The sequence below is a fragment of the Acinonyx jubatus genome, chromosome B2 (genome assembly GCF_027475565.1).
Source record: "Acinonyx jubatus isolate Ajub_Pintada_27869175 chromosome B2, VMU_Ajub_asm_v1.0, whole genome shotgun sequence".
Classification (NCBI taxonomy): Eukaryota; Metazoa; Chordata; class Mammalia; order Carnivora; family Felidae; genus Acinonyx; species Acinonyx jubatus.
Genome location: NC_069385.1, coordinates 147,203,388 through 147,275,476, shown reverse-complemented (window position 1 = coordinate 147,275,476; position 72,089 = coordinate 147,203,388). Strand labels below are relative to the sequence as shown.

The following is a 72,089-nucleotide window of genomic DNA, read 5'->3' as shown; positions in this document are numbered from 1 at the left end:
ATCTAACAAGAAGACCTAACAATTGTAAATATTTATTCCCTAGACATGGGAACACCCAAATAGATGAAACAATTAGGGAACTCATGGACAATAATATAATAAAAGTAGGTTACTTTAACATTCTACTTACATAAATGGACAAATCATCTAAGCAGAAATCAATGAAGAAACAATGGCTTTGAATGACACACTGGACTGATGGACTTAACAGATATATGCACCACATTCCATCCTAAAGCAGCAGAATACACATTCTTCTCAAGTGCACATGGAACATTCTCCAGGATAGATCAAATACTGGGTCACAAATCAGGCATGGGGGCAACTGAGTAGCTCCTTTGATTAAGCATCTGACTCCTAATCTCAGCTCGGGTCTTATATCAGGGTGTGAGTTCAAGCCTGGTGTTGGGCATGTTGGGCTCCATGGTGGGCTTGGAGACTAATTAAGACAAAAGAGAAAACAAATCAGGCCTCAACAGGTACAAAAAGATTGAGATTATACATGCGTATTTGTGACCACAATGCTATGAAACTTGGGTCAGCATCACTAGATAATGCCCCACACGTATCAAAGTGATTTGAGCAGTTTGAGCCTGGCAGCAGTGAGCGAGGTCTGGGATGAAATTAATAGCAGGTGTGACACCAGAGTGTATTGTCTTTGCCAGTTCTTGTAAGTATCAGGCTGTTGTCAACCTGGTATGGGAATAACTGAGAAAATGCAAATGTAAGAATGTTGTCAACAGGAGGTAGTTTATTTCTTAGACTTAGTTCATTTATTTAAATGAACTGGAAATTATGGATCTACGAGAACCAGCCACAAACCACCCATCAACTTTCTTCCATTTTTCTGTAATGATTATTTTAACTCTCCTGGTAAACTCAAAATCATTTGGAACTTAAATGCAAAGACTAGCTGAATTTAAATAAACTATATGTGTTTTATTAAAAAGACAAAAATTTTCAATTGTTTGAGTACATCATTAAAATATATGGTTATAAACTGTACAGTGTTTTAGAGGATTTGAGGTTTATTTTCCCTAGAATGTTAGAAGTTTGGTAGAATTTGGTGGCCCTCCTTTATATTCACACTGAAGATTAGAATGTGCCTAATTATTAGCTCTGTGATGCCATATACCTTGGTTATGAATGAAATTAAATGAAGAATTCATTCACATATTTACACTGAAAATTAAGTAACTGAATGGAATCTTCCTTATATATTTATATGTAAATATTTTGGGCAATTGTGAGGGAAAATTCGTAAGTGTTTTGTAAAACATCTAGGTCATTCACAGATGGGAGCTAAGGTAGCTGGGAGGTCTAGGGAGTTACTTGTCCTCTGTGAGATATGTGAACTAATAAGAGTCAGATTGGTCTCCTCTGGCATTGTCCCCCACAGTCATTGTCCCTGAGGATTGCCATGTCTGGGCAGCTCAGTGACAGGGCTCATTAAGAGTGTGGGGCATCCTTTCCCCAGAGAGGTCAGCGGAGGAAGGAACTTGGTTCTGTGTGCCAGCCCAGCCACATCTCAGAGTCACGGCACCCTCTCGCCTGCTCATAAGGGTCTCATAGTCACACAGGCAGGTCATTGTATTCGGGAAACCATACTGAGAGTTTGGGACTGCCTTCATCTTCTACCCCTGAGAGGCAACGTGCAGATCTCTGGTACCACATGAAGTCATCGTGAGAAAGCCTCTTTTTTAAAGAAAAAATTATGGATGAGCCAGTGCTGGTATAGTCCACCTTCGTATTTACTGCAGACACTGAATGATTCTGCATGTCTTTGTTCCAATCCTCAGAACTGTATTTAGGAATGAGATTGGGAAATAGCGTAGATCCAACAGAGAAGGTAAAAAAAGGTGAGTAAAACGGAACTAAGTGTCTGTGATGTTCTCGGAATTCGCAAGTTACTTTATTTTCAGTTGCAATTGTTCTTGAGAGAAAAAAGCTAAATGGTTTGCATATATGGTCAATTGTCTAAAGGAAGGAACTGACTATGGAAATTCACCAAATAGAAGAACTAATTTAATTGTTCATTGTAGACACCAACAAGTCATTCCTAGACATTTCATTCTATTTTAGTACATTCATTCTATCTCCGTATGCATGTGTGGAAAACAATTTAACTATTCATATTTAGTGATCATGAAATATGTCCTTTCTGCATAAGTGTAAAAGTATTAGATTACATGCTCCTATGCTCTTTCCCTTTGGTTCCTTATTGTCTGTGAAATGGACAATATTTGTTCTCTGTGCATAAACTCGTTGTCAACATTTATATTTTCTAAATGCTCATTTTATCCTTTATGGGTTACCAAAATATCTAAAATATGTATGGAGTTTTTAACTGCTATGTTGAAAACTACATAAGGGAAGTTCCATTTTGTGAATACTGTGTCAATGCATCTGTATTCTGACATTATTCTTAACAAGAAAAGCTGAACTTTCACATGAGCACAAATAGCACTGTGATGAAGAAAAAAGTAGTAAGAAGCCCAAATGTTTACATAATTGATGAATTGGAGGAATGCCATGTTGTTTGTGTGTGTGTAGGTATGTGTGTGTCTGGTTTGTGTGTGTGTGTGTGTGTGTGATTGCACTGAGGTGATGTGTAAAGTACACTAGGTCCTGTCCTTCTATCCTTGCACATGATCATGGACTCTTGTGTGAATGCTGTTGGTGACCTGCCAGACGCTCTTTACCTACTAGGGCTCCAATCTAAACCTCTGTTATGAGTGTGGGCTCCAAGGTTCATAGCCATTCCCTTTTTGAGAGAATTGCCATCAGCTGAAAGGGAGCCACATTGCCAGGTGGTCTGGGGAACCTGGTGGGGGCAGCTCACAGCCAGTGACAGACTATGGGATGTACAAAAGGTGCCAATGCCAAGGCAGGCCTGAATCTGATGCAATTCATGCTCTAAAGCCGTGCTGTCCAATACAGTAGGAAGTACCCACATAAACGGTTTAAATTTAAATTACAATTAAAATGTAATTTCAGTTTCTTAGCTAGCATATTTTATTGTTTTTCTTATTGTTTTGTAGCTAAGGCATTTTATTTTTATTACATTTATTTGTTTGTTTGTTTGTTTGTTTGTTTGTTTTGAGAGAGAGAGAACCAGTGGTGGAGAGAAAAAGGGAGGAGGGGGGATGCAGGATATGAAGTGGGCTCTGTGCTATCAGCAGAGAGACTGATGCGGAGCTCAAACTCACCAACCGTGAGATCATGACCTGAGCCAAAGTTGGATGGTTAACTGACTGAGCCACCCAGGCGCCCCTGTACCTAACACATTTAAAATTCTCAGGTATGACAGGTGGGTTGTGGGCATAGTATTGGACAGTGAGGACACAGTATTTCTACCATCACAGACGGAGGGTTCTACTGGAGAGTTCTCTTCATCATCTCATGGGATCAGGCTCCTGCTCTGTTCCACTGGAGACCACATCCTTGCTTAGCAACATTCTCTGCTCTGTTTTCCTTCCCTCACCCTGTTTATCCCGAGAGCATTCCCTGAAAAAACAACCTGCAGTGGAAATCCTACTTCATCGTCTTCTTCCATAGAACCTGCCCTACAGCCCTGTCAGTGTTCATCACATCTGTCATTTCCTATGTAGTGATGGCTGTATCCCCTTATTTGCTCGTCCTGCCTCGTCATCAGGGGCCTGTTCTCATATGTCTGAGGTCAGCTTAGACCCATGAGACAAAAGCATCAAGAAAGCAATAGCAGAGTACTGATGCATAGGGGCACTTGTACCCCAATGTTTATAGCAGCACTTTCAACAATAGCCAAATTATGGAAAGAGCCTAAATGTCCATCAACTGATGAATGGATAAAGAAATTGTGGTTTATATACACAATGGAGTACTACGTGGCAATGAGAAAGAATGAAATACGGCCCTTTGTAGCAACATGGATGGAACTGGAGAGTGTGATGCTAAGTGAAATAAGCCATACAGAGAAAGACAGATACCATATGTTTTCACTCTTATGTGGATCCTGAGAAACTTAACAGAAAGCCATGGGCAAGGGGAAGAAAAAAAAAGAGGTTAGAGTGGGAGAGAGCCAAAGCATAAGAAACTCTTAAAAACTGAGGGTTGATGGGGGGTGGGAGGGAGGGGAGGGTGGGTGATGGGTATTGAGGAGGGCACCTTTTGGGATGAGCACTGGGTGTTGTATGGAAACCAATTTGACAATAAATTTCATAAAAAAATAATAAAATAGGTGTCCTGTAAACAGCGTATAGATGGATCTTTTTCTCTTATCCATTCTGTTACTCTATGTCCTTTGATTGGTTTCTGTAATCCAGTGACGTTTATAGTGAGTCCTGAAAGATAGGAATGTATTGCCATTATGTTGCCTGTGGAATTGGAGTTTCTGGTGGTGTTCTCTTTCCTTTTTAGTCTTTGTTGCCTTTGGTCTTTTTGGTTTTTGTTTTGTTTTGTTTGTTTGTTTGGTCTTTTTTTCCCTTTGAGTGTCACCCTTAAAATTTCTTGTAGGTCTGGTTTAGTGGTCACAAACTCCCTTAATGTTTGTTTGGCTGGGAAACTTCTTATCTCTCCTTCTATTTTGCATGACAGTCTTGGTGGATAAAGAATTCTTGGCTGCATATTTTTCTCATTCAGCACATTGAATATATCCTGGCACCCCTTGCTGGCCACCAAGTTTCTGTGGATAAGTCTGCTATGACATGATTTGTCTTCCCGTATAGGTTAAGGATTTTTTTTCCCTTTCTGCTTTCATGAATCTTTCCTTGCCTGAGTATTGTGTGAATTTGAGGATGATATGCCTTGTTCTTGGTCAGTTTTTGTTGAATCTAATGGGAGTTCTTTGTGCTTTCTTTTTTTTTTATGTCTGTGTCTTTCTTTTTTTTTTATGTCTGTGTCTTCCCCCAGTTTAGGAAAGTTTTCTGCTATGATATGCTCACATAACTTTCTATCCCTTTTTCTCTCTCTTCGTCATCTGGGACTGCTATGACTCTGATGTTATTCCTTTTTCATGAGTTACTGAGTTCTCTGATTCTTGTATAGTGCTCTTTTGCCTTAGACTCCCCTTTTTTCCTTCATTTTTTCTTCATAAGCTTGTCCTCTATATCAGTGATTCGCTGCTCTGATTCATCTATCTTTGTTGCCATGGTACCCATTCAAGATTGCAGCTCATTTATAGCATGTTTTGTTTCATCCTGACTAGATTTTACTTCTCTTATGTCCACAGAAAGGGATTCTAATCCATTTTCAACCCCAGCTAGTATTCTTGTTATCGTGTCTCTAAGTTCTGGTTGAGACATGCTGGTATCTGTGTTGATTAAGTCCCTGGCTGTCATTTCTTCCTGTTCTTTCTTTTGGGTTGAATTCCTTCATTTCATCTTTTTGAAGGAAGAAAATGAATTGATAATGTAAAAGTATAAAAATTTAAAAAAAACACAAAAAATTCAAACAAAAGATGCTATATCCTAAGTGAGTTTTGTTCTTGTTGTTGAAAGAAGCTTGACATATTAGTGAAAACAGGGAAAGAGAGGAAAGGAAAAAAATGTTTGAAAATTTGAAAAAATGGATACAATGATGTAGAATAAAATGAAATAAAGTAAAATTGAATTGAAAAATTTTTCAGAAAGTAAAAACTATAGTAGGAAAAGATTAAAGAAAAATCTTTTTAATAAAAATGTAATTTAAATAATTTTTTTCTCCTTCTTTATTCAAGAATTTGCAAAGAAAAGAAAAAGGGAAATAAATGAAACAGATGGACCAGTGAAGAGATTTAAATATGATTCTAATCACATGCACTTTCCCTTATAAATTAAATTATGAAGCAGTTTATAGGTCATAAACTAAGCAGGTGGAGACACTGGTTGTGTTCCTGAGGAGTGAGGTTGGCCCAGTTGGTCATGGTTTAGTGTAACAGCATTGTTATCTACTAGATGGCGCTGCTTAGCTTCCTGGGGTGGATTGCTTTGGTGCGTGTAGGTGTGTATGTACATGCGCAAGAGAGGTGAAAATGGCGTCACCCAGCTGCCCAGTCTTTAGCATCAGAATCTGTACTCTTCCTGACCAGCAATCAAGTCCCTTCCTTGTCTCCAGCTTCTGCCCACTCCCCCCTTCTACACTGCCCATGACCAAGCTGTGAGGCTACCAGGTGGCACCTCCCTCCTGAGTTTTATGTCAGATGTGGCTGTGTTTCCCAACCCCTTACTTCTGTGGGACTGCGGCTTTCACCTATTGCAACCATCTGGGGGAGGTTCTCACCAAGCAATTGCCGGCTGGCTCTCTGGAATGTTTGTGAGACCGTGTTGTTGCTGATGGACCATGCTGAAGACTGGCTGTGTCCCTACCCACTCCAGAAAAAGTTCACATGATTGTGTAGCAGCAGCGTTTCAGGGATTATGGAAAATCACAACACACAACTGGTGCCAGGCTTCACCCTTCATGACCTTGTCCCAGCACCAGCTAATGTGGTGTTCTCCAGGGTCCTATGGGAACTTTGCCTATGGGGTGGCCACACAGCCTCTACCCAAGTCCTCCCAGCAGGGGAACTTCCTCTCCCCATGTGACCTGATGACCCCTTGGGCTTGCTCTCTGCTCCTGGGGTCACCCTTACCACCAGAGCACAGCCAGGTATCGAGCTGCAGAATTTCAGACTCTGCATTCCCTTGTTTATAAAGTCTTAATGGAATTTCACCCCTCTAATTTCTCCTTTCTCCCTTTTTTGTTCAGTCCTTTATGCCTGTTTCCACTCTTACACCTTCTCTCCAGCCTAGCTGCTTTAAGTGTGTGTGTGTGGGTGCTTTTCCTGTACTTTCCCTGCCCCCTGTCCTTTCCCTGAAAGCAAAAACAGCTCCCTGCCCTCTGTAGCTTCTCTTTCCTCCAGTTCACCTCTCTGCTCTGTGTGCCTGTTGAGTTTGTGGTTCAAGATTTGCATATTGTTGTGTTAATCCTCAAATAAGTTTTCTAGGTGTACAAGAGGATTTAGTGTTTATTGGGCTGCATATCAGGGATGAGAGATGCAAAAAAAAAAAAAAAAAGCCTTGCATCCTGTTGCAATCTTGGTCCCTCCCTATTTTATTTAAATTTTGATTTATTTTTGATTTATTTCGGTAATATAATTTTTTTGTTAAAATTTTTAAGAATGATTATTTATTTTTGAAGAGAGAGAGAGATGAAGCAGGAATGGTGGAGGGGCAGAGAGAGGGGGAGACACAGAATGGGAAGTAGGCTCCAACTCTGAGCTGTCAGTACAGAGTCTGATGTGGGGCTCAAACCCACAGACTGGGAGATCATGGTCTGAGCCGAAGTTGGATGCTCAACCGACTGAGCCACTCAGGCACCCCAGTAGTAGAATTTTTTTTAAATATTCATTTTTCTTTAAAATTTACTTATTTATTTTGAGAGAGAGAGAGGGACAACATGCATAGAGGAGGCAGATGGAGAGGGAGAGGGAGAGGGAGAGAGAGAGAGAGACAGAGAGAGAGAGAATGAATCTCAAACAGGCTCTGCACTGAGAGCTGTGGAGTCCAATGTGGGACTAGAACTCATGATCCGTGAGTTCCTGACCTGATCTGAAACCAAGAGTTGGTTGCTTAACTGACTGTGCCACTCAGGTGCCCTTAAGTGTATATTTTTTTGAAGAGAGACAGTGTGAGTGAGAGAGAGGCAGAAAGAGAGAGGGATGGAAGATCTGAAAGAGGCTCTTTGCCAAGAGCAGAGAGCCTGATTTGGACCTGGAACCATGAGCTAAGTGGATGTTGGACACTTAACTGACTGTGTCATGCAGGCACCCCTGTTTCAGAAGTAGAATCCAGTGATTGATTACTTACATATAACACCCAGTGCTCATCACAAGTACCCTCCTTAATGCCCATCCCCCATCTAGCCCATCCCACATCTGCCTCCACCCCATCAACCTTTAGTTTGTTCTCCTTTAGCCTCTTGTGGTTTGTTTCTTTTTTCTTAATTGCTTTCACCCTCCCATATGTTCCTTTTTTTGTTTCTTAAATTCCACCTATGAGTGTACTCATATGATGTGTCTTTTTCTGACTGACTTATTTCGCTTAGCATAATACACTCTAGTTCCATCCATGTGGTTGCAAATGGCAAGACACCATTCTTTTTGATTGTTGAGTAACATTATATATATGTATATATATATACATATATATATCATCTATATCTATATATATCTATATATAGAAGAGATATAGATAAATAGATATCATCTAAGAAGAGATATAGATATATGGATGTCTATATCTATATATGTCTATATATCTTCTTTTTTTCTATTCATGTTTTAATTTAAATTCTAATTAGTTAACATACAATGCTATATTGATTTTAGGGGTAGAATTCAGTGATTCATCACTTACATACACACCCAGTTCTCACCACAACAAGTACCCACCCTAGTGCCCATCAGCCATCTAGCCCATCTCATACCCACATCCCCTCTCAGTTTGTTCTCATGTTTAAGTCTCTTATGATTTGTTGCCCTCTCTCTTTTAACCCCCTCCCATATGTGCAGCTGTTCTGATTCTTAAATTCCGGATATGAGTAAAATCATATATTTGTCTTTTTATGACTGACCAATTTTGCTTAGCACACTCTAGCTCCTTTCATGTGGTTGAAAATGGCAAGATTCCTCTATTTTTGATGGGCAAGTAATATTCCATTATATATATACACACATACACACACACACATACACACACCACTTCTTATCCATTCATCAGTTAACGGACACTTAGGCTCTCTCCATAATTTGGCTATTGTTGATAATGCTACTATAAACCTGTGCGTGTATGTACCTCTTCAAATCTGTATTTTTGTATCCCATGGGTAAATAACTAGTAGTGTAATTGCTGGGTCATAGGGTAGGTGTATTTTACATTTTTGAGGAACCACCATACTATTCTCTAGAGTGGCTATACCAGTTTGCATTCTTACCAACAGTTTAAGAGGGTTCCCTTTTATACATATTCTCACTAACATCTATTGTTTTCTGAGTTGTTATTTTTAGCCATTCTGACACGTGTGAGGTGGTATCTCATTGTGGTTTTGGTTTGTATTTCACTGATGATGAGTGATGTTGAGCATATTTTCATGTGTCTGTTAGCCATCTGGATGTCTTGTTTGGAGAAATGCCTGTTCATGCCTTCTGCCCATTTCTTAAGTGGATTATTTACCTTTAAGGTGTTGAGTGTGATAGATTCTTTTTAGATTTTGGAACTAGCCTTTTATCCAATATATCATTTGCAAACATCTCTTATTCTGCAGGCTGCCTTTTAGTTTTGTATGCAAAGGATGTTTATGTTGAAGAAGTCCCATTTTGGCTTTTGTTTCCCTTGCCTCTGGAGACATGTCTAGTAGGAAGTTGTGATGGCCAAGGTCAAAGAGGTTGTTGCCTGTGTTCTCCTCTAGGATTTTGATAGTGTCTTGTCTCACATTTAGGTGTTTCACCCATTTTGAATATATTTTTGTGTATGGTGTAAGAAAGTGGTCCAGCTTCATTCTTCTGTATGCCACTTCTGTATGCCAGTTTTCCCAACTCCATTTGTGAAAGAGATTGTGTTTTTTCCTTTGGATACTTTTTCCTGCTTTGTTGAGGATTACTCGGCCATATGTTGGGGATCCATTTCTGGGTTCTCTATTCTGTTCCATTGATCTATGTGTCAGTTTTGTGCCAGTATTATACTGTCTTGATGATTATGGATTTGTCATAGTACTTCAAGTCCGGAATTGTGATGACTCCAGCTTTGATTTCTTTTTCAACATTGCTTTGACTATTCGGGGTCTTTTGTGGTTCCATACAAATTTTGGAATGAATTGTTCTAGCTCCGTGAAAAATTCTGGTGTTATTTTGATAGGGACTGCAATGAATGTGTAGGTTGCTATCAAAATTTTAACCACATATGTTCTTCCAACCCATGAGCATGTAATGTTTTCATTTAAAAAAATTTTTAAGTGTTTATTTGTGAGAGAAGGAGAGAGAGTGTGTGAGTGGGGCAGGGGAAGAGAGAGAGAGAGGGAGATGCAGAATTTGAAATAAGATCCAGCCTCCAAGCTGTCAGTGTAGAGACCAATGTGGGGCTAAAACTCAGGAACCATGAGTCATGACCTGGGCCGATGTCAGATGCTTAATCGACTGAACCACCCAGTGCTCCATGAGCATGGAATGTTTTTCTAATTCTTTGTGTCTTCTTCAATTTATTCTTAAGTGCTCTATAATTTTCAGCATGTGGATCTTTTACCTCTTTGGTTACGTTTGTTCCTGTTTCTTACGGTTTTTGGTGTAATTATAAATTAATTGAATTCGTTGATTTCCCCTTCTGCTGCTTTATTATTAGTGTATAGAAACAAAACTGATTCCTGTATGTTGATTTTATATCTTGCGACTTTGCCAAATTCATGAATCAGTCCTAACAGTTTTTTGGTAGAGTCTTTTGAGTTTTCCATGTAAAGTATCATGTCATCTGTGAAGAGTGGGAGTTTGACTTATTCTTTGCCAATGTGTATACTTTTTATTTCTTTCTGTTGTCTCTTTGCTGAGGCTAGGAGTTCCAGTACTATGGAAAAGAATAGTGATGAGAGTGGACATCCCTGTGGTGTTCCTGATCAGGGGGAAATCTATGTTTGTCCCCGTTGAGGATGATATTAGCTGTGGGTCTTTCATATATGGCTTTTATGATGTGGAGGTATGTTCCTTCTATCCTGATTTTCTTGAGTGTTTTAATCAAGAAAGGATGCTGTGTTTTGTCAAATGCTTTTTCTGCATCGATTGACAGGATCATATGGTTCTTATCTTTTCTTTCATTAATGTGATGTATCTCATTGATTGATTTGCAAATATTGAACCAGCTCTGCAGCCCAGGAATGAATCCCACTTGATCATGGTGAATAATTCTTTTTATATGTTGTTGAATTCGATTTGCTAGTATCTTGTTGAGAATTTTTGCATCCATATTCATCAGGGATTTGGCCTGTGGTTCTCCTTTCCTGCTGGGTCTCTGTCTGGTTTGGGAATCAAAGTAATGCTGGCTTCATAGAACGAGTCTGGAAATTTTCCTTCCCTTTCTATTTTTTGGAACAGCTTGAGAAGGATAGGTATTATCTCTGCTTTAAATGTCTGGTAGAATTCCCCAGGGAAGCCATCTGGTCCTGGACTCTTATTTGTTGGGAGATTTTTGATAATTGATTCAATTTCTTCACTGGTTATGGGTCTGTTCAAATTTTCTATTTCTTCCCGTTTGAGTTTTGGAAGTGTGTGGGTGTTTAGGAATTTGTCCATTTCTTCCAGGTTGTCCAGTGTGTTGGCATATAATCTTTCATAGTATTCCCTTATAATTGCTTGTATTTCTGAGTGATTGGATGCAATAATTCCATTTTCATTCATAATTTTATCTATTTGTGTCCTCTGCATTTTCTTTTTGAGAATCCTGGCTAGAGTTTTATCAATTTTGTTTATATTTTCAAAAAAATCAACTCTTGGTTTCATTGATCTGCTCTACTGTTTTTTTTTTTTTTAGATTCTATATTGTTTATTTCTGCTCTGATCTTTATTATTTCTCTTCTTCTGCTGGGTTTGGGATGTCTTTCTTCTTCTGCCTCTAGTTCCTTTAGGTGTGCTGTTAGATTTTGCATTTGGGATTTTTCTTGTTTCTTGAGATAGGCCTGGATTGCAATGTATCTTCCTCTCAGGACTGCCTTTGTTGCATCCCAAAGCATTTGGATTGTTGTATTTTCATTTTTATTGGTTTCCATATATTTTTCAATTTCTTCTCTAATTGCCTGGTTGACCCATTCATTCTGTGGTAGGGTGTTCTTTAACGTCTATACTTTTGGAGGTTTTCCAGAATTTTTCCTGTGGTTGATTTCAAGTTTCATAGCATTGTGGTCTGAAAGTGTGCATGGTATAGTCTCAATTCTTTTATACTTATTAAGAGATATTTTGCGACCCAGTATGTGAACTATCTTAGAGAATGTACCATGTGCACTTTAGAAGAAAGTATCTTCTGATGCTTTGGGATGCAGAGTTCTAAATATATGTGTCAAGTCCATCTGATCCAATGTATCAGGGCCCTTGTTTAGGGCCCTTGTTTCTTTATTGATTCTCTGTCTAGATGATCTATCCATTGTTGTAAGTGGAGTATTAAAGTCCCCTTCAGGGAGGACCACCTTCTTGTACTGGTGACTGAGCCGCCCCCATCGCCGCTGAGCCCCGGGGGGGGGGGGTGGCAGACACAGGCAGACACAGGCAGGCTTTGTCTTTTCCCACAGCACTCCAGGGAGACGGCTGCCTTTTCCTTTTCTTTCTCTTGTCCAGATGCAGTCCTACACTTCCCTGGCCACTCTTTCTTTTCCTTTTGTCTCTCTGCAGAAGGGGGTCCCTCCCCTCCATACCCACTCAGCCTTTTTTTTTTTTTATCTCCTCTTGTTCGCAGCCACCCACCCATCTTTTCTCCAGCTTTCCCATTTTCTTCCTGGTAGATTCAGCCTCTTTTCCTCCCAGGTTCTGGTGTTCAAAGTCCTTTGCCCTCTACACTTCTTTGTTTGAGAGATTCAGGAAGTATGGATCCCCCTACTTCTCTGCCATGTTGCAGATCTTGTAGTTTGTGAGTTTCTAGGAGTGTTCCAATATCTTCCAGATGGCCAGTTTGTTGGCAAATCATTTTTCATAGTATTCTCTTCTAATAGTTTGTATTTCTACAAAGCTGGTTATGATCTCTCTTCCTTTATTCATGATTTATTAATTTGGTTCCTCTCTCTTCTTTTTGAAAAGTCTGGCTAGAGGTTTATCACTTTTGTTTATTCTTCCAAAGAACCAGCTCTTAGTTTCAAGGAACTGGTCTACTGTGTTTTTTGTTTCTATATCATTTATTTCTGATCTAATGTTTACTATATCCCTTCTTCTGCTTGCCTTAGACTTCATGTGGTTCCTTTGGTAGCTTCTTTAGGTGCAAGGTTAGATTGTATATTTGGGACCTTTCTTCTCTCGAGTGAGGCCTGGGAAGAAAAGCATGATAGCAGGTCTGTCATTCTCTCCCTCCTCAGGATGCCCAGAGTGTCAGTTCTTCCCATAACCATCAGGATGGGATCTACCTGGTATGTGAATACCTGAGAACGTCCAAGTCCAAGAATGTTTTTAGCAGGAGCTAGTTTATCTGCTTAGGCAGAACATGATGAATGAAACTGGAAGTTATGGATCTTTGAGAAATGGCCACAAAGTACCCATCAATTTTCTTCCATTTTTCTTATTGAGTATTTGTAAGTCTCCTGATAAACTCAAAATCAATTTGAGCTTAAATGCAAATACTAGCTGAATTTAAATACACCATGTACACATATTAACAACACAGGTAAGTTTTTACAGTATTTGAGGATGCCATTAAAACCAGTGTTTATAAAATGTACAGTGTTTTAGAGGATTTGAGTTTTTTCCCCCTAACCACATTAGAGGTTTGATAGAATTTGGTGGCCCTTTTTTATATTGATGGTAAAGATTATAATGTGCCTAATTATTAGCTCTGTGATCCTGTATAATTGGTTGTGAATGAAATTAAATGAAAAATGTGTTTACATATTTACATTTAAAATTAAGCAAGTGAATGGATTCTTCCTTACATATTTATATGTGCACATTTTGGGCAGTTGTGAGGAAAAAACCTTAAGTGTTTTGTAACACTGCTAGGTCATTCACAGATGGGAGCTAAGGTAGCTAGGGAGGTCTAGGGAGTTATTGTCCTCTGTGAGATATGTGAACTAATAGAAGAGACAGATTAGGTCTCCTCCGGCATTGTTCTCCAGAGTCATGTCCCTGAGGATTGCCATGTCTGGGCAGCTCAGGGACATGGGCTCATTAAGAGTGTGGGGCATCCGTTCCCCAGAGACGTCAGCAGGGGAAGGGACTTGATTCTCTGTGCAAGCCCAGCCAGAGTTCAGAAACACGGAACCCTCTCTCATGCTTGTAAGCGTCTCACTGTTGCATAGGCAGGTCATTGTACTCAGGACACCATACTTCGAGTCTGTGACTGCCTTCATCCTCTACCTCTGAGAGGCAAAGCGCAGATCTCTGGTGTCACATGAAGACCTGTGAAGTCATCCTGAGAAGGTGTCCTTTTCCTTAAGAAAAAGTTATGCATAAGCCAGGCTGGTACAGTCCACCTTTGTATTTACTGCAGACACTGATTCTCCATGTCCAAGTTCCTATCCCCAGAACTATATTTAGGCAGTAACTTGGAGTAGAGTTAGGGAAATAGCTTTGAATCTACAGGGAAGGTGAATAAAGGTGAGTGAAATATTACTTGGTCGCTGTGTTGCTGTAGGAATCGACAAGTTAATTTCCAGTTGCAATTGTTCTTGAAACAAAAAAAGAACTAAATGGTTTGCATATGGTCAATTGTCTAATGCAACAGACTGTGGAAGTTCACAAAATTTAAGAACTAAATGTAATTGTTCATTATCGAGGCCACCAAGTCATTCCTAGACATTTGATTCTATTGTAGTACATGCATCGCCCCACTCTGTGCACATGTGGAAAATAATTACATATACATGTTTAGTGGGAATAACATTTGCCTTTAGAAAAAAATTAGTAGAGAATCTATATGTGTAAAACTATCAGATTGTATGCCTCCATGCTTTCCCTTTGTTCCATATTGTCTGTGAAATTAGATAATATTTCCTCTCTATGCTAAAATCATATCAGTATTTATTAATTTAAATATTTATTTTCTCCCTTACCAGTTAGCAATATATGTAAAATATGTATGAAGTTTTTAACTGCTATGTTGAAAATTACATCAGCGAAGTTCCATTTGGTGTATATTCTGTCCATGCATCTTTATTTTGATTTTATTTTTAAGAAGAAAGCTGATCCTTCAAGTGCGTATAAGTAACCAAATGATGAGGAAAAAGTGATAAAAAACCTGAATGCTTTACTTGACACAGTGTGATGTGTGTGTATGTGGGGGGGCATGTGTGTTTCTGTGTGTGTGGTTGCATTTAGGTGATGTGTAAAGCACACGAGTTTCTATCCTTCTATCCTTGCACACGATCACAAGTAGACTCTTGTATGAATGCTGTTGGTGACCTGCCCAGACGCTCTTTACCTGCTGGGGCTCCAATCTAAACACTACTTGTTTTGAGTATGGACTCCAAGGTTCACAGCCATTCCCTTCTTGAGAGAATTGTCCTCAACTGAAAGGGAGCCACATTGCCAGGTGGTCTGGGGAACATGGTGGGAGCAGCTCACAGCCAGTGACAGACTATGGGATGTACAAAAGGTGCCAATGCCAAGGCAGGCCTGAATCTGATGCAATTCATGCTCCAGAGTCATGCTGTCCAATTCAGTAGGAGGTACCCACAGGAAGCTATTTAAATTTAAATTTATTAAAATTACATAAAGTGTACCATTCAGTTTCTTAGCTAGGATATTTTATTTTTATTTATTTATTTAAAAATTTTTAAAAATGTTTATTCTTGAGAGAGAGAGACAGACAGACAAGAGTGTATGCAGGGGAGGGACAGAGAGAGATACAGAATCTGAAGCAGGCTATATTCTCTAAGCTGTCAACACTGAGCCCGACGTGGTGCTCTAACCCACAAATCATGAGATCATGCCATGAGCCAAAGTTGGATGCTTCACCGACTGAGCTACCCAGGCACCACGATTTCTTAGATAGGACATTTTAAATGCTGAGGTATGACAGGTAGAGAGTGGGCATAGTATTGGACAGTGAGGACAGAGAATTTCTACCATCACAGATGGATGCTTTTACTGGAGAGTTCTGTCCAGCTTCTCATGGGATCAGACTCCTGCTCTGTTCCACTGGAGACCACATCCTTGCTTAGCAACATCCTCTGCTGTTTTCCACCCTTACCCCGTTTATCCCGAGAGCATTCTCTGAATCAACAACACGCAGTGGAATTCCTACTTCATTGTCTTCCCCATAAAACTTGCCCTACAGCCCTGTCAGTGTTCATCACATCTGTCATTTCCTATCTAGTGATGGCTGCATTCCCCTCATTTGCTCATCCTCCCTCATCATCGGGGGCCTGTTCTCATATGTCTGAGGTCACATGAGACCCATGAGACAGAAGCATCAAGCAAGGAACAGCGATTCAGTGGTGGCACTGAGGCTGCGCAAATCTTGCCCGCACTTTTTCAGGATTCATTCAGGAACTGGATAGGGCAGTATGTTTATATCAAACATATCAGTGAATGTTACATGTTTGAAACAACACCTTAAATGGAGACATTATATTGAGGTCTTTTGTCTTTAAACTGTGTAGTATGCATACTGAGCATCTGGTTTTGTGGACATATGTATTCTTCCACCGAAACGTTTAGAGTTACACGTAGCATTGAACACTTAGGGTAATTGCTCTATTACCTTATGTCTGTCAGTCCCAAGTATTTAACGTCTTTCATTTGATGCCTGTTTTCTCGTTATTGTAAATTGAGTTCTTGTGAGGTGTCATTTCAATTATATACTTTTTTGATGGTAATTATTACATAGAATGCCACTTTTTAATTTTGCAAGATCTGTTTTTATTTTAACTAATAATTTTTTCTCTCTATATATAACATATGTCCTTTTCAAGTATTTTTTTGTGTGCAAAGTAACAATTTATGTGTAATATTCATAACTGGATTTCCTGTATCAGATTATTTCATGACAGCTGCATTCTACATTTACATATATATATATTAGTATATATATTAGTGTATATATTAAGTTAATATAAATGTATTAAAACCCACCCATACACATATAATATTGTAAAACAGCAAGAAATTTGTACAAGTTCATTTCACCACCTCTTTATGTTTTCTCAACTGTCTTCATAGTCCTTATCCATATGGACTTTTAAAATATATCGTTATTTTATTCTAATGTTTCAGTATGATATTGGTATTTTGTTTGGATGAGTTAGCATTTTCTGTTTGCTCTCCTTCATTTTCATGAGTGTTTCCTTTGTCAGGCAATTTAAATAGTTTGCCAGCCGGGCTCTTGGTGGCGAAGTTGGTTAAGCCTCTGACACTTGATTTTGGCTCAGGTAATGGTCTCAGAGGTGTGAGGTCGGGCTCTGTGCTGACAGTGAGGAGCTTGCTTGGGAATTTCTCTCTGGGTCTCTCCTCTCTCCCTCTCCATCTCACTCTGTCCCTCCACTGCTTGTGCTCACTCTCTCTCACACAAAATAATAAATAAACTGAAAAATTAAAGCAATAAAAATTTGTCAGCAATGTGTTTCAGATGGATGTGTGTATATTTGTGCACATGTGCATGAGAACGAACCACGGTTTGTTTTTATTTGCTCTTCTGAGAAGGTGTTAAGGAGGGGATGTTCCCTGTTGTTGCATATTTAGACTGTGCCTGATACCTTTATAATTAATTCTATTAAGAAATTGTTGGTGCATAGATTCTGTTTTGTGGATACCACTGGTCACATCTTCACAGGAAATCAAAGGAGTTCTAAAACAGTGTGAATTACCGCATCCTTTATTCCATTGCTATCAACATTTATTTTATGCCAGATTTGTACCCGTTTCTTTCACACATTGGTTTGAAAGAAACTTGCTTCATATATTAAATCTCTTGGAAGAGTTAAAAATGTGCTGGATGCCTACCCTTCTGAATATGATAGAACTGAAATACTCGTGTCCTGATGCCTCTTTCGTTGGTATGTTACTATGCTCATTCAGTACTGTGCAGCTGGATGGAAATGGTCATCAGACGAGCCTTAGAGCTGGCATTGTGTTTGATCTAGAGTGACTGTCTCTGCAGGCTAGCTTCCAGAATGGTGATCATTCATATAATATACATGGGTGTTGGAGAGTTTGTATACTACCGATATATCCTTTCCTTTAGGCCTTTCCTTGTACTAAGTTAAGGTTAGCATTATAGCTCTTCGACTTGTCATGGCTTTGAGAATGTATCTGTGTTTATCTCTATATATTTACCCAAGTAATTATTTTATCCTAGGCACTGATGCAAAGCATTACACTTTGTACATAGGTCACCCATTTGGATAATGCTTTAAAATGTTGTGACTAGAATGGTGATATGGAGTAATCCTACCTCTTTGAGGAATTTTATGAAGGTTGGTGTAATTACTCTAATGGAGTAATGTGTGAAACACAAATCTGCAGAAGGAAGAATTGAGTGTTGGCCCCTGGATTTTAGAGTTCTGGTTCCAAAGGACTCTGCACAGCCGATGAATTTTCAGAGTTCTTGTTAAATTGGCATGGTAATTTTAAGCATCTTTGGGGTTAACATTAAGGACTGTTTGAATGGTGTTGTTGTCAGGTTTTCTCTCATGGAGTATTTGTTTTACTTCCACACACACACAAAGAAACCTGATATTTGTTTGTATGCAGAACTAGCAGCGATGTGTTGAATGTAACTGAATTCTTTGTAGAAATATATTCCAGGGCATAGATTCGTATAACTGAATTTATTTTCGAGATCATGTTGTATCATGACCTGTGCCATGTGTGGTGTGTGTATTCCAGTTGTGTGAAATTATGAGATACATATGAAAAATAATGAATCTGGGGTGCCTGGGTGGCTCAGTCGGTGAAGGGTCTGACTTCGGCTCTGGTCAAGATCTCACTGTTTGTGAGTTCAAGCTCCATGTTGGGCTCTGTGCTGACAGCTAGGAGCCTGGAGCCTGGTTCAGTTCTGTGTCGTCTTCTCTCCCCCATTTCCCCACTTGCACTCTGCCTTTGTCTCTCTCTCAAAGATAAATAAACATTAGAAAAAAATTTAAAAATGCTGACTATCACTCTATGTGCATCACTTTCCTATTCTTTCTGATTTCCCTCCCTCTTTTCCCTTATCCGATTTTCTCTGAAATGCACACATATTTTTATTTTATTTCATTTATTTTATTGATTTTAAATTCTCTTTTTTATTTTTTTGAATTTACATCCAAATTAGTTAGCATATAGTACAACAATGATTTCAGGAGTACATTCCTTAATACCCCTTACCCATGTAGCCCATCTTCCCTCCCACAACCCCTCCAGCAACCCTCAGTTTGTTCTCCATATTTATGAGTGCCTTCTGTTTTGTCCCCCTCCCTGTTTTTATATTATTTTTGCTTCCCTTCCCTTATGTTCATCTGTTTTGTCTCTTGAAGTCCTCATAGGAGTGAAGTCATATGATTTTTGTCTTTCTCTGACTGACTAATTTCACTTAGCATAATACCCCCCAGTTCCATCCACGTAGTTGCAAATGGCACGATTTCATTCTTTTTTGATTGCTGAGTAAGACTCCATTGTATGTTTATACCACATCTTCTTTATCCATTCATCCATTGGTGGACATTTGGGCTCTTTCCATACTATGTCCATTGTTGATAGTGTTGCTATAAACACGGGCATGCACACACATATTTTATAGTACTTTCAGCCTATTAGGCTGACACTGAAAGACATTTTGTACCTATGACGGATGCAGACACAGGTCCATTATTTGATTTTTCTTACATTAAATATTATGATTTTCTTTTCTGATAATATAGAATTAATTAATATGAACGATGGCAATTTCATGAGTCCATAATTTATTCAAAGAGTTACTTATACAATCCCATGCCCTGTCTTATAACATGCTAAATTCACATCCTGCCAACATTTTATTGCTTTGAAGGTTGCTTTTAAAAATTGCTAAATGCTTGGTCTTGACAGGAAACATGTGATAAGAAAGGATGGACCCGAAAAATGGAAGTTCTTTCACTGGCTTTATCCTGCTGGGTTTCTCTGACCGGCCTCAGCTGGAGCGAGTCCTCTTTGTGGTTCTTCTCATCTTCTATCTGCTCACCCTGCTGGGAAACACAACCATCATTGCATTGTCCCGCCTGGACCCACACCTGCAGACACCCATGTACTTTTTCCTGTCCAACCTAAGCTTTCTGGACCTGTGTTACACGACCAGCACTGTTCCTCAGCTGCTGGTTCATCTCAGGGCAGCAGACAAGTCTATCTCTTTCGGTGGTTGTGTAGCTCAGATGTTCGTCTCTCTAGGGTTGGCATCTACAGAATGCATTCTGTTAGGGGTGATGGCATTTGACCGCTACGCAGCCGTCTGCAGGCCCCTGCACTACACAGTGATCATGCACCCCCGTCTGTGCACCCTGATGGCTTCTGCATCGTGGTTCCTTGGTTTTGCCAACTCCTCATTGCACACGGTGCTCACCTTCCTTGTACCACTCTGTGGGAGAAATAAAATAGACCACTTCTTTTGTGAGGTCCCCCCACTGCTCAAGCTTGCCTGTGTTGACACCACTGTGAATGAGTCTGAGCTCTTTGTCAGTGTGATCATTCTCCTCATACCTGTGGCTTTAATCACGTTCTCCTATGGTCAGATTATCAAGGCAGTGTTCAGAATAAAGTCAGCTTCAGGGCAGAGGAAAGCTTTTGGGACATGTGGGTCCCACTTCACAGTGGTCTCCCTGTTCTACGGCACAGGCATCTACATTTACCTCCAGCCCAGCAACAACTACTCCCAGGATCAGGGCAAGTTCGTTTCTCTCTTCTACACCATCGTCACCCCCATGGTCAACCCCTTTATATATACCCTGCGGAACAAGGATGTGACTGGAGCAATGAAGAAGGCGCTTTGTAGGGGCTATGACTCCAGATGACTTGGTACAGAAGACCCTGTGATGGAACACTTTGAATGTAGAGCCCTTAAGATTTTGTGTCTGGACCTGTCATCCAACGTTTCCGCTGATGACTCATGAGAATTACCCTACTTCATTGTTTTAAGCAACGAGTGTTCATGGATTCAACAGTGCAAGAGAGTTCCCATTTCTAAATATCCTTGACAACACCTGTTGTTTCTTGTGTTGTTGATTTTAGCTATTCTCACATGGATGAAGTGACATATCATTGCGTTTTTGGTTTGTATTTACCTGATGATCAGTGACGTTGAGCATGTTTTGATATGTTTTTTTTTTGTCATCATGTTGTCTTCTTTGGAGAATGTCTATTCATGTATTCTGGCCATTTTTAATTGGATCATTTGTATTTTGGGCATTGTAATTATAAGACCTTTATAAATTACGATATAAACCCTTTATTGGTTATGTCATTTGTCAATATCTTCTCTCATTCAGTAGTTTTCTTTTAACTTTGAAACACAAGTAAGTTTGAAATATTTTTCAAATTATTTTATTCTAGTTTTTTAATTAAGTGTTTTTACTTATTTCTCTTTATCATAAATATTATTTCTTTTTTCAAATAAATGTATTTATTTCAATTCAAGTTAGTTAACAGATAGTGTTGTATTGGTTTCAGGAGTAAAACCCAGTGATTCATCACTTACATATGAAGCCATGTACTCTTCCCAAGAAGTGCCCTCCTAATACCCATCACACATTTAGCCCATGCCCCCACTCCTCTCTCCTCCAGCATCCCTCAGTTTGTTGTTTGTATGTAAGAGTCTCCTATCGTTTGCCTCTTTCTGTTTTTCTTTTTTTTTCCTTCCCTTCTCCTCAGTTAATCCATTACATGTCTTAAATTCCACATATAAGTGAAATCATGATATTTGTCTTTCTCTGATCGATTTATTTCACTCAGCAAAATACAGTCTAGTTCTATCTATGTCGCTGCAAATGGCAAGATTTCATTATTTTTGACTGCTGAGTAATACTCCATCGCATATATTTACCAGTTCTTCTTTATCCATTCATCCATCAATGGACAGTTGGTCTCTTTCCATAATTTGGCTATTGTCGATAGCACTGCTCTTGTGCAGTGGGGTGCATGTGCCCTTTTAAAACAACACACCTGTATCCCTTGGATGAACACCTACTAGTGCAATTGCTGGGTCATAAGGTAGTTCTATTTTTAATTTTTTGAGGAACCCACATAGTGTTTTCCAGAGTGGCTGCACCAGCTTACATTCCCACCAGCAGTGCAAAAGAGATCCTCTTTCTCTCATCCTTGCCAACATCTGTCGTTGCCTGAGTTGTTAATGTTAGCCATTCTGACAGGTGTGAGGTGATATCTCATTGTGGTTTTGATTTGTATTTCCCTGATGATAAGTGATTTTGAACATTTTTTCATGTGTTTGTTAGCCACCTGGATGTCTTCTTTGGACAAGTGTGTATTCATGTGTTTTGCCCATTTCTTCACTGGATTATTCATTTTTTGAGTTTGATAAGGTCTTTATAGATTTTGCATACTAACCCTTTATCTGATATATCATTTGGAAATATCTTCTCCCATTCCGTAGGTTGCTTTTATTTGCTGATTGTTTCCTTCACTGTGCAGAAGCTTTGTATTTTGCTAAGGTCCCAATAATTCATTTTTCTTTCTGCTTCCCTTGCCTCTGCAGATGCGTTGAGTGAGAAAGTTGCTGCTTCCCAGGTCAAAGAGGTTTTTGCCTGCTTTCTGCTCTAGGATTTTGATGGCTTCCTGTCTTACATTTAGGTCTTTCTTCCATTTTGAGTTTATTTTTGTGTATGGTGAAGGAAAGTGGTGAAGGATCATTTTTCTGTATGTTGCTGTCTAGTTTTCCCAGCACCATTTGCTGAAGAGACTTTATTTATTCCATTGAAAATTCTTTCCTGCTTCGTCAAAGATTGGTGGCCATACATTTGTGGGTCCATTTCTGGGTTCTCTTATTGTGGAGAACACTCAGTTCCATTGATCTGAGTGTCTGGTTTTGTGCCAGTACCATACTATCTTGATCACTACAGCTTTGTAACACATCTTATTTTTTCCCTCAGAAATGCTTTGTGTGTGTTTATTAATTCCTCAAAACAAGCCTGTGAGGCAGGTGCCATTAATTATTGATAACTGCCCTTTAGCTTTGTAACAATTTGAATCTTGGAACACTGCAGAGAAATGGTAAGGGAGGAATAATCCCCTAATCTCAGCCAGGTGGGAATTCTGGATTTGCCTTGTCTTTTGACTTTTTGTTTTGACTAAATTTCTCTGAGCTTTGTTATCTTCACTGAATATCTCTATTACAATCCTGTTATCAAAAATCATATTGTACTTAGGCACCTGGGTGGCTATTCAGTTAAGCTGTAATACGTCTTGCAGTCCAGCATCGTGATACCTCCAGCTTCGGTTTTCTTTTTCAAGATTGCTTTGTCTATTTAGTTGTTTTCCGGTTCCATACAAATTTTAAGATTGTTCTAGCTCTGTGAAGAATGCGGGTGTTGCTTTGATAGGGATTGCATTGAATATGTTGATTGCCTGAGTAGTATCGACCTGTTAACAATCTTTGTTCTTCCCATCCAGGAGTATGGAACATTTTGCCCTTTTCTTGTGTGTCTTCTTCAATGTCTTTGATAAGTTTTCTATAGTTTTCAGTGCATTGATTTTTCACCTCTTTGGTTATGCTTATTGGTGGGTATTTTACGGGTTTTGGTGCACTGGTAAATGGGATCGATTTCCTGGTTTCTCTTACTGTTGGTTCATTATTGGTGTATAGGAATGCAATGGATTTCTGTGCATGGATTTTACATCCCGCAACCTTGCTGAATTCATGGATCAGTTCTAGAAGTGTTTTCGTGGAATCTTTTGGGTTTTCCACATAGAGTGTCATATCATCTGTGAGGAGTGAGTGTGTCTTCCTCCTGGCTTATTTGGAGTCTTTTATTCCTCTGCGTTGTCTGATTGCTGAGTCTACGACTTCGGATACTATCTTGAGTAACAGTGGTGAGAATGGGCATCCTGTCCTGTTCCTGATCTTAGGGGGAAAGCTCTCAGTTTTTCCCTATTGAGGACGATAGTAACATTAGGTCTTTCATTTATGGCATTTGTGATCTTGAGGTATGAGCCTTCTAGCCCTACCTTTTTGAGGGTTTTTGTCAAGAAAGGATGCTGTATTTTGTCAAATGCTTTCTCTCCATCTATTGAGAGGACCATGTGGTTCTTGTCCTTTCTTTTAGTGATGTGATGTATCACACTGATTGATTTGCAGATATGGAACTAGCCCTGTGTCCCAGGTATAAATCCCACTTGGTCTTGTTGAATAATTCTTTTAATGCATTGTGTGATTTGGCTGGCTATTATCTCATTGAGGATTTTTGCATCCATATTTATCAGGGAAATTGTTCTGTAATTCTCCTTTTGAGTGGGTTCTTTGTCTGGTTTTGGAATCAAGGTAATGATGGTCTCATAGAATGCGTTTGTAAGGTTTCCTTCCATTTCTATTTTTGGCATGGCTTCAAAAGAATAGGTGTTAACTCTTCTTAAAATATGTGGTAGAATTCCCCTGGAACGCCATCCAGCCCTGGACTCTTGTTTTTTGGGACAGTTTTGATTACTAATTCGATTCCTTTACTGTTTATGGGTGTGGTAAAAGTTTCTGTTTCTTCCTGTTTCAGTTTTGGTTCTTTATGTGTTTCTAAGAATTTGTCCACTTCTTCCAGATTGCCCATGTTATTGGTGTCTAATTGCTCATAATATTCTCTTATTATTGTTTATATTTCTGCTGTATTGGTGGTGATCTGTCCTCTGTGAATCTTGATTTTTTAAAAATATTTTTTAATTGTATTTTTTAAAGTTTACATCCAAATTAGTTAGCATATAGTGCAACAGTGATTTCAGGAGTAGATTCCTTAGTGGCCCTTACCCATTTAGCCCATCCCCCCTCCCACAATCCCTCCAGTAACCCTCTGTTTGTTCTCCATATTTATGAGTCTCTTCTGTTTTGTCCCCCTCCCTGTTTGTATATTTTGTTTCCCTTCCCTTATGTTCATCTGTTTTGTCTTTTAAAGTCCTCATATGAGTGAAGTCATATGATTTTTGTCTTTCTCTGACTGACTGATTTCACTTAGCATGATAGCCCCCAGTTGCATCCACGTAGTTGCAGATGGCAAGATTTCATTCTTTTTTATCGCCGAGTGATACTCCGTTGTATGTATATATATACCACTTCTTTATCCATTCATCCATCAGTGGACATTTGGGCTCTTTCCATACTTTGGTTATTGTCGATAGTGGTGCTATAAACATGGGGGTGCATGTGTGCCTTTGAAACAGCACACGTGTATCCCATGGATAAATGCCTAGTAGTGCAATTGCTGGGTTGTAGGGTAATTCTCTTTTTAGCTTTTCGAGGAAACTCCATACTGTTTTCCAGAGTGGCTGCACCAGCTTGTATTCCCATGTGATTCTTTATTTTATTTATTTGGGTCCTTTCCTTTTTATTTTTGATCAAACTGGATATGGATTTATCATATTGGTTAACTCTTTCCAAGAGCCACCTTCTGATTTCATTGATCTGTTCTACTGGGTTTTTTGGTTTTGATAGCCTTACTTTCTGCTCTAGTCTTTATTATTTCCTGTCTTCTGCTGGTGTGGGGTTTTATTTGCTGTTCTTTTTCCAGCTCTTTAAGGTGTAAGGTTAGAGCCTTCTTCCATCTTTAGCAAGGCCTCGATTGCTATATAGTTCCCTCTTATGACCACCATTACTGCATCCCATAGGTCCTGGGCTTTGGTGTTATCATTTTAATTGGCTTCCATGTACTTTTTAATTTCCTCCTTAATTTCTTGGCTAGCCCATTCGTTACTTAGTAACATTGTCTTTAGTCTCCAAGTATTTGTTATCTTTCCACCTTTTTTCTTGTGATTGATTTCGAGTTTCATAGTGTTGTGGTGTGAAAATATGCGTGGTGTGATCTTCATCTTTTTTGCTCATTGAGGGCTGATTTATGTCCTGGTATGTGATGTATTCTGGAGAATGTCCCATGCGCACTTGAGAAGAATGTGTATTCCGTTACTTTAGGATGAAATAATTCTGAATATATCTGTTAAGTCCATTTCATGTAGTGTGTCATTCATAATCATTGTTTTTTTGTTGATTTTCTGTTTAGACGATATGTGCGTTGCTGCCAATTGAGTGCTGCAGTCCATTACTATTATGGTATTATTATCAATGAGTCTTTGTGTGTGTGATTAATTGATTTATAAATTTGGGTGCCTAACGTTTCGAGCATAAATGTTTACAGTTGTTAGATCTTCTTGATGGATAGGCCTGTTAATTATGATATAATACCCTTCTTGATCTTTTGTTACAGCCTGTATTTAACATTTTTTTAACCTTTATTGATTTTTGATAGAGATAGCATGAGTGACGGAGGGGCAGAGATAGAGAGAGAGAGAGAGACAGGGAGACACAGAATCCAGGTACCAGGCTCTGAGCTGTCAGCACAGAGCCCAATGACGTGCTCGAACTCATGTACTGTGAGATTTTTGACCCAAGCAGAAATCAGACACTTAACCGACTGAGCCACCCAGGCACCTCAGTCTTTATTTTAAAATCTAGATTGTCTGATATAAGTATGGCTACTCTGGCTTTCTTTTTGTGACCATGAGTAAGACAGACGTTTCTCCATCCCCTTACTTTCAATCTGAAGGTGTCTTTAGGTCTAAAATGAGTCTCTTGTAAACAGTGTATGGACGGATCTTGTTTTCTTATCCATTCTGTTATCCTATGTGTTTTGATTGGAGTGTTTAGTCCAGTATTGCCATTATGTTTCTCGTGGAGTTGGAGTTTCTGGTGGTGTTGTCTGTACCTTTCTAGTCTTTGTTACTTCTGATCTTTTTGGGTTTTGGTGTTTTTGTTTGTTTGGTCTTTTCTCTTCTCAGACAGTCGCCCTTAAACTTTCTTGCAAGGCTGGTCTAGTGGTCATGAGCTCCTTGAATGTTTGTTTGTCTGTAAACTTTTTATTTCTCCTTCTATTTTTAATGACAGCCTTGCTGGATAAATCATTCTTGGCTGCATATTTTTCTGACTCAGAGCGTTGACTATATCCTGGCACTCCTTGCTTGCCTGCCAAGTTTCTGTGGATAGGTCTGCTGTGAACATGATCTGTCTTCCCTTGTAGGTTAAGGATTTTTTTCCCTTGCTGCTCTCATGATTCTCTCTTTGCCTGAGTATTTTGTGAATTTGACTATGGTATGCCTTGTTGATGGTCCGTTTTGGTTGAATCTAATGAGAGTCCTCTGTGCTTTCTGGATTTTAATGTTTGTGTCTTTCCCCAGGTTAGGAAAGTTTTCCTCTATGATTTGCTCACATAACCTTCTACCCCATTTTCTGTCTCTTCAGCTTCTGGGACTGCTATGATTCTGATGTTATTCCTTTTTAATGAATCACTGAGGTCTCTAATTCTTATATTGTGTTCTTTTGCCTTAGACTCCCTCTTGTTTTCCTGCTTCATGTTTCTCCATAAGCTTGTCCTCTATAAGTGATTTGCTGATATATTTCATCTATCCTTGCTGCCATGGCATCCATTCATGATTGCAGCTCAGTTACAACATTTTTTATTTCATCCTGACTAGCTGTTACTTCTTGTATAGGCACAGAAATGGATTCTAATGTATTTTCGACTCCAGCTAGTATTCGTATAATTGTGATTCTAAATTCTGGTTCAGACATCTTGCTTATATCCCTGGTTGGTTATGTCCCTGGTTGTGATTTCTCCATGTTCTTTTTTGGGGGGTGAATTTTTTCGTTTCATCATTTTGAAGGAATAAAATGAATTAATCAGGTAGAAAAAATTAAAATTAAAAGAATTGAAATCGAAAAAATATTAAAATTAAAAAATTACACACACACTCAAATAATTGAATAAATGATGCTATATCCTAGGTGTGTTTTTGTCTGGGTGTTGAAAGAGGCTTGATAGATTAGAGAAAAAAGGGGAAAGAAAGAATACAAAAAGGAAAACGTTTGAAAATTTGAAAAAAATGAATAAAATGAAGGAGACTAAGATGAAATAATGGAAGTATACTAGAATTTGAAAAAAAATTACACAAAGGTAGAATATATAGTAGAGAAAAAACTAAAGAAAAATATTTTTAATAAAAATTAAAAATAAAAATGAATTTTTTCTCTTTCTGTATTCAAGAAAAGGAAAAGAAATGAAAAAGAGAAAAAAGATAAAGGGGAAAAATAAGGAAAATATTTAAAAATTTGAAAAAAAATGAGTTCAATGAATTAGACTAAAATACACTTGTGGAAGTAAAATAGAATTTGAAAAATTTACCCAGATGTAAAATATATAGTTAAAAAAATTAAAGAAAATATTTTTAATTAAAATTGAAAGTAAAAAGGAATTTTTTCTTTCTGTATTCAAGAAAAAAAAGAAATAGAGAACAAAAAGAAAAAAAAAAGAAAGAAAATTGAATAGATGGACCTGCTAGCAGACTGAAATATGACGAATTTACTTTGATTTCCCCTACGATTCAAACTGTGATGTGCTTTATAGTCCATAAGTAAGTAGGCTATACTTGTGTTCTTGAAGAGCAAGGTTGGTCCAGTTGGGCAGGACTTAGTGTAATGGCTCCATTCTCCACTAGATGGCGGTGCTACCCTACTGGGGTGGATTGTTGTGGCACTTGTAGGTGCATATGCGCGTGCATAGAAGCAGTGAAAATGGCATCACCCAGCTATGCAGTCTGTAGTATCGGAACTCATTTCTCCCCGATTAGCACTCATGCACCCGTCCTCTGCCTTCAGCTTTCATCCACTCCTTGCTTTTTCACTGTCTGTGACCAAGCCCCAGGCAGTACCTCTCTCCCGAGTTTTGTCTCAGATGAGGCTGTTTTCCCCAGCCTCTTACGTCTGAAGGACTGTGGCTTTGACCTGTTCCACCCCTCTGCGGGAGGGTCTCACTGAGCAATGGCTGGGTTCCGGCCGCACCCAAGAAAGTTCGTGGGACAGTGCTGCTGCCAGTGCACAGAGACTGGGCCAGGTACCAGCCCGCCCCCCCCAAAAGTTTGTGAGGTCGTGTAGCAGCAGCTTTTCAGGGATTATGGAAAATCACAACACACATCTGGCACCACCTTAAGGCTTCACCCTTAATGACCTTGTTCTAGCACCAGCTAGAACTATGGCTTTTCTCTGGGGTCTGCTGGGACCAGAGGCCTCACATTCTCTACCAAATGTCCTTCCAGCAGTGGAACCAGTACTCCCCGTGTGGCCCTAGAACCTCCCGGACCCCACTTTGGTCCTGGGGATTCGCCCTTCCCACCAGAGCACTGCCAGTTATCGAGCTGCTGAGTTACAGACTTTGCACTCTCCCTGTTTACAATCTTAATGGAATTTTAGACCTCTCCTTTCTCCCTTTTAAGTTTAGTCCCTGCAGCTGTTTCCAGTTTTCCCCCTTCTTTCCAGCTGCTTTTGGGGAGGGGTGCTTTTCCCATATTCTCACCACTGTCTCTGCCTTCTCTCTGCATGTAAAGCACCTCCCTCTCCTTCACGGCTTCTGTCTCCCCAAGTTCACCAATCTGAACCAGGTGCCTGCTGAATTCTTTGGTTCAGGTTGTGCAGAATGTTGTGTTCATACTCAGATCACTTTTCTAGTTGTGCAGGGTGGGTTAGTGTTGGTCTGGCTGTATTTCACGGACACGAGACACAAAAAACGTCCATGCTTTTCTGCCATCTTGGCTCCCTCCCCAGAAAGCTGTGTTTTTAACTTCTTATTGAAGAGTAACTAAAGCTATTTGGATCCATTGGAAAACATGCTTTGTGCTTAATTGGGTCGTGAATTTACCATCTAAAAAAATTCTGGTGTATAACACCTCTCTCTTGGTTACTAAGTCCTCAATTGGAGACTAAGGTTTCCTAAGAGTTAAAATTCTGCTAAGTGTACGTAAGACCGATGGAAATAAGGAAAGCAACCCTGTATGTAGGAAAGTAGGAGGTTTGTAATAAAGATATAAGGAATGGAAGTACATTTTTTGTTGAGGGTCAAAGAAAGTAATTTTGCCCTAAATTTCTCATTGCAGAGAAATGGCTTTGGGACAAAGTTTGAAGGCAAAGGAAAGTTGTAGAAGGTTCCTGAAGGGACATCTTTGGAAAAGAATTTTATGTGTGCTCAGGATGGACTAAGGTTGAGATAAATGGAATTTTAAAAGTACCCTGGTATAAGGTGGAAATTCTGCTTTTCTCTCTATTCAAAAGTCAACGTTTTCTTGGACTGTTGATTTGCTTTTGATAAGACAATGTAAACAAAGGTTTTCTTTTTTGTTTGTCTGCCAGAAAAACCAAAGCTTTAGGTTTTATCTTTATCAGGTCTTTGATTACTTAGTTAAAACTTCTCAATGTTGAAGGAACTAGGTTTTACTAACAATGATATAATGCTATACATTCGCCGTTAGGATTTTTATTGCCACCTTGGTTGAATAAATAAAGTTTTAAGATTTGTAATGATCTGTAATCCTATTTAGGATGTGCTTTATAACTTCCTAAGGTTTTAACAAACTTCCCAGGATTTAAAGGGTAAATGAAGTCTTTTTGACCAATTGGGCCCTTTTATTTGGGATGCTAAGTTACTTGAAGAAGCATTGTCATGCAACGGTAAATCTTAGGTTGTATTGCATGGGTAAATGTTGTAACTGCCCAAATATATATGCAATTCCTAAAGTTTTAATGTTTTGGCATAAAGCCATCACCTAATATTCTGATTGCTTGAAGTGTTATATGTTACAGTAATAACTGAACTTCTTTGTCAATTGCATCATAATGGACTCTCATCGGATCTTTAACAATGTGTATTTCTGAGTTTTTTTCATTTATAGTTGTTCTTATTCTCTCACAAAACGTGTTTCTTCTTCAAGAAGATTTATAAAAAGGACTTGTGGGACAAATACAGGTATTGGACATCTGTAAGGTTAATACTAAAATGGGTAAGAGTTTCCAGAGCTAAAAAGCTGCATTCAAACTGAACAAGGATTAGGAACATGGGACTAAATGAACTGAGGAAGATTATAGTTGTGTGACTCTTGTTGGAAATATTGCTGGTTCTCTAATGTTTGCTTTTCCAGATTAAGGAAACTTTCTCTTAATATACCTATGATATACAGAAATGTCATAAAGTGGCCATTTGTAAACAACTGTGGCATTTATCTTTTCCCTCTACCTATCCCCTGAAATTCAAAAACTCTCAGTGAGTATTTTTTTCTTTCATGGCAATTACAATTGTTTGCATAAGTTCAGTAAGAATCTGTTCATCTTGTAACAGGTCACTATTGTAAATACTGGTTATTTTACCAAGGCTTTGACTGGAATGTCCTATTTGAGATTGACATGCATAGACTCATATATGACCAGACAGCTTTAGGCAACTAAGGTTGACTTTGTGAAACATGGAGCCATAAAGCCCCTTGGAAATGGTGGCCTGATACCTTGCTTCCAGAGTTTCCAGCAGCCTTCCCAGGTGAGTGAAGAAGGTCACTTCCCGGCAGGTGCAGGAACCTCAGGATACCTTGGGGACCTCGTGAAGTGGAATTCACCCAATTCTACGGGTATTGGAGGCCTGTCTGATGGCAAGTATTTGGCTTGGCTTCTGGCCTGGAGACGCTACTAAAAGTTCAATCTGGAGATTCCTTATAAAAGGTTCTACCAAAGTAACGTTTAAAAGATCCTCATGATCGGGGCACCTGGGTGGCTCAGTTGGTTAAGAGTCTGACTTTGGCTCATGTCATGATTTCACGGTCTGTGAGTTCGAGCCCTGCTTTGGGCTCTGTGCTGACAGCTCAGAGCCTGGAACCTGCTTCAGATTCTGTGTCTCCCTCTCTCTCTGCCCCTCCCCTGCTCACATTCTGCCTCTCTCTTTCTCTCAAAAATGAATTAATATCAACAATAAAAAAGATCCTCATGATCAATTGTTATTCTTGGTGAGCTTATGTAAATAATTAGGCCAGATTTGTTAAGACTGGACTTGTTCTACAAATGCATTGGTCTGAATTTGGCTATCTCTGGAAAGAGGGATTTGTATAGAGGAAAAAAACTACATTTCAACAACACACCATTATGGAAGTTAAATTCTAGTTCTGATTGTGCTTAAATGTTTGTTGTTTGCCTAAACTAGAAAATCTGAGGTAAACTTCAGAAAAAATGTCACAGTTTTCATGTATGGACAATCTTCTGTGGTTGTTATTCTGTGGGGATAATAATAAGATCCCATCGGCATATGATTATTTAAACAATTGGAAATGGGGTGGATTCCCCCAAAAGTTGTATGCAAAGACTTTTCTCACCGTAGACCTATCAATAGATAAAGACTTTCATGCTTTATATTCACTTGAGGCTTGGTTAATTCATAAATCTCTAAATATGCAAACCATATCCTCCCTAACCTGATCTGACAGTTACTAGAATCCCACCCCATATAATCCCAGGAAACCTGGTTTATTCAAAGGATGGAGCCACCCCTTTCAAAGAGTTGGAGGTGGAATTCATAGATATACAACTGAGCAAAGGATTCAGGTACCTCCTTGTAATAATCTGCACATATTCAGGATGGGTCAAAGACTTCCCAACCAGGATGGAATGAAGTCGTGAGGTGGCCAAAGCTCTTCTTCGGGAAATCGTACCTTGGTTTGGTCTGCCCTTAACCATACATAGTGACAACGGACCTGCATTTGTGGTGGACATTACACAAACCCTGACCAGGTCCCTCAACATTACCTGGAAACTACAACACACATCTTAGCTTTCCTAGAGTACCTACCCTTAGAGCTAAAGGTGATGCCTACTAAAAAAGATTTTTCAAAAAGTCATCAAAGAAGGGAATGTTGGGAAAATAAATAAAGTTATGTACCATAAGATGGCCAATAGGACTAACATAAACTCTAGTTCCCAGCTTAAAGACTCTTTCTGGGTTCTTCTTCCTGCCCTGCTTGCTGTGTGTGCCAAATTACTACTAATGCAGAATGCGGAAGTAACAGACGATGAATTGTCCCCCATGCTTGTGCTTGGGGCTCAGATCTCTGGAGAAGCATCTCCTCTGAGGCCGCCGGTGTAAAATGAAACTCTGATCCACCAAGAACTCCGAGTGCCGCTTGGTTTTTCTGCCAGCGACCCAGCCTGGTTCTGTAACAATACTGCACCACAACATATTACACTTTGTTTTGCCTTTGGATTGGAGCAACATATATTACTATATTATTACACACACACACGCACACACACACACGCACACACACACACACACACACACACACACACAGATGCACATGCACAAACATGTGCTCCATATGCAATCCTGAACACTTTCATGAAGATGACTAGGAGAAGAAAATGTTTCCCTTAGTTTGTACTACTTAGAAGTGACAGGCTTATAAATGATGTATTTCAGTGTTTTCCGGAATATGTACAAACATACCCGTTTGAATGTGTTAACAGTTTATTACTACAGGTCACATTGTAAAGAGAAATTCATGTTACCAGGAGGCAGTGGGAGTATCTGCTATTGATGGAATCGTGCAGGACTCAGAGCTCCATGCAAGAAACTATACCCCATTTTGATGTCATTATAGATTTACATAAGGTAAACATTTAGAAATGCCGTTCTTTCAGTCTCTTTACTTACATTTGACCACAAGGAGTGGACCATGTTTGTAGATGAATAACGAAAGAACATTCTCATTTGGTAACTTCGTAGGAAGATTTTTGTATTAAACCAATACAAATCTGACCTTAGGAGAGGAAGTGTAAGTGGGATGAAAGAAATGAATGAGACATGAGGGAGTTAAGATGGCAGAGAAGTAGGGGGACTGGGATCTTCCTCGTCCCTCAAACACAGCTGTTTTGAGGTCAGATCACTTGGAACACTCAGGAAATTGATCTGTGGATTGGCAGAAGGATCTCCACAGATGGAGGGAGACAGCTTGGTAGAATCAGGTGCATGTATGTGAATTGGGGGACATAAAGCAGGGTAGGCATGGGGGGGAGGGAACCCCTTCTGTGGACAGACAAAAGGGACAGAAAGAGAGAGAGAGAGAGGCTGTGAAATTGTGGTATCAAGTCAGCAAAAGGGTAAACCTCTCTGGGCCATGGACTGGGGAACAAGAAATATGGAGAGATCCAGTTTCTTTTTTGTAAACAGCCTTTGGAGCTGAAACTCAGAGGTTTCAAAAGAATTTCTCTGGAGCAGGTGCAGCCTTTGGCACGCCTAGGGTGGGGAGATAACCCTGGGGTGGTAGTGACCTCGGGGGCACACTGTGACAGAGCAGTCCCCTCCCTCCATATGGAGAGAAGAGGGTGTATTGCTCCCCAAGGACAAAAGACCCTGCAGTCACCAGCAAAATGCTCTTTGTCATCTGGACGGAGTGGTGCTACCCCAGAATGGGGAGCGCCCTGGGTGGGATCCTTGAAGACATCAGGTTTTGAATCCCAGCTGACCCCAGTGAGGCACATGAAGAGCATGGTTTGGGACACCCGATCCAAGGAGGAGAGAGCAGGGTGTCACCATTTTTCTCCCCATCACTATATGGTGGGGCCTGGGAGAGCAGAACAGTGGCCCCTAGTTTGGAGGCAGGACCTGCTTACACCAAATCCAGCCCCTCCGTGCCTGGTAACTGTTTCTCTACTGGAGTGAGATTGACACTGACTGAGCCAGACAGCCCCTCCTCCAGACCAACACGGCCCCTGGTCCCAGGGACCAACAGACAACTCTTTGTTTCTTTTATTCTCTTCTCTTCTTTTTTCTTTCCTCCCTCTTCTCTTTTCTTTTGGAATCAGGCTCATAGTTTATGATTTGTTTTTGGTCAATTCTTATTTTATACACACACACCCACACACCCACCCACACACACGCACACATAGCCACACACACACCCATAAGATTAGAAGCAGACTTGTCCACTGAAACTTGGTAGGCCAGAAGGGAATGAAAGGAAATAGTCAATGTGCTGAATGGGAACAATGTGCAGACAAGAATCCTTTATCCAGGAGGGCTGTCATTCAGAATAGAGTGAGCAATAAAGATTTTCTCAGACAAACAAAAACTAAAGTAGTTCGTGACCATTAATCCAGCCCTATAAGAGATCCTAAGTGGAGGCGGGGAGGGGGGGGAGCTCTGTGGTTGGAAAGCAGCAAAGACTGCAAAGGACCAGAGATATCACCACAAACATGAAACCTACAGATAACAGAATGGCACTAAATACATATCTCCCAGTAATCACTCTGAAAGTAAATGGACTAAATGGTATCAGAATGGATAAAAAACCAAGACCCATCTATATGATCCCTACAAGAGACTCATTTTAGACCTGAGGACACCTGCATATGGTCCTGTCAATAGATGCAGGAAAAGTGTCTGACAAAATACAGCATCCTTTCTTGATAAAAAGCCACAAGAAAGTAGGGATAGAGGAACATACCTTAACATCATAAAAGCCATATATGAAAGATCCACAGCTAATAGTATCCTCCATGGCAAAAAACTGAGAGCTTTACCCCTGAGATCAGGAACACGACAGGGATGTCCATCTCACCACTGTTGTTCAACATAGTACTGGAAGTCCTAACCCCAGCAGTCAGACAACAGAAAGAAGTAAAAGGCATCCAAACTGGCAAAGAAGTCAAACTTTCTCTCTTTGCAGATGCCATGATACTCTACATGGAAAACTGAAAACTCCATCAAAAAACTTCTGGAGCTGATGCATGAATTCATAAAGTCACAGGATATAGAGTCAATATACAGAAGTTGGTTGCTTTTCTAAACATCAATAATGAAGGAACAGAAAGGGATACCAAGGAATCAATCTTATTCCCAATTGCACCAAAAACAGAATAGCTAGGAATAAATCCAGCCAAAGAGGTAAAAGATCTGTATGCTGAAAACCACAGAAAGCTTATGAAAGAAATTGAGGAAGAAGACACAAAGAAGTGGAAAAACATTCCATGCTCATGGACTGGAAGAACAAATATTGTTAAAATGTAGATACTACCCAAAGCAATCTACACATTCAGTGCAATCCATATCAAAAAACCCACCAGCATTCTTCACAGAGCTAGAACAAACAATCCTAAATTTTGTATGGATCTGCAAGCGACCCTGAATAGCCAATGTAATAATGAAAAAGAAAACCAAAATCGGAGGCATCACAATCCCAGACTTTAAGCTGTATTACAAAGCTGTAATCATCAAGACAGTATGGTATTGGCACAAAAACAGACATAGAGACCAATGGAATAGAATAGAGAACCCAGAATTGGACCCACAAATGTATTGCCAACTGATCTTTGACAAAGCAGAAAAGAGTATCTGATGGGAAAAAGACAGTATTTAGCAAATGGTGCTGGGAGAACTGGACAGTGACACGTAGAAGGAAAATGGACGATGTTCTTACTCCACACATAAAAATAAATTCAAACGGGATGAAAGACCTAAATGTGAGACAGGAAACCATGAAAATCCTACGGTAGAAAACAGAGGCAGAACCTCTGTGGCCTAGATTGCAGCAATTTCATACTTGACATGTGTCTGGAGGCAAGGACAATAAAAGCAAAAATGCACTATTGGGACTTCATCAAGATAAAAAGCTTCTGCACAGCAAAGGGAACAATCAACAAAACTAAAAGGCATCTGAAAGAATGGGAGAAGATATTTGCAAATGACATCGGATAAAGAGTTAGTATCCAAAATCTATAAAGGACTTACCAAACTTAACACCCAGAACACAAATAATCCAGTGAAGAAATGGGAAGAAGTCATGAACAGACACTTGTCCAAAGAAGACATCCAAATGGTAAACAGACACATGAAAAGATGCTCAACATCACTCATCATCAGGGAAATAGAAATCCAAACCACATTGGGATACCACATCACACCTCTCAGAATGACTAAAATGAAAATCTCAGGAAACAACAGATGTTGGTGAGGATGTGGAGAAAGGAGAACCTTTTTGCACTGCTGGTGGGAATGCAAACTAGTGGAGCCACTCTGGAAAACACTATGGAGGTCCCTCAAACAATTAAAAACAGAACGAACCTACAATCTGCAATCGCACTACTAGGAATTTATTAAAAAATCACAAAAATGCTGATATCAAGGGGCACATGCACCACAATGTTTATAGCAGTACTATCAACAATACCCAAATTATGGAATGAGCCCCCAAAATCCATCGACTGATGAATGGATAAGGAAGAAGTGATGTATATACACAATGGAATTTTAGTTTGTGATGGAAAAGAATGAAATCTTGCTGTTTGAAACAACTTGGAGGGAAGTAGAGTATATTTGATAAGCGAGATAAGTCAGTGAGAGAAAGATAGATATGTTTTCACTTATATGTGGAAGTCGAGACACTCAACAGATGAACATAGGGTAAGGGAAGGAAAAATAAGATAAAACACAGAGAGGGGGAAACCATAAGAGACTCTTAAATACAGAGAACAAGCTGAGGGTTGCTGGAGGTTGCTTGAACAAGGGGGGATGGTATAAATGTGTGATAGACATTGAGGAGGGCACTTGTGATGAACACTGGGTGTCCTATGTAAGAGATGAATCATTGGGTTCTACTCCTGAAGCCAGACTACACTGTATGTTAAGTAACTTGAATATACACTCACTAACTAACTAACTAACTAACTAACTAACTAACTAACTAACTAACTAAGAAATGAATGCTACAACTTGTTTGTGTTAATTTTTCTTGGATTTACTAAATTATTATTGACGTATGCCATTTGGCAAACTCAACGAGTACCAATGTGAATATATATATGTAATGAAATTATTGCCACCATTGTTAGCTAACACCTCCATCACGTCACATAATTACCATCTCTTCTTCATGGTGAGAACATTTGAGATATACTCTCTAGGCCACCTTCAAGTTGATAATACAATAATATTAACCATCATCACCATGCTGTACATTAGATGCTCTGGAGTTATTCCTCTTCAAACTGGACGTTTGACCTCTTTGCCAACAAACATCTCCCACTTCTCCTATCCCTTAGCCCCTTGTAACCACCATTCTACTGTCTGTATCTATACATGTTTTCTGGTTTCCACAAATATGTGAGATCACATAATCTTTGTCTTTCTCTTCTGACTTGTTTCACTTAGCCTAATGCCCATAGGGTCCATCCATGTTGTTGTAAAAGACAGGATTTTCTCCTTTCTCATGGCTGAATAATAATCCTTTAGATATGTATGCTACATCTTATTTTTTATTTTTTATTATTTTTAATTGTTTATTTGTTTCTGAGAGAGACAGAGTGCGAGTGGGGAAGGTGCAGAGAGGGAGACACAGAATCCGAAGCAGGCTCCAGACTCCAAGCTGTCAGCACAGAGCCTGACACGGGGCTCAAACCCACGGACAGGGAGATCATGACCCTAGCTGAAGTCAGATGCTCAACCGACTGAGCCACTCAGGCGCCCCCACATCTTCTTTTTTAAATTTATTATTTAAATTCGCATTATTTAACATCTAGTGTAGTTTTGATTTCAGGAGTAGAACCCAATAATTCATCACTTACATATAACACTCAGTGACCATCACAAGTGCCCTCCTTACTGACCATCACCCATCCAGCTGATCACCTTCCCCAACAGTCTTCCAGCAACCCTCAGTTTGTTCTCTGTATTTAAGAATCTCTTATATTTTGCCTCCGTCTCTGTCTTTATCTTATTTTTCCTTCCCTTCCCCTGTGTTCATCTGCTGTGTATCTTAAGTTCCACATATGAGTGAAATCATATGATATTTGTCTTTCTCTGACTGACTTATTTCACTTTGCTCAACACACTCTGGTTCCAGTGATGTGATTGCAAATGGCAAGATTTCATTCTTTTCAATTGCTGAGTAGTATTCCATTGTATATATACACCGTTTCTTCTTTATCCGTTCATCAGTCAATGGACATTTGGGCTCTTTCCATACTTTGGCTATTGTTGATAGCACTGCTGTAAACATTGGGGTGCATGTGCTCCTTAAAATCAGAGTTTTTGTATATTTTGGATAAATACCTAGTAGTACAAATGCTGGTCAAAGTGTAGTTCTGGTTTTAATTGTTTGAGGACCCTCCATACTGTTTTCCAGAGTGACTGCATCAGTTTGCATTCCCAACAAGAGTGCAAAAGGGATCCCCTTTCTCTTCATCCTCACCAACATCTGTGGTTTCCTCAGTTGTTAATTTTATCCATTCTGAAAGGTGTGAGTTGGTATCTCATTGTGGTTTTGATTTGTATTTCCCTGATGATGAGTGATGTTGAGCAACTTTCCACTTGTCTGTTAGCCATCTGGATGTTCTTTGGAAAAGTGTGTATTCATGGCTTCTGCCCATTTCTTCACTTGATTATTTGTTTTTTGGGTATTGAGTTTCATAAGTTATGTTGGATTCTAACCCTTTTTCCAATGTATGCCACATCTTCTTTATCCAGTTTTCTGTTTGGACACTTAGGTTGTTTTCATATTTGGCTCTTTGAATAATGCTGCAATAAATATGGGGGTGCCTGCAACTCTCTGATACCCTGACTTCATTTCCTTTGGATATGTAGCTAGAAGTTCGTTGGTGGATACCACAGTTGTCCTGTGTGTAATTTTTTCAGGACCTTCATATTGCTTTTCATACAGGGTGTATCAAGTTACATCCCCACCAACAGTGCACATGGGTTCCTCACCAAATTTGGCATTTTCTTTCTTTTTGATAATAGCCATTTTAAGAGGTAGGAGGTGGTATCTGATTGTGGTTTGTTTTGCACTTTCCTGATGACTAGTTATGTAGAGTACCTTTTATGTCTATATGCCATTTGTAGGTCTTCTTTGGAAAAATGTCCATTGAGTTCCTCTTGTTTTTAAATTTTTTTTAACGTTTATTTATTTTTGAGACAGAGAGAGACAGAGCATGAACGGGGGAGGGGCAGAGAGAGAGGGAGACACAGAATTGGAAGCAGGCTCCAGGCTCTGAGCCATCAGCCCAGAGCCCAACGCGGGTCTCAAACTCATGGACCGTGAGATCATGACCTGAGCTGAAGTCGGACGCTTAACCGACTGAGCCACCCAGGCGCCCCTCCTCTTCCCTTTTTAAAGATGGAATTGCCTTTTATTTATATTACTGATTTGGATGAGTTTTGGATAGTAACACGTTATCAGGTAGAACATTTGTAAATATTTTCTCCCATTCTATTGATTGACTTTTTATTTTGTTCATTTTTTTTTCTGAGCAGAAGCTTTTTAGTTTGATGTAGTCCCACTTATTAATTTTGTTGTTGTTGTTGCTAAGTGCTTTTGGTATCATATTCAGGCTCTGGATTGAAATTTGGGTCACAAATGGTGGGCTGTGTTTGTAGTTAGGATAATGAAAGAACACCCTCATTTGGTAACTATCAACGTACCCAATGGTGAGTGGTTTTCTTTATATCATCTTCTTTTAGTCTTAAAATTTCAGGTCTTATGCTTACATCTTAACACATTTCAGATACCTTTTGCATGTTATCCTTGCTCAGGGGCCATGCTAATCTTCTCTGTATTGTTCTAATTTTAATAGTTTGCTGCCTAAGTGAGCACTCAAATGAATTTTTGTGAGTGGTGCGATATGGGGCCTCCAATGTCATTTCTCTGCATGTAGTTGCCCAGGTTTCTCATGACCATTTTTAAAAGAGACTATGTTTCCCCATGAATAGGCTTGACTCCTTTGTCAAATGTTAGTTGTCTGTCTATGGGTGGGTTTATTTCCGGGCTGTTCATTCTGTTCCTTTGGTGTATGGGTCTATTCCTTTAGCCAGTATCATACTGATTTCCTTCCTAGAGCTGTATAATATAGTGAGAGTCAGGAAGTTGGATGACTTTAGCTTGTACTACTTTGTTGTGGTGGCCTTGGCAGATTGGGGGATCTGTTTCAAATTTTTATTTAAATTCTAGTTAGTTACAGATAGTGTAATTTTGCTTTCAGGATCCACTGCTTCCATATAACACCCAGTGCTCATCATAAGAAGTGCCCTCCTTAATACCCATCACCCATTTAGCCCATCCCCCACCGACCTTCCTCCATCAACCCTAGGCTTGTTGTCTAGAGTTAAGAGTCACTTATGGTTTGCCTCCCTCTCCTTTTTTCCTTCTTATATGTTCATCTGTTTTGTTTCTTAAATTCCTCCATTGAGTGAAATCATATGGACTCATATTTCTCTGACTGACGTATTTCATGTAGCATAATATACTCTAGCACCAACCATGTCCATCCAAATGGAAAATTTCATTCTTCTTTTTTTATCCATTCTTTTTTTTCAATATATGAAGTTTATTGTCAAATTGGTTTCCATACAACACCCAATGCTCATGCCAACAAGTGCCCTCAATACCCATCACCCACCCTCCCCTCCCGCCCACCCCCCATCAACCCTCAGTTTGTTCTCAGTTTTTAACAGTCTCTTATGCCTTGGCTCTCTCCCATTCTAACCTCTTTTTTTTTTCTTCCCTTCCCCATGGGTTTCTGTTAAGTTTCTCAGGATCCACATAAGAGTGAAAACATATGGTACCTATCTTTCTCTGTATGGCTTATTTCACTTGGCATCACACTCTCCAGTTCCATCCACATTGCTACAAAGGGCCATAATTCATTCTTTCTCATTGCCACATAGTACTCCATAGTGTATATAAACCACAGTTTCTTTATCCATTCATCAGTTGATGGACATTTAGGCTCTTTCCATAATTTGGCTATTGTTGAGAGTGCTGCTATAAACATTGGGGGTACAAGTGCCCCTATGCATCAGTACTCCTGTATCCCTTGGGTAAATTCCTAGCAGTGCTATTGCTGGGTCATAGGGTAGGTCTATTTTTAATTTTCTGAGGAACCTCCACACTGTTTTCCAGAGCGGCTGCACCAATTTGCATTCCCACCAACAGTGCAAGAGGGTTCCCGTTTCTCCACATCCTCTCCAGCATCTATAGTCTCCTGATTTGTTCATTTTGGCCACTCTGACTGGCGTGAGGTGATATCTGAGTGTGGTTTTGATTTGTATTTCCCTGATGAGGAGCGACGTTGAGCATCTTTTCATATGCCTGTTGGCCATCCGGATGTCTTCTTTAGAGAAGTGTCTATTCATGTTTTCTGCACATTTCTTCACTGGGTTATTTGTGTTTTGGGTGTGGAGTTTGGTGAGCTCTTTATAGATTTTGGATACTAGCCCTTTGTCCGATATGTCATTTGCAAATATTTTTTCCCATTCCGTTGGTTGCCTTTTAGTTTTGTTGGTTGTTTCCTTTACTGTGCAGAAGCTTTTTATCTTCATAAGGTCCCAGTAGTTCATTTTTTCTTTTAATTCCCTTGCCTTTGGGATGTGTCAAGTAAGATATTGCTGCGGCTGAGGTCAGAGAGGTCTTTTCCTGCCTTCTCCTCTAGGGTTTTGATGGTTTCCTGTCTCACATTCAGGTCCTTTATCCATTTTGAGTTTATGTTTGTGAATGGTGTGAGAAAGTGGTCTAGTTTCAACCTTCTGCATGTTGCTGTCCAGTTCTCCCAGCACCATTTGTTAAAGAGACTGTCTTTTTTCCATTGGATGTTCTTTCCTGCTTTGTCAAAGATGAGTTGGCCATACGTTTGTGGGTCTAGTTCTGGGGTTTCTATTCTATTCCATTGGTCTATGTGTCTGTTTTTGTGCCAATACCATGCTGTCTTGATGATTACAGCTTTGTAGTAGAGGCTAAAGTCTAGGATTGTGATGCCTCCTGCTTTGTCTTCTTCTTCAAAATTACTTTGGCTATTCAGGGCCTTTTTTGGTTCCATATGAATTTTAGGATTGCTTGTTCTAGCTTCGAAAAGAATGCTGGTGCAATTTTGATTGGGATTGCATTGAATGTGTAGATAGCTTTGGGTAGTATTGACATTTTGACAATATTTATTCTTCCAATCCATGAGCACAGAATGTTTTTCCATTTCCTTATATCTTCTTCAATTTCCTTCATAAGCTTTCTATAGTTTTCAGCATACAGATCTTTTACATCTTTGGTTAGATTTATTCCTAGGTATTTTATGCTTCTTGGTGCAATTGTGAATGTCAGTTTCTTTATTTGTCTTTCTGTTGCTTCAGTATTAGTGTATAAGAATGCAGCTGATTTCTGTACATTGATTTTGTATCCTGCAACTTTGCTGAATTCTTGTATCAGTTCTAGCAGACTTTTGGTGGAGTCTATCGGCTTTTCCGTGTATAATATCATGTCATCTGCAAAAAGCGAAAGCTTGACTTCATCTTTGCCAATTTTGATGCCTTTGATTTCCTTTTCTTGTCTGATTGCTGATGCTAGAACTTCCAACACTATGTTAAACAACAGCAGTGAGAGTGGACATCCCTGTCGTGTTCCTGATCTCAGGGAAAAAGCTCTCAGTTTTTCCCCATTGAGGATGATGTTAGTGGTGGGCTTTTCATAAAAGGCTTTTATGATGTTTAAGTATGGTCCTTTTATCCCAACTTTCTCGAGGGTTTTTATTAAGAAAGGGTGCTGAATTTTGTCAAAGGCCTTTTCTGCATCGATTGACAGGATCATATGGTTCTTATCTTTTCTTTTATTAATGTGATGTATCACGTTGATTGATTTGCGAATGTTGAACCAGCCCTGCATCCCATGAATGAATCCCACTTGATCATGGTGAATAATTCTTTTTATAAGCTGTTGAATTCGATTTGCTAGTATCTTATTGAGAATTTTTGCATCCATATTCATCAGGGATATTGGCCTGTAGTTCTCTTTTTTTACTGGGTCTCTGTCTGGTTTGGTAATCAAAGTAATGCTGGCTTCATAGAATGAGTCTGGAAGTTTTCCTTCCCTTTCTATTTCTTGGAATAGCTTGAGAAGGATAGGTATTATCTCTGCTTTAAACTTCTGGTAGATCTCCCCTGGGAAGCCATCTGGTCCTGGACTCTTATTTGTTGGGAGATTTTTGATGACTGATTCAATTTCTTTGCTGGTTATGGGTCTGTTCAAGCTTTCTATTTCCTCCTGATTGAGTTTTGGAAGTGTGCGGGTGTTTAGGAATTTGTCCATTTCTTCCAGGTTGTCCAGTTTGTTGGCATATAATTTTTCAGAGTATTCCCCGATAATTGCTTGTATCTCTGAGGGATTGGTTTTAATAATTCCATTTTCATTCATGATTTTATCTATTTGGGTCATCTCCCTTTTCTTTTTGAGAAGTCTGGCTAGAGGTTTGTCAATTTTGTCTATTTTTTTCAAAAAACCAACTCTTGGTTTCGTTGATCTGCTCTACAGTTTTTTTTAGATTCTATATTGTTTATTTCTGCTCTGATCTTTATTATTTCTCTTATTCTGCTGGGTTTAGGCTGTCTTTGCTGTTCTGCTTCTATTTCCTTTAGGTGTGCTGTTAGATTTTGTATTTGGGATTCTTCTTGTTTCTTGAGATAGGCCTGGATTGCAATGTATTTTCCTCCCAGGACTGCCTTCGCTGCATCCCAAAGTGTTTGGATTGTTGTAGTTTCATTTTCGTTTGTTTCCATATATTTTTAAATTTCTTCTCTAATTGCCTGGTTGGCCCATTCATTCTTTACTAGGGTGTTCTTTAACCTCCATGCTTTTGGAGGTTTTCCAGACTTTTTCCTGTGGTTGATTTCAGGCTTCATAGCATTGTGGTCTGAAAGTATGCATGGCATGATTTCAATTCTTGTATACTTATGAAGGGCTGATTTGTGACCCAATATGTGGTCTATCTTGGAGAATGTTCCATGTGCACTCAAGAAGAAAGTATATTCTGTTGCTTTGGGATGCAGAGTTCTAAATATATCTGTTAAGTCCATCTGATCCAATGTATCATTCAGGACCCTTGTTTCTTTATTGACTGTGTATCTAGATGATCTATCCATTTCTGTAAGTGGAGTGTTAAAGTCCCCTGCAATTACCTCATTCTTATCAATAAGGTTGCTTATGTTTGTGATTAATTATTTTATATATTTGGGGGCTCCTGTATTCGGCACATAGACACTTATAATTGTTAGCTCTTCCTGATGGATAGACCCTATGATTATTATATAATGCCCTTCTTCATCTCTTGTTACAGCCTTTAATTTAAGTCTAGTTTGTCTGATGTAAGTATGGCTACTCCAGCTTTCTTTTGCCTTCCAGTAGCATGATAAATAGTTCTCCCTCCCCTCACTTTCAATCTGAAGGTGTCCTCAGGTCTAAAATGAGTCTCTTGTAGACAGCAAATAGATGGGTCTTGTTTTTTTATGCATTCTGATACCCTATGTCTTTTGGTTGGTGCATTTAGTCCATTTACATTCAGTGTTAGTATAGAAAGATATGGGTTTAGAGTCATTGTGATGTTCATAGGTTTTATGCTTGTAGCGATGTCTCTGGTACTTTGTCTCACAGGATCCCTCTTAGGTTCTCTTGTAGGGTTGGTTTAGTGGTGGCGAATTCCTTCAATTTTTGTTTGTTTGGAAAGACCTTTATCTCTCCTTCTATTCTAAATGACAGACTTGCTGGATAAAGGATTCTTGGCTGCATATTTTTTATGTTCATCACATGAAAGATATCCTGCCAATCCTTTCTGGCCTGCCAAGTTTCAGAAGAGAGATCAGTCACGAGTCTTATAGGTCTCCCTTTATATGTAAGGGCACGTTTATCCCTTGCTGCTTCAGAATTTTCTCTTTATCCTTGTATTTTGCCAGTTTCACTATGATATGTTGTGCAGAAGATCGATTCAAGTTACGTCTGAAGGGAGTTCTCTGTGCCTCTTGGATTTCAATGCCTTTTTCCTTCCCCAGTTCAGGGAAGTTCTCAGCTATTATTTCTTCAAGTACACCTTCAGAACCTTTCCCTCTCTCCTCCTCCTCTGGAATACAATTTATGTGTATATTATTTCTTTTTAGTACATCACTTAGTTCTCTAATTTTCCCCTCATACTCCTGGATTTTTTTTATCTCTCTTTTTCTCAGCTTCCTCGTTTTCCATAATTTTATCTTCTAGTTCACCTATTCTCTCCTCCACCTCTTCAATCCAAGCTGTGGTCATTTCCATTTTGTTTTGCATTTCGTTTAAAGCATTTTTCAGCTCCTCCTGACTGTTCCTTAGTCCCTTGATCTCTGTAGCAAGAGATTCTCTGCTGTCCTCTATACTGTTTTCAAGCCCAGCGATTAATTTTATGACTATTGTTCTAAATTCACTTTCTGTTATATTATTTAAATCCTTTTTGATCAGTTCATTAGCTGTTGTTATTTCCTGGAGATTCTCTTGAGGGGAATTCTTCTGTTTGGTCATTTTGGATAGTCCCTGGCGTGGTGAGGACCTGCAGGGCACTTCCCCTGTGCTGTGGTGTATAACTGGAGTTGGTAGGCGGGGCCGCAGTCAGACCTGATGTCTGCCCCCAGCCCACCACTGGGGCCACAGCCAGACTGGTGTGTGCCTTCTCTTCCCCTCTCCTAGGGGCGGGATTCACTGTGGGGTGGCGTGGCCTGTCTGGGCTACTTGCACCCTGCCAGCTTGTGGTGCTGGCATTCAGGCATATTAGCTGGCGTAGATGGAAAGGTGCACGGGGGCAGGAGGGGCAGGCTTAGCTCGCTTCTCCTTAGGTGATCCACCTCAGGAGGGGCCCTATGGCAGGGGGAGGGAGTCAGACCCGCCGCTGGAGCGGTGGCTTCACAGAAGCACAGCGTTGGATGTTTGCGCGGAGCAAGCAAATTCCCTGGCAGGAACTGGTTCCCTTTGGGATTTTGGCTGGGGGTTGGGCGAGGGAGCTGGCGCTGGCAACCGCCTTTGTTCGCCGCCAAACTGAGCTCTCTCGTCCCGGGGTTCAGCAACTCTCCCTCCTGTTGGCCTCCAGCCCTCCCGTTCTTGGAAGAGCTGTTAGCTTATAACCTTCCAGATGTCAAGTCCCAATTGCTGTCAGAACACACTCCTTCCGGCCCCTCCGCTTTTGCAAGCCAGACTCGGGGGCTCTGCTTGGCCGGCAGGCCGCCCCTCCGCCCCGGCTCCCTCCCGCCAGTCCGTGCAGCACGCACCGCCTCTCCACCCTTCCTACCCTATTCCATGGGCGTCTCATCTGCGCTTGGCTGCGGAGACTCCATTCTGTTAGTCTTCTGGTGGTTTTCTGGGTTATTTAGGCAGGTGTAGGTGGAATCAAAAGTGATCAGCAGGACGCACGGTGAGCCCAGAGTCCTCCTACACCGCCATCTTCCCGAGACTTGGAAAAAAATCTTTAGTGTTCTATAAAACATGTAGGTCATTCACAGATGGGAGCTAAGGCAGCTGGGGATGTCTAGGGAGTTACTTGTCCTCTACGAGATACGTGAACTAATAAAAGAGACAGATTAGGTCTGTCTGGCATTGTCCTCCACAGTCATTGTCCCTGAGGATTGCCACGTCTGGGCAGCTCAGTGACAAGGGCTCATTAAGAGCGTGGGGCATCCGTTCCCCAGAGACGTCAGCAGGGGAAGGGACTTGGTTCTGTGTGCCAGCCCAGCCACAGCTCAGAGTCATAGCTCCCTCTCACCTGGTTGCAAGGGTCTCACAGACACACAGGGAGGTCACCATTCTCAGGAAACCATACTTAGAGTCTGTGACTGCCTTCATCTTCTACCTCCGAGAGCCAGAGTGCAGATCTCTGGTGTCACATGAGGACCTGTGAAGTCACCTGAGAAAGTGTCCTTTTGCTTCAGAAAAACGTACAGATGCCCCAGTTCTGGTAGAGTCAACCTTTGCGTTTCCTGCAGGCACTGATTCTACATGTCTGCGTTCCTATCCTCAGAGCTGTATTTAGGCAGTAACTTGCAGTGGAGGTAGGGAATATCTTTGAATCCACAGGGAAGGCGAATAAAGGTGAGTGAAATATAACTTGGTCTCTGTGTTGCTCTAGGAATTGGCAAGTTAATTCATTTCCATTTGGAATAATTCTTGAAAGAAACAAATCTGTATTGATTGCATATATGGTTTATTGTCTACAATAACAGACTGTGGATATTCACCAGATAGAAGAACTAAATTTACTTGTCAGTATAGATGTCAACAGGTCATTCCTAGACATCCATTCTATTGTAGTACATTCATTATTCCTCTGTATGCACAAGTGGAAAATAAATATTCATATTGAGTGGTAATAAAATATGCCCTTCAGTATTAGAACAGTAGACTATGCATATGTGTAAAAATATTAGAATATCTGCTTCAAGTCCCTCCTTTGGTTCCTTATAATCTGTGAAATTAGATTGTACTTGTGCTCTCTGCTTAGAACACAGTGTCTATATTTACACTACTTGCTCATTTTGTCTCATGGGACTTAACAAAAGCTCTAAAATAGGTATGGCATTTTACAAATACTGTGGTGAAAATTACAAGGGGGAGGACACATGTAATGCATATTGTGTCAGTGCACCTTTATTTGAATTTATTGTTAATAAGAAATGATGATCCTTCAAGTGGTACAAATAGCAATAAGATGATGAGAAAAGCAGTAGGAAACCTGAGTGTTTACTTAATTGATGAATTAGGGAAATGACATGATGTTTGTATATCTGTATGTGTGTGTATGTGCATGTGTGTTGTGTGTGTGCGTGTGTGATTGCACTGAGGTGTTGTGTAAGGTACACTAGGTCCCGTCCTTCTATCCTTGCACACAATCATGAATGGACTCTTGTATAAACACTGTTCATGACCTGCCCACATGCTCTTTACCTGCTGGGGCTCCAATCCAAACCCTAGTTGGTACGAGTTTGGGTTCCAAGGTTCACAGCCATTCCCTTCATGACAGAATTGCTGTCATCTGAGAGGAAGCCACATTGCCAGGTGGTCTGGGGAACCCAGTGGGGGCAGTTCACAGCCAGTGACAGACTGTGGGATGTACAAAAGGTGCCAAGGACAAAGCAGGCCTGAGTCGGATGCAATTCATGTTCCAAAGCAGTGGTGTCCAAGAGAGTAGAAAGTGCCCACAGGAAGCTTTGTCAGCTTAAACTCATCAAAATTAGATAAACTCTAAACCCAGTTTTCTGCTGCCTGAGCGGAAAGGGGGCATCGGCAGAGGCCGCTGATCCAGGCGGGAGCATCTGTCCGGCTGAGCCATGGCCTGGGCCCAGGAAAGGCGCCTCCCGGCAGCTGCAATCCAAAGGCCCAAAGATTCCCAGGATGCTAGGAGGCGCCAGCAAGGTGAGGACTGAGATGTGAGGGTGTATGCACCTGTCCCTGGGGAGCCCAGCCTCCTGTAGGAAGTCCTATGGGCCCAGCCTGGCAGGACCCCAGGCAGAAGCCAAGTGCCCCATGTGCTGGACGAGCGGGGACCCCGGCAGCCCGCGTGTGCGCTCAGCCTGCATGGCGGCTGCAGCCGGCCATCCTGGTCTCACCTACACGACAGTCTCATCGCCCCTCTGCCGTCACCCCTGTCCAGGGGCACCCGGGAAGGGTGACAGACACTGCCCAACTCCTTCCCATCCACCAGGAGCAAGGAGAAGGGGTGGGCAGAGCCCTTTGTGTGAGAAGCACAACCAGGTCCTGACCCTGCTCCATGAGGAGGACCCGGAGGTGACCCACGTGCGTGCTGGCGAGGCCCCAGGGCAGGCTGCCCCTCGCCGCAGGCCAAGGCTCTCGGGTCCCTGAAAAGCAGGTGGCTGATATGTCAGAGATTAATAAGCATTCAAAGCAAAACACCCTCAGAGCAGAGAAGGAAGGTGCAAAGGAAGGCTGGAATTACCCTCTGAATTTGAGGGCCGGAAGCAACTTCTAGAACGTGGCCAAGAAGCAGTTCTTCCGAGGTTAGCCCAGGAAGAGAAGGACATTCAGTGGAAACGCAGTGCAAACCTACCAGCATTTTCAAAGGACATCTGCACATCCACTGGTCTGCTGAGTAAAGTAGCAGAGGACAGTGTGCTGTCTGAACGGGACCGGCTGTCACCCATTCAACACTAATGACGTCTGTTTTGAATGAAGAGGAGGAGGCTACGGGTTTCCTCCCCCGAATCCTGCTTGGCAGAAAAGTGTCTAAAAATTTCGAGTAGACACCCTCTGAACCCTGAGACAGCACACCCTCTGTTGATTGTCTCTGAGGACAAGAACCAGGTGAGCTTTCTTTCAGAGAGAAAATAAAATGTTTCTTTTTTTCCAAAAATATTTGCAGCCAACACTCTTGTCCTGGGTTTTCCATGGTTCTATCACGGCATCTCTGGGAGGCAGAAGTGGGACACAAGTCTGAACAGGCTCCCAGGGATGGCACAGACTCTCCTCCCATGAAGGCCAGGAGGTCTCGGTCAGCCTGGTGGGGTGCTGCACCCAGGAGGGTCCCAGTGCCAGCCTGGGACTGTCAGATGTGACACCCAGAGACGTTGGCATTTTCCTGGACCGTGAGCTGGGTGAACTCTCGTTTCATAACATGACTCAGAAATCTCACACTTTTACTAGACCTCTTGAGCCTTATTTCTGCATAGGACCCGATTCAAAGCCTCTCAGAATGTGTACAGGTCAAGGTTGTGAGTGAAAACTCCCTGAGCCATCTTCATTGTTTGTTTTAAAGAATGGAAGGTGGGTAGGCTCCTGTATCATGTGCCAGGAAGGCGAACTCCGTCTCTCCCCTGAGTTTTTTCCTTCATCGCACAAGAAGGCTTTGTTTCGTTTCAACAACTATCTAGAAACCAGAGCTTCTCTCCAGGAGTGTCGCAGGGGGTTGCTCGGTGTGAGGGAGATTCCGTTGGCCCGAAAGCGCAGATGGAGTTTGCAGGGGATTCACCAAAACAGAACCGCTCAGCTTCGCCTCTGCTGGTTCAGAGCCATGCTGTTAACATACGGTGCTGTTCCTGCCTCGTATGGGTTATGTAGCAGACAGCAGCAAGCTGTGACCTTAGTTTTACCGAAGGGCACAATTGAAAGGGATGCGGGGGACATCAGAGAAAGCCGTTAGCGTATCAGGGTTTGAGTGTTTTTTCCCTTCCCCGAACACGGCCAGCCACTGGCAGCCCTCACCATACCTGCCTTCTTAGAAACCCTCCACACAGAGTTCATCTCATCCTAAATTCTTTGTTATTCTGCGTTGTATTTTATAGCATGCCACTTGTAGCGTTGTAGACAATTGGAAAGGCTTATTAATAACAGACATTGCAGTTAGACACCATGTCAGAAAACACAAGAGGAATCACCAGGTAGTAAAAATGATTAGGGCATGATGGCATATCTATTTGTGGTCAACATTTTCGTACCAGTATAGCTGACATTTACTGAGTCCAAACTGTGTTCCAGGAGTTCTAGCATTTTCAAAGCAAATACTTGGTGGAAAGCACGAGACTGTTAATGAAAGAGGCTCAAAGAGTGCATGTCTAAACTCTGGGATGCTACGCTGACTTCACCAGAAGAACCCAGGTTCTGTTCATTTTCTATGGTGGACTTAAACTAATTTGCAAAATGTAGTAACACTTATTTTCATGAAGTTGAAATTATATACGTGTGTGCCTATGCTCCAAAGTTACCTTTCATATCTTTTCCTATTTTGAATAGAACTTGACACCTTAGCCTCTCATTTCCACTAGTTATTGAGGTCATTTCCCCTTGTTTTTTTCTCTTCCATCAAAAATCTTTATATTTTTGAAGAAAATAGATACAGTCAACATGGGGATCATTTTTTGGAGCCTGACTTGTTGAACAACTGAAAAAGACATTCTTGGCTCAGTACAGGAAATGTGAGTGCAGTAGGGTGGTAGGTGATATCAGGGACCTATTAATTTTTTTAGGTGCAATAAAATTATGATTCAGGAAATGTCCATATTTTACATATTGCTAGTGAAATGTATTTGGATGCAAATTTGTTTTTAGGATTTCCACTGAAGAACTCCAGCAAACAAAAGCGGGAGGACACGAGGCAAAAAATTAAGCCAAGTGTGACAAAATGCTGATAAGTCTGGAATCCAGGCGATGGCGTACGGACATTCACTTTTGGTATTGTTTTCTGTAACTTAGTCTAAACAAAAAGAACAAGCAAAGGTGTTTCCCACTAAAAAGCATAAAAAAAATTCACTTGTTTAGCTAGAATGTTTTAAATTCTCAGGTATGATAGGTGGAGAGTGGGCATAATATTGGACAGTCAGGACAGAGAATTTCTACCATCACAGATGGATGCTTCTACTGGAGAGTGCTGTCCAGCATCTCATGGGATCAGACTCCTGCTCTGTTCCACTGGAGACCACATCCTTGCTTAGCAACATCCTCTGCTGTTTTCCACCCTCATTCCATTTATCCCGAGAGCATTCCCTGAATAAACAACCTGCAGTGGAAATCCTACTTCATTGTCTTCTTCCATAGAACCTGAACTACAGCCCTGTCAATGTTCATCACATCTGTCATTTCCTATGTAGTGATGGCTGTATCCCCTCATTTGCTTGTCCTTCCTCATCATTGGGGGCCTGTTCTCATGTGTCTGAGGTCAGCTCAGACCCATGGGACAGAAGCATCAAGCAAGCAACAGCGATTCAGTCGTAGCACTGAGGCTGCGCAAATCTTGCCCACACATTTTCAGGATTCATTCACGAACCAGATAGGGCAGCGTGTGTATGTGAAACATATCAGTGAATGTTATACATTTGAAATGTCTTAAATAGAGACAGCATCTTGTGATCTTTTGTCTTTAAAATGTGTAGTTTGCATACTTAGCATCTCGTTGTGTGGACATATGTATTCTTCCACTAAAACTTTGAGAGTTGTATGTCAGCATGGACCTAATCTAGTAATTGGAAACTACTAGTCTATCACCTTAGGTGTGTCCGTACTAAGCATTTACCCTCTCACAGTGGAGTCAGTTCTCTTTATTATTGTAAAATTGTGTTTTGTGAGATGTCATTTCAATTACGTTCTTTTTGATGGTAATTAGTACGTACAATGACAATTTTTTTGTTTTGTATATTTTATTTTTATTTTACCTAATAACATTTTCTCTCTGTCTCTCTCTGTCTCTCTCTCTGTGTGTGTGTGTGTGTGTGTGTGTGTGTGTATACTTTTTTCAGGTATGTATCTTTTTGTAATGTTTGTTTATTTATTTTTTGAGAGAGTGTGTGTGACTGGGGGAAGGGCAGAGAGAGAGGAAGACAGAATCCCAAGCAGACTCCGCACTGTGTGCAGAACCCAATGTGGGGCTCAAACTCACAAACTGTGAGATCATGACCTGAGCCCAAATCAAGAGTTGGATGACTAACTGACTGAGCCACCCAGAAGCCCCTCATTATTTTATTCTTACGGTGTGTTTATGAGATGGAAACATGGTTTGTTTCTATTCCCTTTTCTGACCAGGTGTGAGTTAGGGGATATTCAGGTTGTATAGAGAGAGAAAATGTTATTCAGTAAAACAAAAATAAACAGAATATACAAAACAAAAAAATGCCATTCTGTATAGTAATTACTATCAAAAAAGAACACAATTGAAGTGACATCTCACAAAATGCTATTTGACACTAATAAGTGAGAGAACTGGCATCCAATGTGAGAGGTTGTTGCACATTGAGACTGTCTCAAATACCATTTTAATCCACTGTATTAGGAATGCTTTTGTGCTAGACTTCAAAAGTCTTAGGGGCATTCAAAATGTCCCATTGAACTGTTATTTTTAAGCATCTGTGGGTCAAAAGAGAAGCATTGTAATTCAACGGTGGTGTTTTCAGCGTGTCTCTGATTGAGTTTTTACTTGTTTTAATACCATAATAGCAACAGCAACAACAACAAGGAAGAAGAAGAAAAACCTGGTGTAGCTTTCACAAATACAATCCTTTAGTTACAGAGGCAATGTTGCCGAAATGTTTATTTGCAGAACTAGTAGTGAGATTTTGAATGTAACTGAATTCTTCGAATAAGTGTATTCTAGGTCATAAATCCTTATATCTGAATGCATTTTGGAGATTCTGTTGTACTATATTTTAAAACACGTAAGATGTGTGCAAATCCAGTGGTGTGGAATCATGAGGTACGTATTTCTAAGAACGTCTCTCCCTCTCTGCTCCTCTTTCTGATGGCTCTACCTCTTTTCCCGTCATTCCCTTGATTTCACGAATAGAATTTCATGATTCATCGCCTACTTATAACTTATAACCCAGTGCTCATCCCAACAAGTCCCCTCCTTTATGCCCATCACCCATCTAGCCATCCCCTGCCCACCTCCCATTCCGGCAACCCTCAGTTTGCTCTCTGTATTTTAAGTCACGTATGGTTTGCCTCCCTCTCTGTTTTTATCTTAGTTTTCCTTCCCTTCCCCTATGTTCATCCGTTGTGTTCCTTAAATTCCACATATGAATGAAATCATAGTATTTTTCTTTGACCAACTTATTGTGCTTAGCATAACGCCTTCTATTTCTGTCCGTGTTCTTGCATATGGCAAGATTTCATTCTTGTTGATCTCCGAGTAATATTCCATTGTATATATATATTCCACATCTCCTTTATCCATTCATCAGTTGGTGGACATTTGGGCTCTCTCTATACTTTGGCTATTGTCGATAGTGCTGCTATACACATTGGGGTGCATGTGCCCCTTGGAATCAGCACTTTTGGAGAGCATTTGGATAAATGCCCTCATAAGGTAATTCTATTTTTAATTTTTTGAGGAATCTCCAATTGTTTTCCAGAGTGGCTGCAAACAGTTTGCATTTCCTCCAGTGGTGCAAAAGAGTTCCTCTTCCTCCACATCGTCACCAACATCTGTTGTTGCCTGAGTTGTGAATTTTAACCATTCTCACAGTCGTGAGATGTATCTCGTTGTGGTTTCGATTTGTACTTCCCTGATGATGTGCGATGTTGAGCATCTTTTCATGTGTCTCTGAGCCATATGGATGTCTTTCTTGGAAAAGCATCTATTCCTGTCTTCTGCCCGTTTCTTCACTGGGTCATTTGATTTTGGAGTGTTGAGTTTCCTACATTCTTTATAGATTTTGGATACTAACCCTTTATCTGATCTGTCATTTGCAAATTCTTCTCCCATTCCTTCAGTTGCCTTTTAGTTTTGCTGATTGTTTCCTTTGTTGTGCAGGACCTTTCTGTCTTGATGAGGTCCCAATAGTTCATTTTTCTTTGGTTTCCCTTGCCTCTGGAGACATGTCCAGAAAGAGGTTGCTGTGGCCAAGATCAGAGAGGTTTTGCCTGCGTTCTCCTTGAGGAATTTGATGGCTTCCTGTCTTAAGTGTAGGCCTTTCATCCATTTAGAGTTCATTTTTGTGTGTGGTGTAAGAAAGTGGTCCAGTTTCATTTTTCTGCATGTCGCTGTGTAGTTTTCCCAACACCATTTGCTGAAGAGACTGTCTTTATTCCATTGCATCTTCTTTCCCACTTTGTCAAAGATTAGGTGGCCATACCTAATGGTTTGTGGGTCTCTTTCTGGGTTCTCTCTTCTGTTCCGTGGATATATGTGTTTGTATTCATGCCAGTGCCATACTGTCTTGTTGAATACAGTTTGGTAATGCAGCTAGAGGTCCAGAATTGTGATGCTTCCACTTTTGGGTTTTTTTTTTCAACATGACTTTGGCAATTCAGGGTGTTTGTGGTTCTATACAATTTTTAGAATTGTTTGTTCCTGCTCTGTGAGGAATGTTGGTGTTATTTTGGTAGGGTTTACAAAAAACACGTAGATTGCGTTGGGTAGTATTGACATTTTCACGATATTTGTTCTTCCTATCCAGGAGCCTAGAATGTTTTTCCATTTCTTTGTGTCTTCTTCAATTTTGTTCATAAGCTTCCTACAGTTTTCAGCATATAGATCTTTCACCTCGTTGGTTAGGATTATTCCTAGGTATTGTAAGGGTTTGGTGCAATTGTAAATGGCATCTACTTTATTTCTCTTTCTGCTCCTTCATTATTGGTGTATAGAAATGCAACCGATTTCCGTACATTGATTTTATATCCTGTGACTTTGCTGAACTCATGTATCAGTTGTAGCATGTTTTTTGGTGGAATCTGTTGGGTTTTCCATGTAGACTATCATGTCGTCTGCACAGAGTAAACGCTTGACTTCCTCCTTGCCTAGTTGAATTCCCTTTATTTCTTTTTGTTGTCTGATTGCTGAGCCTAGGACTTCCAATACTATCTGAATAAGAGTGGAGAGAATGGACATCCCCATCATGTTCCTGACCTGAGGGGGAAAGCCCTCAGTGTTTCCCCATTGGAGATGATATTAACTGTGGGTTTTTTGCATATGGCCTCTATGATCTTGAGGTCTATTCCTTCTAACCTTACTTTCTTCAGGGTTTTTACAAGAAAGGATGCTCTACATTGTTAAATGCTTTTTCTGCATCTATTGAGAGGATCATAGGGTTCTTATCCATTCTTGTAGTAATGTATGTATCACACTGATTGATTTGTGGACATTGAACCAGCCCTGCATCCCAGGTATAAATCCCACGTGATTGTGGCACAGAATTCTTTTAATGTATTGTTGGATCCAGTTTGCTAGTATCTTTTTGAGAATTTTTGCATCCATGTTCACTAGGGCAATTCGTCTGTAATTCTCCTTTTTCGTGTGGCGTTTGTCTGGTTTTGGAATCAAGGTATTGCTGACTTCATAGAATGAGCTTGGAAGTTTTCCTTCCATTTCTATTTTTTGGAGCAGCTTCAAAAGAATAGGTGTTACGTCTTCCTAAAATGTTTGCTAGGATTCCCCAGGAAAGCCATCCAGCCCTGGACTCTTGTTTGGGGAGATTTTTGATTACTGATTCAATTGTTTTACAGATTATAGGTGTGTTCACATTTTCTCTTTCCTCCTGGTTCAGTTTTGGTAGTTGATAGGTTTCTATGAATTTGTCCATTTCTTCCAGATTGCCCATTTTATTGGGGTATAATTTCTCATCATATTCTCTTATTATTGTTTGTATTTATGCTGTGTTGGCTGTGACCTCTCCTCTTTCATTCATGATTTAGTTGAGTCCTTTCCTTTTTCTTTTCCTCAGTCTGTCTAGGGGCTTATTGATTTCATTAATTCTTACACAAAGCAAGTGTGTTCCTGGCCTCATTGATCTGTTCTCCTGGTTTTCTTATTTTGATATCATTGATTTCTGCCCTCATCTTTATTATTTCCTGTCTTCTGGTGGTTTGGGGCTTTATTTTCTGTTCTTCTTCCAACTCCCTCAGGTGTAAGATTAGGTTGTATATTTGAGGACTTTCTTCCTTCTTTAGGAAGGCCTAGATTGCTAAATACCTCCCTCTTATTACCACCCTTGCTGCATCCCAGAGTTTTGGACAGTCATGCTTTCACTTTCATTGACTTCCATATACTTTTTAATTTCCTCCTTAAATTCTTAGTTACCCCTTTGATTCTTTAGTAGGATGTTCTTTATTCATTTAAAAAAATTTTTTTAAGCATTTATTTATTTTTGAAACAGAGACAGAGCATGAATGTGGGAGGGTCAGAGAGAGAGAGAGGGAGACACAGAATCTGAAACAGGCTCCAGGCTCTGCACTGTCAGCACAGAGCCCGACGCGGGGCTTGAACCCACGGATGTGAGATCATGACCTGGGCCAAAGTCAGATGCTTAACCGACTGAGCCACCCAGGCGCCCCAGTAGGATGTTCTTTAATACCCAAGTATTCATCGTGTTTAAAATTTTTCCTTCTGGTTGGTTTCAAGTTTGACAGCATTGTAGTTGGAAAATATGTATGGTATGATTTTGATATTTTTGTGCTTGTTGAGGGCTGATGTGACCCAGTATGTGATCCATTCCAGAGAATGATTCATGTATACTGGAGAAGAATGCATATTCTGCTGATTTAGGATGAAATGTTCTGAATGTATCTGTTAACTCCATCTGGTCCAGTGTGTTATTCAAAGCCATTGTTTCCTTGTTGATGTTATGCTTAGATGATCTGTTTATGGTTGTAATTGCGGTGTTAAAGTCCCCTAGTAGTATGGCATTATTATCAATGAGTTTCTTTGTGTTTGTGATTAAGTGATTCATATATTTGAGTGTCTCACCTTGGGGACATAAATATTTACAATTGTTAGGTCTTCGGGATGAATAGACCCCCTAATTATGATATAATGCCCTTCTTTCATCCCTTGTGACAGTCTTTGTTTTAAAATCTAGTTTGTCTGATACAAGTATGGCTACTCCAGCTTTCTTTTGACGTCCACTAGCATGATAGATGGTTCTACATCCCCTTCCTTTCAATTCGTAGGTGTCCTTAGGTGTAAAATGAGTCTTTGTAAGCAGCATATTGAGGGGACTTGTTTTCTTATCCATTCTGATACCCTAAGTCTTTTCATTGGAGAATTCACTCCATTTACATTTAGTGAGATGTATGTACATTTTACAGTACTAGTAAGCACAGACTGAAAGACCGTATTTCCTATGACTGAGGCAAAAACAGGTCCATTATTTTATTTTGTTTTAATCTAAAAACCCAGTGATTTACTTTTTGTGACAATGTGGAACTAAATTCATAAATCTATGGCAATTTCATGGGTACATCATTTATTCAAATAGTTTTCATAGAATCCCATGGCTATGTCTTTTCATATGAACAATCCACCAACCACCAACTGTTACTGGTGTTTTTTTTTTTTGAGATTTATTGTATAAATTGCTAAATGCTTGGTCTTGACAGGAAACACATAGTAAGAAAAGATGGACCCGAAAAATGGAAGTTCTTTCACTGGCTTTATCCTGCTGGGTTTCTCTGACCGGCCTCAGCTGGAACAAGTCCTCTTTGTGGTTCTTCTCATCTTCTATCTGCTTACCCTGCTGGGAAACACAAGCATCATTGCATTGTCCCGCCTGGACCCACACCTGCAGACTCCCATGTACTTTTTCCTCTCCAACCTAAGCTTTCTGGACCTGTGTTATACGACCAGCACTGTTCCTCAGCTACTGGTTGATCTCAGGGGAACAGACAAGTCTATTTCCTTCGCTGGCTGTGTAGCTCAGCTCTTCGTGTCTTTATGGTTGGGATCCACAGAATGCATTCTGTTGGGGGTGATGGCGTTTGATCGCTACGCAGCCGTCTGCAGACCCCTGCACTACACAGTGATCATGCACCCCCGTCTCTGTGCCCTGATGGCTTCTGCATCGTGGTTCATTGGTTTTGTCAATTCCTCATTGCACACGGTGCTCACCTTCCTTGTACCACTTTGTGGGAGAAATAAAATAGATCACTTCTTTTGTGAGATCCCCCCACTGCTCAAGCTTGCCTGTGTTGACACTACTGTGTATGAGTCTGAGCTCTTCTCTGTCAGTGTGATGATTCTTCTGATACCTGTGGCATTAATCACATTCTCCTATGGTCAGATTGTCAGGGTGGTCTTGGCAATAAAGTCAGCTTCAGGGCAGAGGAAAGCGTTTGGGACATGTGGGTCTCACCTCACTGTGGTCTCCCTGTTCTACGGCACGGCCATCTATGCTTACCTCCAGCCCAGCAACAACTACTCCCAGGATCAGGGCAAGTTCATTTCTCTCTTCTACACCATTGTCACCCCCATGGTCAACCCTGTTATATATACCCTGCGGAACAAGGATGTGACGGGAGCAATGAGGAAGGTGTTGTGTAGGGGCTATGACTCCAGATGACTGAGGGAAGACCCTTTCATGGAATACTTTGAATGCCGAGTCTTTATGATTTCTGTGTCCTCAACATTTCCCCTGACAACTTTCAAGGGAACTTTCTTAATTCCTTCTTTTATGCAAGTGAGTGTTCAAACTCTAAGTTTATGGATTCATGGCAGCCTCCAGAGATGCTAAGTTAGTGTACCTAGAGCATCTACAGCATATTAATATTGTAAAAACTTTCACAGGATTTTCTTAGTTCACCCCCATTTGGGAACACTATTCCGTTTCTAATTGCAGGACAGTGACACACATACCATGAAAGCATACCAATATAAGAATAAAAATGACCAGAACACGGTAATAAATATTAATATTGTAGCAAATTCTAGCAATTTCCGGCGGCTATTTCTTCTTCTCACAGTCAGATCACGGCTCTATTACAACGTTTGTGGCCTGACTGGATCACAGCTTTTTCCCAGAAATAGGAGGACAACTGTGGGAAAAACAAACTTAGGTGAGAGAAAATATGCCAACATCTATCCTGATAGAGCAATTCAGCTATCAAGCCATGGTGTCATGTCTCCCTTGTGATACTGATTTCGTTTTGAAACACCATTCTTTGTTTTTCAAAGAAATTTTTCTTTATTATTGATTTTTATGATTTTAGTGTTTAAATAATTTTTATTGTCATTCCACTAGAGTTAACCTACAGTATTATATTATATTACTTTAAACTTTAAAGGTACTTTATAAAGTACTTTGTAGTACTTTTCTGTACAATATAGTGATTCAATATTTCCATCATCACAAGTGTTGTCTTTAATCTCCATCACCTTTTTAACCCCTCCCCGCAGGCCATCCACTGTGGCACCAGTGAGCCCAGAGAAGGGAAGGGACATTCTCAGTTCATGCATCCTCAATTACTAGCCCTGTCTTGGCCTTGGGACTATCACGTGTCAGCATAACGACAGGGTGTGCAGTATAGAGTGACGGCACTCTGAACATGCCCTCTGCATGCTGCTAAACTCACTCCTGGATCATCATCAGTGTGCAGTCACCCCTCTAAGACCCTCCTGTACCTCCTAGTCTGCACATTTCGCAGCTACTGTTTGCCAGAGTCCCGCTCTGACCAGGCTCATGGAGGAGGCAGGAACAGGTCACAGACCCCTGGCAGCCCCTCCCCCCCCACACTTTGCAGGTGATTACTTTTCAGATGCTTGTTTTGTGACACGGGTGAGAACTCTCTTTCACCACAGTGGTGCTGTAGCATGTTTGAGCCCTTATGGTGTAGACTGGGAACCACCATGTATGGACCTGTGGTTTCCTGGGAAGGGAGGCTGGGTGTCAAGGTGGAAAGGGGAGTGTGATTGACTGGAGATCAGAGGATCGGGGCAGGTGTTCCTGAGGTCGCCTGAGAGACAGGACACTGGTTTTGGGGAGGAGACATTTCCTTTTTCCCCAGGGCTTTTCCACCTGTTTTGGAATCAAACTGATATGAGACAGAGTAACTGGAGAAAACACCCAGAGTTTTATTACCTGCACAGGCAGGCCCAATCTGGAAATTGAGACCCAAAGAAATGACCAAAGCAGGCTGAAATGGAGATCCATTTCCTGGTTATTTCAAGTAATCAGACGTTAATACAACTGTGTTTTAGGGAGGAGAGCCCAGAGTCCTCCTACATTTCTATCACCTTAACTCCTCCTGCTGCTTTCTTTTGTTTTTGAGAAAGAAGAAGATTGCATGTTTGTGTGAGCCAGGCAGGGGCAATAGAGAGGGGGAGAGAGAGAATACCAAGCAGGCTCTGCACTGTCATCACAGAGTCCAGTGCAGGGCTTGAACTCACAAACTGAGAGATCATGACCTGAGCTGAAATCAACAGTTGGTTGCTCAACCAAATGAGCCACCCAGGCACTCCCCTCCCCAGAAAAACCCTATTTTGACATAAATTCTCATTAACTTGAACTGGGCATTGGGATTTCATGCAGCATTCAACCCCATAGCAGTAGTTAATGTGATTATCTGAGCAGATTTCAAAATTCTTTATTATAAACAAATTCCTGCATGCAGTAGTAAGACCAAGATGCAGGTATTATTTCTATCCTGTTCCAAGTTCATAAATGAGGTACACTGTGGTCATGGTAATTGCTAAGTTCTTGTTGAGAATGTTGGGATTTCTCTTAGTCTTATTGTTGTCTAGATAGCAGAAACCCGCAGCAATAAGAATCACCAGATCCCCCTTATCTGGCTTGAAAGCCAAAAAAGGCTATTCTCCTGACTCCCATTTGTTATGCTTACAGTTCAAAAAGAAAAACACAGATTCCATGCTTGAAAGACCTTCCCCTGAGAATTTGGTTTGAGCCTGAAGAGAAAATACTTACAGTCTTTCCTTCTCCAGTGAAGTGGCAATCGGCTAATTGGGAGTTCAGATTTCTCTTTCCTCTAGAACTTGGTCTAAAGAAGAGCAACCTCATCCATACACACAAGTTCTGCCACACCTTTTTGGGTCTAAGCAATCAGGAGGGAAGGGAACAAGGTCATGTCATTGTAGGAACATTTGAATGGATGTTTAGGTAAGAATATACCTCTCCTTCCAAGGAAGAATAACAAAGATTGCAGATATCCACCTAACTTTTGGAAGCAGCCAATGGTCTTTGAAGAGCCACTACAGTTGTAAGAAGTGAAGAGATTGGCATATGGATGGGAAAGTGAAGGTCCTGCAGATCAAAGTACATGACCGCTGTCCCCGTGAAAGCTAGGACACTCAGACACTGCCTGGTGGTGTGTGGTCGTGGATCTGTAGGAAAGTGTTTGGGGATCCGATAGACAGAACAGAGCCCTTAGAATAAAGACAGATTCGTATATTTGCAATATGGCAACCTTGGACAGGATAGTCTTTGAAAATGGTGAATCTGAAAGGCAAGGGAAGTCACATTGAAGGGAAGGGAAGTCACAAGGGACGACCTTGTTCAGGCTCTGTTCAAGGTAATAATGCTTCTCTCCATCATTACTGTTAGCATAAGTTCTGTCATCCCCAGGGTTTACCCAGAAAGATTGTCCACTCATTGCAGAGTGTTTTGGCACAAGCGAAGAGGTGTAATTTAGAGTGGACAATGGAGCCCGGAGGTAAACAGAAGTTGGGATTTATGAATTCTTTGGAATCTGCCCATGAATAAAAGGGCTAATGTTACATCTGAGGGATATTTTTATAAGCACCAAAGTCAAAGTATGTGCTCTAGGGTCCAAGGATATGTCTATTTTTAGAGCCCCAGGAGGGGCCTGCCCCAAGTAACTATTTGGCTCAGTCTAAGTAGTCAGAATTTGGCTCGCCAGAGGCAGCCAAAGAGGAAGGAAGGCTCTGGAGGCATGAGATGTGCAGGTAGTCAATCTTTTCCCACCAAATTGACTAGGAGTGAAACGATTGTCTCTTCTTAACTTCCATTTACCAATGCTATTTCATATTATTGGCTTACATATGTTGGGTAGTCTTCAGATTCATTTAAATGACATACAATTTTCATGTAACATGTATTAGATTTTTAAAAACTTATTGTCAATTTAACTAACATACAGTATAATCTTGGCTTCAGGAGTAGATTCCTGTAATTCATCCCTTTCATACAAAACCCAGTGGTCATCCCAAGTGCCCTCCTCAATGCTCATCACCCATTTTCCCCACCCTCTCAACCTCCCACCTTCCTCAACCTCAATTTGCTCTCTGTATTTAAGAGTCTTATATGGTTTGCCTCCCTCTCTGTTTATAACTTAGTTTTCCTTCCCTTCCCTGTGGTCTTGTGTTAAGTTTCTCAAATTCCACATAGGCGCGAAATGATGTGATATCTGTCTTTCTCTGACTGACCTTTTTTCCTTAGCATGCTACCTTCCTGTTCCATCCACGTCATTGCAAATGAAAAGATTACATTCTGTTTTTCTTGCTGGGATGTCTTCCATTGTGTACCTATATCACATCTTTATCCATTCATCAGTTGATGGATACTCAGGCTTTTTCCATAATTTGGCTCTTGTTGATAGCACTGCTCTAAACATCAGAGTACATGTGCCCCTACAAATCAGCCCTCCTGTATCCTTTGGGTAAATTCTTAGTAGTTTTATGGCTGGGTTGTAGGGTAAACCTATTTTTAATTTTTTGAGGAACCTCCACGCAGTTTTCCAGAGTGGCTAAACTTTATGAATTCCTACCAATGGTGCAAGAAGGTTCCCTTTTCTCCACATCCTCGCCAACAGCTGTTGGTTCCTGAGTTGTTCATTTTAGCCATTCTGACTGGTGTGGTTTATCTCAGCGTGGTTTTGATTTGTATTTGATTTGCTCCCTGATGGGGAGCATCTCTTCACCTGTCTGTTGGCCATCTGGATGTCTTCTTTGGAAAAGTGTCTATTCATATCTCCTTTCCATTTCCTCACTGGGCCATTTGTTTTTCTGGTGTTGACTTTGGTAAGTTCTTTATAGATTATGGATACTAACCCTTTATCTGATATGTCATTTGCAAATATCTTCTACCATTTCATTGGATTCCTTTTAGTTTTGTTAATTGTCTCCTTGGCTGTGCTGAAACTTTTTATCTTGATGAGTCCCACTAGTTCATTTTTGCTTTTATTTCCCTTGCCTTTGGAGACATGTCAAGTAAGAAGTTGTTGTGGCCAAGGTCGAAGAAGTTGCTGTCTGCTTTCTCCTCTAGGGTTTTGAAGCTTTCCTGTCTCACATTTAGGCCTTTCATCCATTGTGAATTCATGTTTGTGTATGGTGTAAGACAGTGGTCCAATGTCATTTTTCTGCATGTTGCTGTCCAGTTCTTCCAGTGCCATTTGCTAAAGAGACTGTCTTTTTCCCATTGGATACTCTTTCATGCTTTGTTTAGAATTAGTTGGCCGTGTATCTGTGAGTCCATTTCTGGGTTACCTATTCTATTCCACTGGAGTATGTGTCTGTTTTATGCCAATACCATACTGTCTTGATGATTACAGCTCTGTAACAAAGACTAAGTCCGGGATTGTGATGCCTCCTGCTTTGGTTTTCTTTTTCAACGTTACTTTGGCTATTTGGTGTCTTTTATGGTTCCATACAAATTTTAGGATTGTTCTAGCTCTGTGAACAATGCTGATGCTACTTTGATGGGGTTTGTATTGACTGTGTAGTTTGGTTTGGGCATTATCAACATGTTATAATAGTTGTTTTTCCAATTCATGAGCATTCAATGTTTTTTTTTTCCATTTCTCTGTGTCCTCTTCAGTTTCTTTCATATGCTTTCTCTAATTTTTAGCATACATATCTTTTACCTCATTAGTTAGGTTTGTGCCTAGCTATTTTGTGGGTTTTGGTGCAATTGTAAATGGGATCGATTCCTTGATATGTCTTTCTGTTGCTTCATTATTGGAATATAGCAATGGAATCAGTTTCTGCATATTGTTTTTACATCCTGTGACTTTATGAATTCATGGACCAGTTCTAGCAAATTTTTCGTGGAGCTTTCAAGTTTTTCACCTAGAGTATCATGTCATCTGCGAAAAGTAAAAGTTTGATTCCTTCTTTGCCAATTTGTATTCCTTTTATTTCATTTTGTTGTCTGATGGCTGAGGCTCGGACTTCCAACATTATGTTAAACAACAGTGGTGAGAGTGGACATCCCTGTCGTGTTCCTGATCTCAGGGGGACAGCTCTCAGTTTTTCCCCTTTGGCGATGATATTAACTGTGGGCCTTTCATATATGGCTTTAGGATATTAAGGTATGTTCCTTCTATCTCGACTTTCCTGAGGCTTTTTCTTTAGAAAAGATATTCTATTTTGTCAGATGCCTTTTCTGCATCTACTGACAGGATCACCTGGTTCTTATCCTTTCTTCTATTAATGTGAAGTATCACGTTGATTGATTCATGAATATTGACCCAGCCCTGCAGCCCAGGAATAAATCCCACTTGATCATGGTGAATAATTCTTTTAATGTACTGTTGAATTCAGTTGCTTAGTATCTTCTTGAGAATTTTTGCATCCACGTTCATCAGGGAGATTGGCCTGTAATTCTCCTTTTTATGGGGTGTCTGTCCACTTTGGGAATCAAGGTCATGCTGGCTTCATAGAATGAGTCGGGAGCTTTCCTTCCAGTTCTATTTTTTGGAACAGCTTGAGAAGGATAGGTATGAACTCTGCTTTAAATGTCTGGTAGAATTCCCCAGGAACGCCATCTGGCCCAGGACTCTTACTTTTTGGGAGATTTTCGATAACCGATTCAATGTCTTCATGGATTATGGGTCTGGTCAAATTTTTTCATTTCTCCCTATTTGAATTTTGTTATGTGTAGTGTCTAGAAATTTGTCAATTTCTTTCAGATTGTCCTGTTTGTTGGCCTAAAATTTTTCATATTATTCTGTAATAATGGTTTGCATTCTGTGGGGTTGATTGTGATCTCTCCTTTTCATCATGATTTTATCAATTTGGGTCCTCTCTCTTTTCTTTTTGAGATGTTTGGCTAAAGGTTTCTCAACTTTGTTTAGTCTTTCAAAAAAAAAACCAAACCAGCTTTTAGATTCAGTGATCTCTTCTGCCATTTTTTAAAATTCTATATTGTTTATTTCAGCTCTAATCATTATAATTTCTTTTTTCCTGCTGGTTTTGGACTTTCTTTACTAATGTTTTTCCAGCTCCTTTCAGTGTGATATTCGGTTCTGTATTTGGGACCTTTCTTCCTTCTTGAAATAAGCCTGGATTGCAATGTATTTCTGCTTAGGACTGCCTTTGCTGCACCCCAAAGAATTTGGACTGTTGTGCTTTCATTTTCATTTGCTTCCATATATATGTTTAAATTTCTTCTTTAATTTCCTGGCTGACCCATGCATTCTTTTGTAAGATGTTCTTTAAACGCCATGTATTTGGAGGGAGGGAGGAGTTCCAAATCTTCCCTTGTGCTTAATTTCATGTTTCATACCGTTGTGATCTGAAAATATGCATGGTACGGTCTCAATCCTTTTATATTTGTTGAGAGCTGGTTTGTGAGCCAGTATGTGATCTATTTTGGAGAATGTTCCATGTGCACTTGAGAAGAATGTGTATTCTGATGTTTTTGGATGGAAAGTTCTGAATATTTCTGTTGAGTTTATCTGGTCCAAAGTGTCATTCAGCGTCGTTGTTTCCTTACTGATTTTCGGCCTTGATATCTGTCCATTGTTGTAAGTGGAGTATTAAAGTCTCCTATAATCATAGTAATATTTTCCATATATTTATTTATGTTTATGATTAATTGACTCATATATTTGGGTGTTTACTTCTTTGGGGGCATAAATGGTTACCATCGTTAGTTCTTATTGATGGATAGACCCCTTAATTATGATATAATTGCCTCCTTCATCTCTTGTTACAGACCTTGTTTTAAAGTCTAGTTTGTCTGATGGCTACCCTGGCTTTCTTTTGGCATCCAGTAGCATGATAGATGGTTCTCCATCCCCTCACTTCCAGTCTGCAGGTGTCCTCAGAACTGAAAGGAATCTCTTATAGGTAGCATATAGATGCATCTTGTTTTTCCATCCATTCTGATGCCCTATGTCTTTTGATTGGGGCATTTTGTCCATTTTCATTCATAGTGATTATTGAAAGATATGGATTTAGTGTCATCATGTTATCTGGAGGTTTCATGCTTGTGGTGATGTCTCTGGTCCCTGTAGTCTTTGCCACATTCTGCTCCGAGTCCCCCTTAGGATCTCATGCAGGGCTGGGATAGTGGTAATGAATTCCTTCCGTTTGTGTGTGGGAAAACCTTTATCTCTCCTTCTATTCTGAATGGCAGGCTTGCTGGGTAAAGGATTCTTGGCTGCATATTTTTCCTGTTCAGCATATTGAAAATTTCCTGCCACTCTTTTCTAGAATGGCCTGTGAAGTTTCAGTAGATAGGTCTGCTACTACCCTTATGTGTCTACCCTCGGAGGTTAAGACGTGTTTGTCCCTGGCTGATTTCAGAATTCTCTCTTTATCTTTGTATTTTGCCAGCTCCACAATGCTATGTTGTGGTGTAGACTTGTTTTTGTTGCTTTTGAAAGGAGTTCTCTGTGCCTCCTGCACTTGCATGTCCGTTTCCTTCCCCAGATGAAGTTCTCAGCTATAATTTCTCAAATAAGACTTCTGACCTTTTCTCTCTCTCTCTTCTTCTGGAACTCCTATGATACAGATATCATTGCTTTGTACTGAATCACTTAGGTCTCTAAATCTCCCCTTATGGTCTAGCAATTCCTTTTCCTGCTTTTTTTTTGGCTTCATTATATTCCATAATTTTATCTTCTATTCTATCTATATCTATATCTAACTATGTGTATATAGATATCTATCTATATAGATAGAATATCTATCTTTATTCTCTCCTCTGCTTCTTCCATTTTTGCTGTCACTGCATCTAGTTTATTTTGCATCTCATTTACAGCATTTCTTAATTCATTGTGAATATTTCCTGGGTCTTGGATCTCTAAAGCAAGAGCTTCTCTGCTGTCTTATTGATTTTTTTGAAGCCCAGCTATTAGTGTTATGACTTGGATTCTAAATTCTTGTTCAGACATACTGTTTATATCTCTTTTGAGAAATTCTCTAGCTGCCATTTCTTCCTTGAACTTCTTTTTAGGATAATTCTTCTATTTCATCATTTTAGCTACTTCTGGCTTTTATGTGGTTAGTAGGTTGTTATGCGTCCTGCCCCTGCAAGGACTACTATATCAAAAGCGGTCATACACTCTCCAGGACCTGGTACTTGAAGAAGTGTTGTTGGTGTGCATTGCATGCACTCTGTTCTTACATCTTTGGCTGCTTTATCTCACTGTTCATAGTGGAGGATTGTTTGGAACTTCCACTAGGTGTGCTCAGATTTGTTCACTGAAGTCACCCTGGAAAAAGGAAAAAGGGGGGGCGGGGAAATTTCATTCTGTATAAAGGGAGAAATGAAAGGGGCAGGAAACAATACCAGCAGACAATCAAAGAAACTATATGGGTTAGTCAAGAGAGAGAGGAAGAAGGGGGGAAATGAAGAAGGAGATGCACTGGGAAGATGGCAGCTTAGGAGGACACTGGGCTCACCACGCATCCTGCAAATCACTTAGATTCCACCCACACCTGCCTGAATAGCCCAGAAAATCGCCAGAAGACTAGCAGAACAGATTCTCTGGAGCCAAGTGTAGACAAGAGGTCCATGGGAGATGATAGGAAGGGTGGAGAAGCGGTGCACGGTACAAGGACTGGCGGGAGGGAGCCGGGGCAGAGGGGCGGCCCGCTGGCCAAGCAGATCCCCGGGGTCTGGCTGGCAAACACGGAGTGGCCAGACGGAGTGTGTTCAGACGTCAAGTGGGACTTAACCCCTGGAAGGTTATGAGTTAAGAGATCTGCTCAGAGAAAAGGAGGGCTGGAGGAAAACACGAGGGAGAGTTGTTGAGCCCCGGATGACAGAGCTCAGCTTGGCAGGGAACAAAGGCGCTCGCCAGCACCATCTCCCTCGCCCATCTCCCAGCCAAAATCCCAAAGGGAACCAGTTCCTGCCAGGGAACTTGCTTGCACCGCACAAACACCCAACACTGTGCTTCTTCGGAACCATCCCTCCGGCGAGTCTGACTCTCTCCCGGTGCCGCAGGGCCCCTCCGGTAGCAGATCACCGGAGGAGAAGCAAGCTAAGCCTGCCCCTCCCGCCCACGTGCACCTTGCCAATCCACCCCAGCTAATACCCCAGATCCCCAGCACCACAAGCCTGGCAGTGTGCAAGTAGCCCAGACAGGCCACCCCACCCCACAGTGAATCCTGCCCCTAGAAGAGGGAAAGAGAAGGCACACACCAGTTTGAATGTGGCCCCAGCGGTGGGCTGGGGGCAGACTTCAGGTCTGACTGTGGCCCCCACCCACCAACGCAAGTTATTCAAGACAGCACAGGGGAGGTACCTTGCAGTTCCACACCACTCCAGGGACTATCCAAAATGACGAAACGGAAGAATTCCCCTCCAAAAAACCTCCAGGAAATAATGATATCTAATGAACTGATCAGAAACGATTTAAACAATATAACAGAAAGTGAATTTAGAATAATATTCATAAAATTAATCTCTGGACTTGAAAACAGTATAAAGGACAGCAGAGAATCTATTGCTACAGAGATCAAGGGACTAAGGAACAGCCAGGAGGAGCTAAAAAATGCTATCAATGAGCTGCAAAATAAAATGGAGATGACCAAAGCACCGATTGAAGAGGCAGAGGAAAGAATAGATGTACTAGAAGATAAATTATGGAAAAAGAGGAAGCTGGGAAAAAGAGAAAAAAATTCAGGAGTATGAGGGGAAAATTAGAGAACTAAGTGATGGACTAAAGAGAAATAATCTACGCATAATTGGTATTCCAGAGGAGGAACAGAGAGGGAAAGGTGCTGAAGGTGTACTTGAAGAAATAATAGCTGAGAACTTCCCTGATCTGGGGAAGGAAAATTGAAATCCAAGAGGCTCAAGGAACTCCCTTCAGAGGTAACTTGAGTCGATCTTCTGCACGACATATCATAATGAAACTGGCAAAATACAGGGATAAAGAGATAATTCTGAAAGAAGCTAGGGATAAATGTGCTCTAACATATAAAGGAAGACCTATAAGACTCGTGACGGATCTCTCTACTGAAACTTGGCAGGCCAGAAAGGATTGGCAGGATATCTTTCATGTGATGAATAGAAAAAATATGCAGCTGAGAATCTTTTATCCAGCAAGTTTGTCATTTAGAATAGAAGGAGAGATAAAGGTCTTCCCAAACAAATAAAAACTGAAGGAATTCCTCACCACTAAACCAGCCCTACAAGAGATCCTAAGGGGGATCCTGTGAGACAAAGTACCAGAGACATCGCTACAAGCATGAAACCCACAGATATCACAATGACTCTAAACCTATATCTTTCTATAATAACACTGAATGTAAATTGACTAAATGCACCAACCAAATGACATAGAGTATCAGAATGGATAAAAAAACAAGACTCATCTGTTTGCTGTCTACAAGAGACTCATTTTAGACCTGAGGACACCTTCAGATTGAAAGTGAGGGGATGGAGAACTATTTATCACGCTAGTGTAAGTCAAAAGAAAGCTGGAGTAGCCATACTTATATCAGACAAACAAGACTTAAATTAAAGGCTGTAACAAGAGATGAAGAAGGGCATTATATAATAATCACAGGGTCTATCCATTAAAAAGAACTAACAATTATAAACATCTATGAGCCTAATATGGGAGCCAAATCTATAAAACAATTATTCACAAACATAAGCAACTTTATTGACAGGAATGTGGTAATTGCAGGGGACTTTAATACCCCACTTACAACAATGGATAGATCATCTAGACACATGGTCAATAAAGAAACAAGGGCCCTAAATGATACATTGGATCAGATGGACTTGACAGATATATTTAGAACTCTGCATCCCAAAGCAAAAGAATATACTTTGTTCTTGAGTGCACATGGAAGATTCTCCAAGATAGATCACATACTGGGTCACAAAACAGCCCTTCATAAGTATACAAGAATTGAGATCACACCATGCATACTTTCAGACCACAATGCTATGAAGCTTGAAATCAACCACAGGAAAAAGTCTGGAAAACCTCCAAAAGCATGGAGGTTAAAGCACACCCTACTAAGAATGAATGGGTCAACCAGGCAATTAGAGAAGAAGTTCAAAAATATATGGAAACAAACGAAAATGAAACTACAGCAATCCAAACGCTTTGGGATGCAGCGAAGGCAGTCCTGAGAGGAAAATACATTGCAATCCAGGCCTATCTCAAGAAACAAGAAAAATCCGAAATACAAAATCTAACAGCACACCTAAAGGAAATAGAAGCAGAGCAGCAAAGACACCCCATACCCAGCAGAATAAGAGAAATAATAAAGATCAGAACAGAAATAAACAATATAGAATCTAAAAAAAACTGTAGAGCAGATCAGTGAAACCAAGAGTTGGTTTTTGAAAATATAAACAAAATTGACAAACCTCTAGCCAGACTTCTCAAAAAGAAAAGGGAGATGACCCAAATAGATAAAATCATGAATGAAAATGGAATTATTAAAACCAATCCCTCAGAGATACAAGCAGTTATCAGGGAATACTCTGAAAAATTATATGCCAACAAACTGGACAACCTGGAAGAAATGGACAAATTCCTAAACACCCTCACACTTCCAAAACTCAATCAGGAAGAAATAGAAAGCTTGAACAGACCCATAACCAGCAAAGAAATTGAATCAGTCATCAAAAATCTCCCAACAAATAAGAGTCCAGGACCAGATGGCTTCCCAGGGGAGTTCTACCAGATGTTTAAAGCTGAGATAATACCTATCCTTCTCAAGCTATTCCAAGAAATAGAAAGGGAAGGAAAACTTCCAGACTCATTCTATGAAGCCAGTTTTACTTTGCTTCCTCAACCAGACAGAGACCCAGTAAAAAAAGAGAACTACAGGCCAATATCCCTGATGAATATGGATGCAAAAATTTTCAATAAGATACTAGCAAATCTAATTCAACAGCATATAAAAAGAATTATTCACCATGATCAAGTGGTATTCATTCCTGGGTTGCAGGGTTGGTTCAACATTTGCAAATCAATCAACGTGATACATCACATTAATAAAAGAAAAGATAAGAACCATATGATCCTGTCAATCGATGCAGAAAAGGCATTTGAAAAATTCAGCAACGTTTCTTAATAAAAACCCTCGAGAAAGTCGGGATAGAAGGAACATACTTAAAGATCATAAAAGCCATTTATGAAAAGCACACAGCTAATATCATCCTCAATGGTGAAAAACTGAGAGCTTTCCCCCTGAGATCAGGAACACAACAGGGATGTCCACTCTCACTGTTGCTTAACAAAGTGTTGGAAGTACTAGCATCAGCAATCA

General features: G+C 40.4%; 2 protein-coding genes and 1 pseudogene across 3 annotated transcripts; 2 read left to right on the top strand and 1 right to left on the bottom strand.

Moving 5' to 3' along the window:
• The first annotated feature begins 19,652 nt into the window (after positions 1-19,652).
• On the top strand, positions 19,653-20,634 carry LOC128315743 (putative olfactory receptor 2B8). The gene has a single exon (XM_053223299.1). The coding sequence runs from the start codon at positions 19,699-19,701 to the stop codon at positions 20,632-20,634; it is 936 nt and encodes a 311-aa protein (XP_053079274.1). The 5' UTR covers positions 19,653-19,698.
• Positions 20,635-40,167: 19,533 nt separating this feature from the next.
• LOC113596891 (uncharacterized) lies at positions 40,168-40,266 on the bottom strand (annotated as a pseudogene).
• Positions 40,267-58,266: 18,000 nt separating this feature from the next.
• Positions 58,267-69,426, top strand: LOC106976296 (putative olfactory receptor 2B8). 2 transcript variants are annotated; one of them, XM_053223280.1, is made up of 2 exons: positions 58,267-59,177; positions 68,620-69,426. In XM_053223280.1, exons 1-2 carry the CDS (start codon positions 58,267-58,269, stop codon positions 68,879-68,881), a joined length of 1,173 nt encoding a protein of 390 aa, XP_053079255.1. In that variant the 3' UTR covers positions 68,882-69,426. The 2 variants fall into 2 exon arrangements, with proteins under 2 accessions (XP_053079255.1, XP_053079256.1); XM_053223281.1 differs by lacking the exon at positions 68,620-69,426 and adding an exon at positions 67,651-68,033 and having other exon boundaries at positions 58,267-59,182.
• Positions 69,427-72,089: the final 2,663 nt, after the last annotated feature.

Bases quoted from the DNA above. Each gene is read 5' to 3' on its own strand.
- LOC128315743 (XM_053223299.1), top strand. From the start codon at position 19,699: ATGGACCCGAAAAATGGAAGTTCTTTCACTGGCTTTATCCTGCTGGGT.
- LOC106976296 (XM_053223280.1), top strand. From the start codon at position 58,267: ATGGACCCGAAAAATGGAAGTTCTTTCACTGGCTTTATCCTGCTGGGT. The intron at 59,178-68,619 runs GTTGTGTAGGGG...GACAGAGCTCAG, and splicing joins ACGGGAGCAATGAGGAAGGT to CTTGGCAGGGAACAAAGGCG.